This window comes from Leptosomus discolor, chromosome 13, assembly GCF_034619465.1.
Source record: "Leptosomus discolor isolate bLepDis1 chromosome 13, bLepDis1.hap2, whole genome shotgun sequence".
Taxonomy (NCBI): domain Eukaryota; kingdom Metazoa; phylum Chordata; class Aves; order Leptosomiformes; family Leptosomidae; genus Leptosomus; species Leptosomus discolor.
This window is the reverse complement of record NC_141403.1, coordinates 18,309,986-18,382,074: the sequence shown is the minus strand read 5'-3', so window position 1 is coordinate 18,382,074 and position 72,089 is coordinate 18,309,986. Positions and strand designations below refer to the sequence as shown.

At 40.4% G+C, this 72,089-nt stretch overlaps 2 protein-coding genes across 2 annotated transcripts; one reads left to right on the top strand and one right to left on the bottom strand.

Annotated features, from left to right (window-relative positions):
• Positions 1-35,082: 35,082 nt before the first annotated feature.
• On the bottom strand, positions 35,083-52,910 carry METTL4 (methyltransferase 4, N6-adenosine). The gene is made up of 9 exons (XM_086472601.1): positions 52,897-52,910; positions 52,349-52,787; positions 51,499-51,561; positions 48,369-48,735; positions 46,042-46,111; positions 44,007-44,181; positions 43,690-43,796; positions 42,987-43,075; positions 35,083-36,274 (listed from the first exon to the last, which is right to left on the bottom strand). The coding sequence occupies exons 2-9, from the start codon at positions 52,775-52,777 to the stop codon at positions 36,129-36,131; spliced, it is 1,446 nt and encodes a 481-aa protein (XP_086328727.1). The 5' UTR covers positions 52,778-52,787; positions 52,897-52,910; the 3' UTR covers positions 35,083-36,128.
• A 2,024-nt stretch (positions 52,911-54,934) lies between these two features.
• NDC80 (NDC80 kinetochore complex component) lies at positions 54,935-70,702 on the top strand. Its single transcript, XM_009954562.2, has 16 exons — positions 54,935-55,035; positions 55,496-55,582; positions 56,342-56,465; positions 56,593-56,765; positions 59,048-59,150; positions 59,963-60,052; positions 61,303-61,396; positions 62,496-62,602; positions 63,460-63,604; positions 63,903-64,108; positions 65,308-65,460; positions 65,743-65,832; positions 67,808-67,900; positions 69,376-69,506; positions 70,047-70,149; positions 70,444-70,702. The coding sequence occupies exons 1-16, from the start codon at positions 54,935-54,937 to the stop codon at positions 70,564-70,566; spliced, it is 1,923 nt and encodes a 640-aa protein (XP_009952864.1). The 3' UTR covers positions 70,567-70,702.
• Positions 70,703-72,089: the final 1,387 nt, after the last annotated feature.

Genomic DNA, 72,089 nt, shown 5'->3' with positions numbered 1-72,089 from the left:
TACTAGGAAGTAAAGGAGAGTCAGGATCCAGGAAGCACGATTTGGGATGATTTTCCATTTCAGGTGGTTCACGTTCTGCCTATTCCAACTGTTGGCACTACCAGGTATTTGTAAGGGATCCCAGCCTGTTCTCTGTACTGTACAGGATTCTCAATGGGTACAAAGGGGTGGAAACAACTCAGACACAAACAGAATCCACAAAGGTGAGATACGTGATGACTGAAAATTATATCCCTTCAGATTTTCAGAACAGCCAAGTACCTGTGGTGACAACGTCATGCGATTCTCTTGAATCAGTGCACTTCTGTAAGAAATAAAATTGTGTTTCAGCTGTTACTCAAGGTCCTAATATTTGGAATCCAAGGCATTTGGAATTCATGCATACATTCATCACTTTGATTTTGCTACTTGAGTTATGAAGGTACACTTATCTATGGATAAATTGATTTTTATCTTTGGCTGAAAGCTCTGTATAACAAATTATGCCAAAACTAATATTTTTTCTTAAAATACACCTATTTTCAGTTTTCAGTGGCTGACTTCATGGCTGTCACACATTTTTCTAGTAAGTGATTCTCTGACCTTTTTGTAGAGTATTTTGTCTATCATAAGTAGTTTTTATGGTCAGTCTTATGATTACAATGTATTCTTATCACGACATCCAAGCAAATCATTGTCATTTTGTAGCACAAGTGTCCAATATTTAAATTAAATGGAGACTGACAAAATACATATTTTTACACATCTCTCTATGGCCTGTGCAAAGCATCCCACTCATTTCCCAGGCTCTGGCCATCTTCTTTCGTGCTGTTGGGGCAAGGTGAAGGGATGGAGCCCTGTGATCCACTCCTGTCAGGTCACAGATTTTTTTGAGTTGCAACTACCCTGGGATTTGCAGCGATGATCTTCGCAAGAGATCTGACACTAGCTCAGCCCTGGTCTAGTCTTTCAGTGTCAATTGCTATTCAGCCACCAGCCAGATCTGATGCAAAGCGTTAGTACCAGTATCTTACAGAAAAGCTTTTCTTAAAACCTGGTGCTGCTAGTTTGTTTTCCTTGGTCCCCCGGGAGGTATGGGCAGCAAATCCTCATGTCTGCTCAGGTGCTCTCACTCCTTACAGCTTTAATCCTTTTTGCCTTCTTAGCTCTCTGAAGAAGGTCAGAACAACCTGTATTGACCCCGGGCATGCAAAATTTCAAAATCTTATTAGCTGCATTGTTTCAGCACTTGGAGATTTTCACTAATTACCCTTCCATGCCTTCAGTGTCAGCAAGACATGTCCTTTGGGTTGCCCACAGCTTCAGTAGCTGACAGATTGTCAAAGATGTGCTTATGAAGCTAGTACTGTAGTGCAATCCCAGGTTCCATACCACAAGTCAGGTCTCAGTACAGTAGTTTTTAAATGTTACGTTATTCCAGTGCACCGAGACTACCACATTTTCAGTTCCAAAAAAATCCACTTGATTTAGGTTTGTATTTTATATGTTTATTTTCATGATTCCTCATCAGTGCTTGATTTACAGCGACTCTTCTCAGCACCTTTGAAAGGCAGTTCCTCTTTCTTTCACTAGAACATTACTTTGTACCCAGATCTGTTTTCACAGCTGCACTAGTGATGTGAAATGACAGGTCTGTTCACGAAAGTCAGAACACCCTCACTGGGCAATGAGAAGAGCAGGTGCTGTATGGCTACCCACGACACTTGACCAACCAGAAGTAAAATTACCAATTAGAGAACTGCATGGCAGTGGAAGACAGCATGAAAAGTCTACAAACTTATTGGCCAGAGTTTTTGACAGCCACTTTCTCTAAAACTGTTTCTCTGATACTGCTTTGAAGAAGTCACCTGAAGTCTTCATCATACACCATGCATCGTGCATCTCTACACACCGCTACATTTGATCGTGATGAAAATGAACAGTAAATCTTCCAGGGGTTAGGACCCAGTATTACACTCAAGTCAATAATTATTATTATTTTGAAGGTTTTAAAACATCAGCTCTTTATTATGCACAAGCATGGCTGGAAAAACCAGATACATGTGGGACTTAAACTGCTAAGGAGGGCACATCAAGCATCTATGCAAACTGCAGTGGGTAACCAGATGTAAATGGCGTTTCGTTAACAGAGGCATTTGGGAGGACCTGTTTATTGCTGGTGAGGTTTGCTTTGTTTTTTTCAGAGAATCTTAAGTCAGAAGATGGAACACGGCAGTGCAAAGCAGAAGTTGTTAGTCTAGTATTAAGGAGGGGTTAGCACATTCAGTTACCAAACTTAAATTGGTGCAATGGTAGCTGGCCCCAAAAAAGAGAAATAAGTGGAAGTCAAGATAACAATTTCCTAAACCACACAGATCATGTTACAAGAGCATACTTGACTACACCTTAACTGAAGCTGGTAGCTGTCACCAGCTGGGAAGAAACATTACCCACTAACCCAAGAAAGGGCTTGCAGGTCAGAATTTACAGACATTCTCTCTCACTTTGCTACAAACTCATTTTGCAGTTTCACCCAAATCACAGTTTGCAGCACTTCAGGCTTTCCCAATATCATCACCAAAGTAGATCTGATGCTTCACAGTGGAGCATTCACACTTCCTTCAACAAAGTTTATAGAACATTGACCATCTTCCAAAGACAAATACTATCTAAGAGCCACATTTCAATACTTTGGTAGGAGGTTTTATTCATGCAAGAGAAAAGATAGAAACTGAGCACAGATACTTAATAAACATAAATTTGTTTCGATACATTATGTGGGATTTTTTTAGTTATGTTCTTCACTATACTTAAAACAAGTTAAGGAAATTGCCTGTTCTTAAAATGTTGGAATGCATCAATATGACTTTTAAGGCTTAGATCTAGCTAAACATCAAATGAATCAAAACCCAAGATGTTTCTTAACTGAATAAATATAATGACACTGCAAAATCATTGTGTAGTCCAAAGAAACTGCAGAAATCAACAGCTTCACCTTTCACACTGTTGCACATAACATGCTCACTCTTTTCACTTGATGATGAGTTTCTAGGAAGTGAGCAGCCAAATCAGATCAAAACACTAAGAATTAAGGAAGGACTGCTGCCTCTTCAGGTCAATCCCGGGAAGTTCAGTAAATCCGCATGGCAATCGGAGATTATTTCAGGTCACACAGACAGACCTGAACTGGACTGGTTGGCAAGTGTAATGAAGTCTCAGTAGTGTGTTACCTTAGGCTGAGGCTGCTGTGCCTGATGCCTCACCATGGCGCAGCCCAGACATGCCCACTAGAACAACCTGAACTAATGCAAAAACTAGTGTCAAACTGCAGGTTAACGAAAAATGGAGCGCTCTCTTCAATCTATCAACCAGAAAGGGGGAAAACTAATATAAGGTGGCTACAACAATGGAAACACGAATGCAGCTGTCCTCAAAAAAAAACATTTCAGATGTAGGTAGTAACAACTGGAGGACAAGATTTACTTTGAGCAGACCCAGCAGCAGCCAACGGTGTAACAACACAAAGACTATTTTCATGATCACCTGTCTCATCCTCAGGACTGTGGAGAACCTCAAGTGTACACACTGAAGTCTAATGTCTTTGTGTGCTTAGACCTAAAATTCTTCACAAAAAAGACACCATCCCGTTTGAGTTTTGAAAAGAGATTGGAGGGGTGTGTGTCAAATACATGGATAGTTGCAAAAATTACTTTTTTGCACATGGTAATAGGTGGCTGAACACACACCTTTGCACCTAAATAAGTGTTTGTATACTCACATTGGAGCAATGATCCTAACACGGTGCAGTTTGTCATTTTGATACCTGTATAACCCCAGGAGGTGGCGTCCCTTATAAGCGGCAGCAGTTTCTTAGCGTTATTCTTCATTCTTCTCTTGTCTTAACTCTTTAAGACATATGAAGACATCTTCCACCTTCAAAAGTCAAAGGCAGCACTAAAAAACAAAACCTCAATGTAATTACAAGCAATATAAAGAAACATTATTGCAAGCTTTCTCATAGAAAGTGATGTCTGGAGGTGGATTATCAAATTATTTGGTCTCGATTCTGTAAGTGGTTAATTGCAGCTGTTTAGGAAAAGTATATAAAAACTAAAGCAAATACTGAAGGTTTTGTCTTCTGATATGCTCCTACACTTTGGCCATCAGAGTTTTTGGGGTCTTCCCAAAAAACTGTTTGCACCTAGGTCATCTTGCTTAGTAGGCATCTTCAGAAAATGATTCACAGCAACACAGAAGTTATTTCCTTTTTAAAGTTGTTTGTCATTAAATTCAACACCCATTCAAGCCACAGCTCTGCAGCAGAGGCTGTGTCAGTAGACTACAAGATGGTATTATTTCACATATCTTACAGCTAGTGCGTTACAGAATCACAGAATCACAAAATGTTGGGGGTTGGAAGGGACCTCTGGAGATCATCAAGTCCAACCCTCCCTGCCAGAGCAGGACCACCCAGAGCAGGTCACACAGGAACGTGTCCAGGCGGCTTTTGAATGTCTCCAGAGAAGGAGACTCCACAGCCTCTCTGGGCAGCCTGTTCCAGTGCTCTGTCACCCTCACATGGAAAAAGTTTTTCCTCATGCACATCATAACATGATGTTGGCTTTGCACACAACACCATGACTCAGGTTCAGCTTGAGAGCCATTGTAACCAACAACCTTCTCTGCAGTATTTCTGCATAGCCACCACTCTCCCTTCTGCATCTGCATATGACTATCCCTAGCTATGTTTGCATCTCTCTTTATTAAGTTGCATTCTGATTTTTACTAGATCATTCCTCTGGTCTGAAAAAAAAAAAAAAAAAATTAAAACCCCCTCTAATCCTACCCTTCAAGGTGTTTGAAATCCTTAGGAGCTCCAGATTTGCAGTCCTTCCAGATCTTAGTCTCACATTCTGAACAGTCCTTCTCCTTCAAAAAAGTACGGGAAGGAGAAAAAAATCCCAAACTGGTGGTGTTGCGTATGTGTATAATATGGCATTTATATGTCTACCAAATCAAATATTCAGGCATGTTGGAACAACACTTATTGATTAAGTTCTGAGAACTAATCTAAAACCAGACCTGTGTGGGCAAAGACATATTTTGTTCCACCCCCAAACTACATATAAAGAAAAGTCTTTCATGATATTTTTCAGTCAGCCAGACAGTTCCTTCGAGCCAATGAGAAAACGGTTATTTTCAAGCAGTGTACGTGCCGATGCAGTAGCTGTTTGAAAGCTCACGGAAAGAAAAAGCTGCCATAAAAAAACCATGTAATGGATGTTTTTTCATTCATATGATGACTGGTCTCAGGTTGTAAAAGTAATCTTTTTCATACACCTCTTATTCAATCTAAGAGTAATGTTTTCTTATTGATGCAAAGAGGAGTGTGAGTGCTGAGGATGACCTCACTTTCAAATGGGAAAAAAAAAAAAAAACAAGAGTTAATTATCAGTGCTGGACAAAGCTTGATCTACTTATCATTGAATTCTACATGAAAATGCGCTTTTTTCATTGAAAGGTATTCAAAGAACAGATGGGCAAGGGCTTTTTTAATGTTTAAAATTGTCTCTTAGGTGTTTAGAAGCAATGATATATGGACACTTGCCAGCAAATGGCCTAAGGCAGACCTCAGCAAGGTAAAGAAACTTGACAGTTATAGAGGAACAAATATTATTTCAAACATTTTCAGGAATAAGCAAAATATTTTCTTCTAAGATACATACAGAAAGCAAATCATGCACTGCGTTTTTTTGTAATTTAAGTGCGAGGCTTCCTTAACACTGAGGGATGAATAAATTCTTCCCAGATCCCAGTTTTTTCTACACAGTTCTACAGAGAACTCACATTCATATTATTCCTCCACAACCCCTTTCTCTGGCATTAATAACAACATAAGAAAGGAGAAGTGTTGAACTGAAACATTTGTTCCTCAGGCTGCAAGTGGGGGAGCCCTGTACTCAGTGGAAAGAAAACACATGTGCTTCTGTGTGTGAACAGAGTGCGCTCCAGAATAGACAATAAAGTCTCAAAAATTTACTCCAGAAGTTTATTTGAAGCTACTGCTCATGATTTCTCTTTAATACAGTCTAGCTCATCCAAAGGAATAAAATTGCCCTCGTCAAAAACAGCAGGGTGGCCTGTTCAAGGGCATGACTTGGACGTGTGGAGGGCAGCTGGGCCTAAAAGAAGCCTAGACTAAAATACCCGGATATTTCTACTTAACACACGAGCAGTGACAAATGTGAGTTATGTGTGAATGTAGTTCCTGTTCTCTCTTCATTGAAGAGGACAAAAATCCTTCTTCTCTTGGCAAAATAGTCTGTCTTTGCACTCCTGCAGTATCATCAGGACTTCTGGTGACAGCAGTGACCACAGTCAGAGCAGGTGCACAAGCCCCACATCCCGGCAGGCGGCAGTGAGGAATACACCTCGGATCAAACCTTTCCAGCAGCGCTATCTAGGACAGTCAGGAGGCTCTCTGAAGTCCACAGCTTCCTGAACTTCCCAGAAGCATCCCTGGGAACCTTCTACCTTCAAGCTTAACTGAAAGTTGCTATAGCAGCAATATTAATTTTGGGAACACCTAGCAAACCTTCCAGCACTCTGGCTACACTTGAGACTGTCACATTGCAAGTGAGAAACATATATATTTAAAAAAATAGTAAAAAGTAATCACAGAGGGGATGGAAAAAGGAATATTCATGAGGCACAACGAAAATTGTTGTTTGCTTAAAGTATTCCCTTCTTAAAACTCTTTTTTTTACATAATCAAGAAAAGCATACAGATGTTACCACATAGTCATGAAAATATTTCAATATTTTAAAGGGGTGTATGGAAGACAAAACAAAGCAGCTGTAACTTTAAATCCTGATAATTTAAAAGATGTTGCTCTGTCATTATTATAACTCATAAAAAATGTATTGTTGCCATAACAACCACCTCATCACATGTGAGACTGCCTGAAAAACTCAAGCTTTCTTTAATCAGTCGGATACATGGGCCCAAACCTGAAAATAATTCACCAATACATTCACAACTCTTTCTCTCTTTCTTGTAAAACGAACTTTAATGCACACGATTCCTTTTCAACAATCATTATTTTTAAAAGATCTATAATCAAAAGCATCTAATGGATTCTCTTTTTGCTCCTAGGCAATACAAGATTTGTGTCTGGGAATGACTGCATTTCTTCAGAGGGAACAGGCTCGATGAATGCATTCAATGTACATCCTCTCCACTGCCATTATTTTCCTGAGGCCCCATCACGTATCATTTGAATAACACTCAACATAAATCACAGATGGTGGCAGGACTGCATGCATGCAAGGATTCATTGAATAGAATTGCACTATAATGGCAGTAGAAGGTGTGCCACCTGGCTCCGTGCGATGAAAAGCCTACAGTAAGGCAACCACATTTCCCACTCCTAAGGGCCTGAGACAGATGGTTGAGCACAGGACCTGCTACTGAAGGTGTGTGGCCCAAGCAGAAACATAGAGTACAGCTGGTCACAGGGAAGGATGGGCAGCATGTCCCCGTACCCTACGGCAGGCCACCCCACACGCTGCTGCAGGGCTCAGGCGTCTGGTGAGACAGGGAGCAGTGCAATCACGCTGCTCTTGGCTGTCCAGAAGTCACCTCTGCAGCTGTGGCCACTTCAGTCCTGTCCCAAACCTCCAGGGAAAATGGGTTCCTCAGACTGTGACATAGTTGGGCTGAAGCCCCCAGCCCGAAACAGCCAGCAGAGGGATTTGCACCTGAAGCAAATTCCCAGACAGACTAATCACCAAATTAGTAGGTATCTGGGAACATTGCTTGAGTGTGCAACAAAAATTCCAGCTTTGATGAAGCAGGGGTTTAAGTTCTGCCCTCCAAATTTTAGTTTACACAAACTGCTATTTTCCAGCAAACTGTTATTTTCTTGGATTTTGGTCTGCCAGCTCTCCTCTGCAACACAAATGTGTTCCGCTTGATAATAAACATTAAAAATTCCTTCTTTCCATATGGGTATTTTCTTCAAATTTTGCTCATTTTCAGTCTTAAGTCCTCTTAAGTGACATTCAGCAAGTAATTAAATTTTTTCTACCATATTTTCCTCTTTTTAAAATATGGTTAAATCTGATTTCAACTTTGGAAACATGCTTTGAGTTTTACAGGTCAAAGTGTTTGCCTCAAACTACATAGTAATGTTGCTTTCTGTGCTTCTTTTGCCATATGTTTCCTGAGTGACCTTGTGCTGATACACTCGCTGGTGATAAGTGCCCAAACTAGCTTCATAAGTGGAAGGAGTGTGGTGCACTATTCATTATACAGTTCAGGCTTCAGCCCATACCCTTTTTTGTGAATTTATTATGAAGATGGAACAGCCCAGAAATATGTTTCTCCTTCAACCATAATCCTATTGTATTCTGCTACTAAATTTTTTTTTCCATACTTCCACAGACTATGTAAAATCAACCTCTGGAAAGGAGGAGAAAACAGGAAACTAGCACAGAGAATTTGTATGGTTCAGAGGAAGATATATTTGATGTCACAGGATGGTGGATTAGAGAAATCTTGGGTCTGATTCATTATGGCAATTCCTGTAGTTCCTCTGTTGTTCTACAGAAACGCACAAGCAATTGGTAAAACACTGGTCCTTGGCATACAGCTGCCTTGCTGATAGCTTCCACCCACGGAGGAGGTGGGGATTAGAAGTTACTTTGGGAAAGTATTATGGAAAAGAGGAAAAGAAAAAAAGAGGAAGATAGGACAAAACCATGACTGAATTCAACACACAGGTTCAGGGAATGGGTACTGGCAGAGTAAGGAAGAGGATGCTAGCCTAAGCCACCAATAGATCATTTCTCTCACGAGTCACTGCTAGAAAACACATGCTGAATCATGGGCACTAGAAGCAGTAATTTTAGGAGAGAAGATTGTTTACTTCTTGAACTGCTATGTGAAAGGTCCCTCAAAACATTAATTTGCTTTTGGAAATATTTTAGGTCACGCAAGACAAAAAAGTCTTCCATAAAACCTAGGTCTCTGTCCAATCAGTTCTGGATCACAAAGAATTAACTGTTTATTTTCCCCGTATACCTATTAAAATGTTACATGTTAAACTCAGTACTGAGGAGAGGAAAAACAATGGTGTTCAATCCCTACCCCCAAATGAATCCCTGCTGGAAATTTTTCACGTTAAATGCCGAGATATTTATGCAATTATATTTCAAATTCACACACAGTGTGCTTGCATATTTAACTATGTTTTCCCATACAAAACCTGCTTTCTGTCTTACAGACTGAATTACTAGCTGAAATGTCCCTTCTGGCCACATTTAAAATCGTGATTATAATCCTTGATGAAACAAGGAAGTGAACAATCCTTGTATTTAATCAGAATAAATTAAACTAACAATCCTTCCTGGCAGATTTATTACTTTTCTTATGGATGAAGTTCCACTGACTGATCATATGCAAGCCAAAAAAAGAGAAGTCTTATATAAGGGGTGAGGGCCATAATGTTTTAATTGAAAATAAATACATTCCTGATACGTTCCTAAGAAAAACTGGGTTTGTATTTTTTCTTTACACTTGTATGAGGACCAGACAGGAAGGGTCAAAGGCAAAGATCAGAGCTGATACTCAGCAATGAGGTAGAGAGATGCCGGATAGCGCCAGGGGTGGTTTCAGCTAACAGCAGTCCTGCCCAGCACTAGAAGACAGGCTTTAGTTCTTCACTGTTGCATTCACATAGTGCCAGAGGCTGACTCTTTTGGCATCACTGTAAAATGCATACCCCAAAAAAACCTTAACTGCATGTGCATATTTAGGACTATACATGCAAAAATGTAATGTTGTCCACTTAAATCCAAGCAGCTGTTGAACCACCTTTCCTTTTTCACCAGGAGACAAAGCTTAGTATGGAGTTCGGTCTTGCCCACACAGAGCTGTTTCTCTGTGACAGGGGGCCAAAGCCTGGTTCTTAACCTGCCCAAAGAATCAGACAGGAGAGCTTTTCTTCTCAAGCTCTCAGCCTCTTCCAAGCTCTGTCTGAAGAAAAAGTATGCCCTTGCTTCATGTTTGTCTCAGGGCTGTACCAACGTTTGTGAAAGGTCTGACTGGAGCATCCTGTGCTGTTTCTTTTTTCTTCCTACCTCTACACCACCAGCAATGTCACCTTCACATGTAAGGCCAAGCTGATTCACAAATGCCTGCAGTTTGGGCAATGTTTTCAGTTTAGTTTAAATTTTTTTGTGACAATACCAGCAGGATCTTTGCAGGCAAAGGCTCTTTTCCATTGCACACTTACCACGCGACCTGAAACGCTTTTCAATGGCTGTCAATGTCCTTGATTCCTGAGCTGCAGGTACAAAGACATAAAACCGTGGGTTTCTGTGCAAATTGCACAATGTGCAGAAAGACGCCGGTGTTTGTCTTCTGAACTTCTGGAAAAAGCCCAAAGATGTTGAAGAATGATTTTCAATACGAATTCAGAGCTGGCTGATAGCAGAACAGGAAAAGGCATTTCCCAGTGTGAGGTGACAGACAGTCCGAAGGAGCTGTGACCATGCATGAACTTTGATGGACAGTAGTTAGCAACAGGACCACAGATGCTGTAGCAATAAAGATGAACAAAGTTCAAGGCATGAAAGGACACAGAAATCGTTATATCTGAGAAATATTAGTTTCCCCTTCCAATCCTTTCTCCTTTTCTTTTTCTCCTGACAATCAGATAAAGTGTGGGAGACCAGTTGTCTGCAAGGGGAAGGCAATCGCTGATCTGCAGTCCCCAAAAGGGGGGACTCAGTCACTGCTTAAGGAGAATCACAGGTCTGAGACAACTATTGCAGGCTTTGTACACACCATATGCTTGCTTCTTTGTCCTACTTAGACAGGAAAGTATTGTGAAATTAAATTCTTCAACTTTGTTTTCAGACCTCTCTCTAGTGCACCTTCAACAAAACAGAAAATGTGCTTATCGTTTCTGCTTCTGAAATTTTGGTCATTTATACTCAGTTACTTTAGACCAAATAATCCCTGTCCAAGGACATGGACAAGCTTTGCATACAGGCCTTTCACAGACCCTTTGAGTTGCAGGTACCTTGTTAAAAGAAGTGAGTAGTGTTGTCTTCTGTCACAGATAGAAGGTGTTCCAGATGCTATCCTCCAGCAGCAAACGGGCATCAAAGGACTTCTGGTTCAGTGGAGCCCTCACAAGCCTGGTAAATAAATCAGCTGGATATCGCCCAGCAGGGCACTATCTCTGTAACTATTTTCTTCTGAGTTTCTTCTCACCACTTGAAATAACAGGTAAGAAAAATCTTCTATCCAAAAGCAAACCAAGACAGAGAGAAACAGAGCAAAAGCGATGGTGAGAAAGCTGCTTCATTACAGAGTAACAGGCTACCAACATTTGACTGACATTCCCGCAGCAAAAAACAAACAAGCTTTGGTAACTAACATTCATTTTTCTTCCTCCTGCATACCTTTTTTAGAGTGATAATCTTCTGATAATTGCTGCTGGATTCTCCCTAAGAAATAGATGGGGCTCCAAGCACGCTCCAAGCAAACCTCCCCCTGCCCAGCAGATGTACTCTGATTTCAGTTTTAGAAGCTTGCGTGATACTGCAGGAAGCAGTTATAGAGAAAAGCAGATCTTGGTTTTCTAAATTCTTAAACTCTGTTTGATTACATCTGGTAAATATTGTGCCCTTAAGTCATTTAATAATTCAGCTTTTCCACTTTGAAATAATATTACCGCTGTATGAAAGGTTACCTGGAGGGCCAACTCTAATTACTGAATACATCCTGCATAAAAATGTTTTAAATTATTTCCAAATGTTTACCAACCACAGCTTCAGTAGTATTCTTTTACAAGGACAGTTTAATTGCAGCGTGTCCATCTAACTTCATTTATTTTTCTGATTCAAATGCTAAGCTATTCCAGTTGTGGATTTCTGGATTTTTTGGAAACAGGTGGCTGTTAAACTAAGTTCTGGTTGAGAGGACAGTATTAATCAATATACTGCAATTTGCAAGATACTTAAGACTTGAATCCCCCATTAAATCCAAATCTATCCTCACAAGACACTAATTATGGAAATGCATTCATATATTTCAGAGATATTAGTTACACATCCACATCTGCCTCAGACAGACAAATGAAAAAAATACTGCTGCGAGTTAAACACAGAGCTGTTAGGCACCTGAGAAGGTAGATGCAGCACTGCACATCACCACCTATTACAACAGAATTTCATGACTATATTGTTATAATGACCGTTATAATTGTTCCATAGCCAATAGATAATTTCCAAATACAATCATGGTATAGAAACAGATAGAAATCAGAAGTTAGTTGTAACTTTTCAAGATAGAAAACTCTGTATTTTACACTGATTACAGTCCCTCACTGAGCAAATATTCATATGGAGTCACTAGAATAATGCTCCATCATTTTACATGTTGTTAATTTGTATAATAAAAAGCATAGCAAGAACAGTAATATCTGTCAAGAGTATATGCAAAAATAAAGCACTCAATTTCAACAGTTTTGTTAGTTGTATCATAAAAAATTGTGCTATTACTCTATCTATGATAAATAATAATATTTGCAAGGATTTGAAAAAAATTACATGACAGTTATGTGGATTAGTAACTCTTGGGGTATCTAAAAGGGAGAATAATATCTAAGGTAAGCAAAGCCTTCTGGACCCTTCCCTTACAAACTACAGTCATACACTACGGGCAGTGCAAAGTTCAGCAAAGCCAGCTGGAAGGCTTCTGTGAGCTTCAGGAAGGATTGATCAGACCATGACAAAACCACTTCAGTCAAACATAAATAAAGCTCACATTTGATCAATATTGGTACATCACTGGTTTAAAAGATAAAGAGGTTTTCTGTCTTCTAAGAAAGAACATCTGCGTTGAAAGTTTGATGTAAAAACCCTTACAAGTAGACAAATCAGAATGGATTTTCATCAGGCTATTGGGTCACACACCTGCAACCCAAGCCCCTTGGTTCTCATCAGACTTACAGTGTCTGTTCCAAATCATGAGGCACTTTCTTGTTTAAATTGCCGGGGCTTTACTTTCAGCACTGCAATAATATGGGTCGTTTAGGGGGAGGTCATTTTCTTCACAGAAAAGAAGATCTGCTACAGCTCGAACCTCCTGACAAAAAAAAAAAGTGACCTTGGCTGACAACAGGCATGCACTATTTCAAAGCGAAAGGTAAATATTTGACAAGGTTATAATAGACTCAAACAGAGCTCTCCAAACGAATACCATGTACAGCCTTAACGGCAGCAGGGCTCTGCTGCAATGAATATATCTATCCATTTCTTCAGGCCTCAAGCACATGACGGGCCTGGGGTACGGGTGCCAGAGTGGAGCTGAAGTCTTACCTGGGGTCGAGGTCTGATTTACAACCAAGCATGAGCATTCACACACCCAACATGTGCCTGTGACAAAGATCTGGGGGGGCTCTAACACAGACACAACAACAGAATCTGACACTTCAACCTTACTTTTGTTACGATTTCTTAACAAAGGAGATTATATGTGAGGACAGTCTGCTGGTTTATGCTGACCTCAACTGTACCAGTGCAATGAAAGATTCAGTCCCTTTCTGTTAACATGTTAAGACTGCACAGTCCTTGGTCTGCCTGGTTGCTGGCCTTAAAATGTGCTATTCGAAAATCCCTCATTTGTTTTCCATGAATCCCTCTATGATGACCTCATCAGCTGAGGCTTTCGTTTAAAAGAAAGAAACAGAAACAAAACAAAACAGGAACACACAAAAAGGAAATGTCTACAGCGTCTGTCTGAAGTGAAATTCTCTAAAGTGATTTGATGTTGTTGAACTTCCTGGTCAAAGAACAGACTTTCCCTGAGCACCCATTCTGAGCACAACAAGAGATGCTAAAGGAGAGAAAGAAGTTCACGAAATAAATCTTTGCAGAAGCCCCAAGTGACCAGAACACAACTTGAAATGGTCATAACCACTTCTTCCTCAACATACCTTCTTATACTGTCCCTCTCCAAAGTAAGGGGTAGAGGAGGAGGAGAATCCTCAGCGACAAAGAACTTCTTGGTGGAAAGCCCTTCTGGTTTTGCAGGCATGAGAGAAGCCAAAAGTTGGGCCTTCTGACACCAAACGTCATTTGAAAACTGCACACCAAAGTCTTCACTGCTTTAAGACTTCACCTAGGGAAACCAAAAGCAAATAGAGTATGAGGGTGAATGGTGCACTTCACTGGCTGGGCAGTTTTGGAAGGGATTCCAAGCTCTCCTTCATATACTTGAGGGTGCTGCTGGCACCAAAATCTTCTTGTTTTATTCTGGTGTTGCTTTGCACTTAGGAGGGTGAACATTCAGCTTCAGGACAAAAATCATCTGACTTGTGAGGTTCTTTGTCTTCCAAACAAAGCCTTAGCTTTTTTTTCCTGAAGAATTTCAGCCTGATGGATATTGGCAGTGGAAGGCGTGTTAAATAATGCATGAAGAGAGGGATGGACACAAGAAGTGTCAGTTTTCCTTTTTATACCCTTTTCCCCTGCAGCCTTTGAAACATATTTTATGCAGTTGTTTTATAATTCATACAAATACATAAAGGCTAACCCTGCACATTGGGCTCTGATGAATATACTGTGCAAATTCATATGCAAAGCAGATGTAACCCTCAGGCCATTGGCACATGCCCAGCTGCAAAAGAGGTACTACCGTGTCATGCGGCATTTCGTTGTTTCTGGCAGTCCCCTTGAATTTAAGTCAGGAATGAAACTAAATGGAACAAACAAAGGCCGTATATTTTGCACTCCTTCACACCAAAAGTACTAGCACAGATCAGCATCTTTTCTCTAACCTTGTGGGATTTTTAGCTGTCTCCAGAATAAATAAAGCTGCTGTTGCTATTGTTCCTTCTCTTCAAAAATAGTCACAGTTCTTCAATGATTTGAAAGTAGTGGGGCAGTAGGACATTATCTCAAAAAACTGATTCCATACATACAACAAACATCCTTTACTTCAAACACACATAATGCTTGATCAGTGCTACACTATGACTAAAACAAATGGATGATCACACTCAGGAAATCTTCGTTTAGTCATACATCTTGGCATCATATACTTTGACAAAGAAACTACCTTAGCTTACTAAGAGCATGCCATAACATTAGTGTCAATATAGAACTCAAGAGAAGTATCTTAAAATATTTGCTCTGGCATGATCCAAAGACAACTGAAATAATTGGCAAGACTTTCACAGTATTTCCTGAACATAGTCCTTTAACCCTCTCCAGCAATCACAGTCTATCATGTATCGGTATGCTCACCAAAATAAAAGTTGAAATACTTGTGCATCAGAGAACAATTAGTCTGAGAAAAGCAAGAATGAAAAAATACTTTCAAAGAACAGTTTCTACTAAAAATTTACTATTAATATTTTACCACTAGGCTAAAGCACCAGAGAATACAGGATATTATAACCCTGAACAGTGACATAAGAAATCCATTAAAATCCTAATTAAAGTGCATTCTGCATAACAGCAAGTCTTGGTAGTACAAGTCATCTACCAAACACTATGAAATGCATTTGAGATTTGGAAAGAGCATGTGCAATCCTTTTTTAAAAAAATATATAATTCAGCTCAAGAGACAAGGAAGTTTAATAGCATTTGGCTTGCCCAACATTTTAAGTTTGCCTGAAATTACACGTTCATCATACAATCTGGTCCTTATAAATGTTATTATTTATCCTACCCAAAGCTACCAGGCTATCAAGCTCGGGGTCCCAGTAAATTGCTATTGTACAGACATAACATAACAAGCTACAGTTTTCTCCAGAAGGGCTTAACGCTTGTAGCTCTGATCCAGCAAATGCTCTCCACCATAATCCCTTCGGCATTAATAATTTATTATACTTAATGAGACTTCTAACATGCAGAAAATTAGACAAGTCGTTATGTCTTCAAAGGATCATTTCCTGCCAGGCGAAAGTAAGAAAGCAGCAGACACAAGGTAGAGGAATGATCATCCTGTCTTAGACAAACAGCTCACTAATTCTTCTTTTAAGGGTGTGAGTTAATCATCTCACAAAGCCATTGTTACTTAGTTTTTATATATAACTGTATGTCTCAAATCTTTTTTACAAGTGTTGCACATCTGTCAATGCGTTAAGGTCTGTTTGTTTAATAGGCCTTTTAAAAGCTTAAAGTAGTTAATTTTCTCTTAGGTTGCTCCTCAGCACTCTGAATCAGTAAAATCACTCTTCTCTCTCTTAAAACATCCTTCATTCATCTCTTTGTCAGCAGCAATTCTATTTCCTTTACACAAATATTGGTATTTCTTGACACTGTGACAGGCAGTTCCCAGAGCAGTAAAAATATGATCCTTCTCTTCTTCCACCGTGTCTTCCCTTCCTTCTGATCTCATGTGCACCAGACTAGAGCTAGACTTAAAGGATCTTCACCAAAAGAGACTACCCCAAGCATCTGTCCTGGGTAAGGCTGACTGGTTCAGATTAAAACCTCTGATTCAGGCATACTCAGAAAATTGCTCTTGCTTGAGCCAGCTCATCTCAGTCGTACATAATCAGAAGGGGAAATTGTTCTTGCCCATGTAAGAAGGGTTATCTCACCCTTGTGAAGACATTTTAAGAACAAGGAGAATGAAATACCCTACCAGAGTCAACACCTGTTCCTAAACCTTGAGCCTCTGCGGATACAAGCACAAACGTAAATTTTCTTCTGGCTCCAAAAGCAGATGTGCCGAAGGCTGGCAAAGCAGTAAGCACGGGCACTGCAGAGCAGTCTCTTGACTTCAGATCTCTTCTTCTGAAAAACAGCGAACTGGAGACATTCAAAGTATCGACGACAAAGCTGAGACACAAAAGCTTCCAGAACATCTCTGAAAGCGGCAAATTACCCTTGCAACAGAGATGTGAAAAAGGCGTCAGCAAAGGACACAGCAGGTGCTAACTTTAATGGGTTTGTAAATATATTCCCATATTCATCTGCACAGAGGCTACATCAGCCTGTGCACTCGTTGTGTTGTCTGGATTTGGGTTTAGTTTTGTTTTAGAGGAAAGCATACTCAATAAACCAGAAAAAAAAAAAAGGAAGCCATGAGAAAAACAGGAAGATGCTAAACCAGGGTTGAGGTCAGCAAAGTACAGGTGCCAATGAAAGAAGGTAGGCCAGTGTTAGAAATAATAGGGTATGGAACTACACTGGGATAACTGAGTGCGGTGGGATTAAGTAATGCGGGTGGGTATAAGACTCAAGTGCATGGATCTTAGATTTTTAGCCCTTTCTTATCTCCAGAAGAGATTAGTTTTCAGGGTCTGATCTCCTTTCTGCTTTTCCATTCAAATATCACAGATCCAGGTCCACTTCTTTAGGCTGTGGGACCAGTCTATATGAAAGGAGAAAAGCGGGAGATGAAAATGGTCTTTGCCCAGTGTGGAGAGTAAATACTGGCTCAGAACTGGCCACTATTTCCTTAAGGGACTTCAGAGGAAGAGACTGCAACCAAGGTACAAGATTCACCAGGTTTGTTTCAGCATCTCACACTACTCCAAGACAGCACAATTTATAGCATGTGCAGAATTAGGGAAGACCTACTGAGTCACCAACTTTTGACATAATTTGTGACGAGCATGGAATCAGTGTTACATCTTCCCCCCCCACCCCCTTTTTTTTTGGGGGGGGGGGGGGGCAGGCAGGGGGATTTAGCATCTGGGATATTTTACTTGTGCTATAATTTTTTTGACTACTGCATTTGCAATGTACCAGGAAGAACACAAATGTCAATGCTTCTCGTGGTTTTTTCTGCATTTACCTTTTCTCATCAGAATTTATCTTAATAATCACAGATTACTCTGGAGCAGCAAAAATGTGTCCTTGTTTCTGTCAGAAATATTGCACTTAGTATGCAAAGTTGTTTTTAATCTTCAGATTGGTCTGCATACGTATAGATAGCACCTTACAGCATTGTTTTTGCAGTCTTAATGGGGAAAATGTACGCACTGGGGCAAAGTAATTGGATTTCAGCTGAGAAGCGGCATTTGAATGAAATCAATAAAGATTCTGTCATCTAATATTTTAAGTTTGGTACAATGTGTATACTGCAGGTCAGTGCAAATTCATTAAAAAGATCAATGTGATGGAATTTGTCTTGGGTGCCTTGAAATATCCTAGGGTGACTTGAGAGGAAGTTGCCAAGGAAACAAGGGATGCAACTCAGAGAAACGTTTTGGTGTTCTAAGTTGATGGCTGAATTCTACGGAGTTTATAAGATAGTATACTATAGGAAGTTGTCATGGAAACAAAATTCAACAAATGATTAATGAATCGCCAAGCTGGGCAATTACTGCAGGTGGCTGTGCCAAACAGTTTGGGGTAGAATACCCTTAAAAAATGTGAACCCTCCACAGGCTCTTGGTTGTGGTATTTTACCCCAGATAAAAAAGCAAATGGTGCTTAGGAACCAAAATGGCAGATGTATTAGCAAAACTATTAACAGATAAAAATCTTTACAGATGGGTTAATTTTGGATATTATGAATCATAACTCCTTAACTTGCATCTAGAAGCTCTGCTATAGGTAGCAAACCTGCTTTGAATTTCAAATATACTTCTCTTGTATTATTGCTCAATTAAATGAAACATTTTAATTAGAAATACTTTTGAAACTCAATTTGTGTCTTGATTGGTGTCTTTTCTCTGCCAGAGACTTTTTCTTTGCAGTGATATTTCGGTTTTGCTTTTTTTTTGCTGGGTTTTAGGCCCACACCTACTTTTTTTCTCTCTAATAAATCTCCCTGGAGTTATTTTAATTTCTGTAACAGAACATAACACTCATTTTCCAGGATCATGCAGGCATCAATGTTTTTCTTCCTTTATTATTCCATTTCAACTTCTCAATTTCCTTTCTTATTAGGTATGATGCTTTTCTTAGCTTGTGTACAGTGCTTTAGGGTCTCAATACTAATGTGAAAACTCATAACTTTCTATAAAATTCAAAGAAGAAATCCAAGAACATATACAGTGCATGCAATGCATATTCTTTTTTAATGTATTACAGGAAACCATGACATGGGCATTCTCAGGGAGATTAGCCAATACAGACACTATAACAAAAGATGCAGAGAGCGTTCTTTCATTCTCTTAGAGACAGACTGCATCTAATGTATAGATAGGACAGACAAGGTAGCACTTCTGCGTGGAAATTCCTTTCCCAAAGCTGCTTGTATTTTACAGTAATTTTACTTCTTTTAAAAATGAAATCCCATTTTTAGCCCTCAGACACTTGTTCCTGGGAAGTTTTTCCTATCTAACACTCATCCTAAGAACATCATGCTATTTAATCTGCTAAAATGCTCCTGGCCGTTATGTTCTAGGATCAGCCTGTCACTTGTTAAAAATAACAGCTTTTTGAGATGTTTCACAAACATTTTTGCCTGCCTGAAATAGCAAGGAATTAAGATGCCAAATACTGTATAACAGCATTTGTAGCTGCCTCATCGTTTTAAGTTATAGCTTCAGTTATAAATTTTACATTATGTCATTTCCCTCAGACACACACACACAAATTGAACATTTTGAAGTGTATCTGTGCTGCACAGGAACGGGGGTAAAGAAAGCTTGTGCCATTCACTTGGCCAGTAGAAGTGCTCTACGTCTTTAATCAGGTTTAGCATTTTGCTGACATACAAAAACCTTCCCTTTAACCTTTTCACCCCCTCCTCACCACTGTACCCCAGCACCCACACACCCCGCGGTCCTGTCTGCCCTCTGCCTGCTGCCCCAGGTTGCCCCTCACCCAGTGCAGCACTGGCTGCAGCTGCACTGGTTGCTGACAGGATCAAAAATAGGAAATCCAGTCCAAAAATGCAAAACTTTCTAGCCCAGCAAGACCTCTCTGTTTTCATGGACCTAAAGAAATGAAATGTAAAAACAAGTGTTACTTTCACATTCGTCTTCACATCAGCCTCACACAGTCCAGCTGGATGCTTGGGTAGAAGAAAAAGGAGAATCTAGCTCTCATGATTTCGTTAGAAGTCTTGAAATTTCAGCACTTTCCCAGACTTTTGAATAATGATTTCCAGGAGAATCTCAGCTTTTATATAAGTTTCTAGACTTCATGGTCATGGAGAAAAGATGTTTAAAAGGTTTAGAAAGAGGACAAAGAAACTAACCCCTGTATAGGATTTTTTGTATGCTTTTTTTTAACATCTCTGTATTTTTGAAAGGCTTGAATCACACATGAATGGTTGTGATTGGTCAAGAATCCGGACTCTGAATGGGAACCTTTTTAGCATGAATGCATGCCCTTGGAAACTACACACAATTTTTTACTGTCATTCCTCCTAGCAGAAAAACTAAATAGAACAAGGATTTCAGTGAGGAGCAGATGCTCTCCCTGAGCTGTGAAGGGTAGAGTAAGAGAGAAACACGCAAAAAAATTCATTGTCATTTGTAATGTTGTAGTTAAGCCTACGTAGACCTTAAATGTATTTTGCAACCTGTGTGATTTTGTAATTGTACAGCTTTGTGCTAAAGATAATAAAATAACCTTGAATTGTGCTTCATAGCAACACAGTCAATTAACTACTTACATATCAACAAATACTTGAATATACTGTATTGTGTCTGGATGGTAGGTTATACTTCTCTTGTAGGCTGCATTCCATTAACTCAAGGCTGTTCCTGAGCATGCTGCAAAATAAAGTTCTTTAGAGAAAGGGCATTTGCCTCTTGCGCATCAATGTATTCAAACTTTCAACTAGAATGAATGCTCTGAAAGTTTAATTTCAACACTATCAGTGCTAGAAAGTCTCTCTTTAAAGCCTTTTGCAATTTAAGGCAGCTGAGGAAGCAGATCAGACTCTGGCTCACTGCTCATTGCCCAAGGATGGTGCAGTCAGCTGGATAAAGGCAAAAATGCATCATTTTGTTTTCCAGGCTTGCTATGAAGTTAAATGCCGGAAGTTCTCTGTATTTTTATAGAATTTATTAGAAATTATTAACTTCTAGAGATGTCAATTAAAGGGGCATGGGAATAAGAAACCTTAAGGTTAGTTTTCCTTTGTTTTCTCAACTATTTGCGTTAACTAAGTATCAAGAAGAAAAAAAAAAAAAACACAAAAAACAAAATTAAAAATCTCAGTTGTAACAGCAGTATTTGCCCAGCAACTAATTTTACTTGATGTTATGCAAATACAAGCTGAAGAGATATTGAAGCCCTGGGAATCCTGGGACACACAGTTATGCTACTTTAATAATTGTCTGTCCTTAAATGCTCATATGGGTTAGCACTCACTCACACAAGAATTACTGGCATCATTAGGGCTTCTTGCATACTTTGTAATCACCAGTGCTACTAGATTCACTCGGGGATAACAAATTGTGCTTTACCTAACTAATACAACAAGCATTTCAGATTTTGACTACTCACAAAAGGCTATCTGCATCCCTCAAATAATATTCAAGCTGAAATACACAGAGAAATTAATGTACCTGAGAAATTTGCAGCAGGTCTATAAAGGAAAAGGCAAAACTCCTCAAACGATTTCTTGTGAATGATCTTTCCAACTGTAAATGTGAAAACAGAATCTTAAAAAATCAACAGTCCTTTCTCCATTAGCATAACTTTCAAAATGAACAGGTTTGTAAGCCTTTTATTCTTGAAAAATATATCTGAACCAACCAGAGAGTCCAAAGCTGTCTTCTCAGAGGAAGACTATTAAATAATAAACATAAACCCCAATAACTTTCAGGCACTTCAACCAGGCACAAAATAGAGAAAGCTCACAGTGGTTAGTCAGTATATCAGAACCAGGGATTTGAGCCATTTTTATTCCCTTGTGCAGCACAGAGCAGTTTGATTGTTACTGAAGAGCACAGAGCATCCACAGCAGAGAAACATTTTAAATATCTTGTGTATGGAACTTCCCGTTGGGAAACATAGGTTGCAATATGGCATTATAAACAAAATCTATAGATGACCCTCCCAAAGGAGGAGCAAAGGAAGGTTTCATCTTCCAGCACTTTGGGGAAAATCTGTCCATTGGTTACATGCTACTTCAGAAGTTTTCAACCCTATAGACCTGCCTGTATCTTTCCAGTGTGGACTCATGGGCAAGTTTAAGCCTGTGCCCAAAAGACTTAGCAGGGATTGAGCAAGAAAAGGCCCACAAAAGGGTGCAGGTTGGGACTGAAAATCCCGTCAGTCCCCTGGTTAGCATCAAGACGACGGTCTTGCACTGCGCGACGTGAGCATGCACACCCGTGAGCTAAGCCTGTAGCGAAGTCGGTGTGCTCTGGCCTCGGTGAACGGCAGCGGGGAGGGAGTGCAGAGGCGAGGCTGTTAAATATCAGTGGTCATTTGCTGGGTGGGCTGCAGCTACCACGGTGGACACCTCTGGCAATGGCACCAGCTTCTCTTCCAGTTGAGAAACCAGACCCCCTGGTCTCAAACCCACTTGGTGCAGGGTCTGCCGACCCCTCCGGTGGCATCCTTCATCCTGGGGGCAGAAATCCCAATGTCTTTCGTTCTGCCAGCACTTTGAAACCATTCCCTGCACCGGACTGGGCACAGCACGGCTGCATTGCCAAGTCAGACGTTCAAAGACCGTCTTTTAGCAGCACCCTGGCTTTATCCTGTGCCCCTCACTGGGCCAGCAGACACCTGTTCAGAGCCCAGATAAGCCCAGGTAAAATGTTTAAGTGTGCTGCTGACAGAGTCATTTGTACTAAAATGTGAGCGTAAGCCTGAGTTAAGCCTGGGATGGAGACATGCTCTCAGTCTAGATGATCCATCACAAGAGTGGCAGATCCAACATGCATCAATGCGCATTTACCATCCTAAATCACACTGTTGCTAGTGACAGGAAAGAAAAACAAATAAAACAGAAAGAAAATACCAGGTAAGGGCAAAACTCAACAAGTGAAAATACATATATACATGCTTAAGCACATGTGCACGCCCCACATGTATGTAATGTAATTGCATTTCCGCTGATAACACCTTCAGGGAGATAGTTCAATTTCAGCCATAAAATACAGCTCCAGTTTCTTGGGTATGTCATAGATTTCGAGGGCCATAGTTTGTAACTGTCAGTTGATAGTTTGGGGTTCAAAGAACCACCTTCATTTGTTTTACTGAGAGTAATCTTGGTGTGTAAAGCCGCTGACTAAAACAACAACCTAAAAGAGGGCCAGAAGTGAGAGAGAACCTCTCTGCTCCCTCCTGCCTCTACTCACTTCCCACTCCTCGGCACTGGATTCCTTCACCTTTGTCACAACTTGCTGGTAAATAGTCTGGGATAAAATTAGATATATAGCAAAGGGTAGGTGTTACCATCTGCTGCATGTTGTTAATTCCTGATGGCCTGATAACATCTATTTTTGATGTTCTTTATTAGCTTTCTGGGGAGGAGAATAGAGGGATAGGCCTCTAGTGCCACCGTCAGTGGTTTTCAGTATTTGCTGCTTTTCTTTAGTTGACAGCCACCTTTGCTACAACAGAGGATTTTTAGAGGAATATGCTAGGTAAGACAGGAGACCATGGATACTCGTCTCGAGCACACAGTAAAAGAATTGGCAGTGACATCTGGATCTGCTTTCAGTTCATTCGGTACCCAGCACATCTTTCATGCAACTGTGGACCGTTTTCTCTGCTGTGATCTCTTTGTTTTTGTTGTAAGCAATGGTCAGATTAGAACTGAGCACTAATAGACTGTCCATCCATCTCAGTTGTCTGGCAAGACAAAACCTCTCCCAGATACTGAGCACATTTAAATACCAATGCGCACCGCAAGTATAAGCTTAGACTGGCAATGAGTGACTGACAGCTATATTACCTGTTAAGCAAAATAAAGTTCTCAAGCAAAATAAGTATTATTCTGTTCTATTAATTGGCTGACAAAGTACCAACTGTATTTGCTAAGCATTTTTATTGTTTAGAGCTAAAGAAATGAAATACTTTTGTCTTAGCTGGATTTTCAAGAGTAAGATGACCGTTTTGTGACATTCAAAATCATGTGAAAGCATAAATAAATCTCAAACAAATCTGTTCTAGGACGACATGAGACCAATTGCTGTGACCACCACAGTATACCACAACATTGTCTAATAGAACGCCGTCCCTTTAAATGACATTATTTTTGACATTATCCATCACTGCAGTTTTGAAACCATCACTTCTGCTTTTCTCATTTTGTTCTGGACCTTCCATTCTCATTCTTCACCTACAATCATGCTGCCAAAGCTGGAGTAAGTAAACCAGAAAAATGACAGCATACATGACTCTGAGCCTGTTACTCTGTAATGAGCATGTGAAAGGTGGTTCTTCAAAAACAACAGCTGAAGGCCTGAGTTGCCTTTCTGATCTTTTCCATTACACATGGCTTCACATTTTGCATCATGCATGGCTGAGCACACTGCAAACATAAACTGGAAGGAGAAAATGAGCTCAGACCACACAAGCTAAACAGAATCTTCATCACAGGTAAAATTTTCAAGAAATAAGTGAAAAGTTCCTTTTTTAACACAGGCTTGGCACACATTACAAGTTTTCATCAGGAATCCTAACCTTTGTACTGATCTTTTATTTTGGACAGGTTTTTTTTACATTTTTTTAACACAGGCTTGGCACACATTACAAGTTTTCATCAGGAATCCTAACCTTTGTACTGATCCTTTATTTTGGAATTCAGACTTTAAGTAGACTTCTTACTTTTCTCTTTGAGATCCCTCATTGCACCCTACCAGTCAGCATTTCCTTGAGTCCCTGTTGGGCATACTCAAAATTCTCTTTCTTCTCTTAGGTGCTAGAGATTCAGTCTGACACCATGTGTGACAGTTAAGTGCTTCCTCCTTTAGTGAACGAGATGATGCAGCAGTCCAGCTCTTGCTCCTGTTGAACTGCCGTCCTGACCTATCTGCACAAAGCTCTTACTCTTGTCCTTCCAACTGCATGAAATAGCCAAACAACCAAGCGCCGCTATCTGGACTGGCAAGTATATTTGTTTTCAGCATCTCTGTGGTGAGTCAGTGAGACAGATGTACTCTTCAGGGCTAGCAAAGTCACATTGCCTTCTTATGAATAGCTGAGGTATTTGAAACTGCAAAACAACTTCCCAGAGGAGGCGAGTGAGCCTCAGCCTGAGATGGCTCAGGCCCTCGTGAAAGACTCACTGCCTAGAAAAGTTAGAAGGTAAGAAATGGCAACGGCAACTGTAAATGTCAAAGAAGAGACTTACCTGCTCACAAATGAGACATTAAAGATCCCCATCCACTGGCAGAACTGTAGATGATATTAAGCTCTCCCCAGACACAGAGGTCTGTTAGGTAGAGATGAAATACTTGTAACTGAAGCAGATAAATGCTTCAGTTGCTTTTAGAAAGCCTCCTGAAATATTTGGTCTTTTTCAATGGAAACAGATTTATATCTCAACATGAACAAACTATCCTAGGACAAGCAGATAAAAGGGAATGTCTGCAGGTGAAAGTGTTACCACAAAAGGGAAAGCATAGCTCCAACACACCGTACGACCTAGAAGCGACAATTGCTAGAAACTTAGCTCACTATTTCTAGAACTGTAGTATGCGGTGTTTCTAAGGGTCAATAAAAGAGAGAAAATATGTTAAAAACATTAGATAGCAAGAGCAGCTGTAGTTCATTTCTACAGGAGGTGGTATACAAATGGAGATGATAACACGAGACTGCAACATTCACAAGACGGGGAACTGCAAATACCCTTAACTGCTAGCAGCAGCTCAGTCCCTTCCAGGCAAAGGATTAAGTATAAACACATGCAGCCTGTAATTATGGTTTGGTTTGATGCCCCTGCAAGACATGGAAGGAGCTACTTCTGGTGCAGTGAGTAAAAAGGCTGGGGTCACATGGGAAAACGTGAGTCAAAAAATAGTCACAGATGGTTTAGGAATATACTACGCCTGCCTTATAGGGAGCTGTCTGTTGTTTTCTACAGTCCGAATAAGCTGAGAAATTCACAGAAGGGATCATCAGTGATGGGGACAGCGGACACCAGGAACTGTCAGGCAAAGGGCTACGTCTTTACTTGTTTAAACTAGCGCAATTTCATCAACTTCAGTGAAACCTCCCGTTCATACTAGCTGAGGACCATCACATGTACCTCCAAGAACTGCTGTGCAGAAAGGTGAGAAAGAATAAAGGTCTTGCAAAAATGAAGTCATTGCCTGCGGGACCCACTGGGAGAAAGAAAACTAAATACTTGTATCTGTGAATCTTACTTACAGACTCCCTTCTCTCACAAACACAAATACATAGAGAATGCAAAAGGATAAGGACTGTTTGCTATTCCTGGCTATTGCAAAGGAAGACAAGTGATCCTCTGTAATCAGATCTGTATGAAGCTTCCATTTTTTCATAATAAAACATTCATGTTACAGATGCCCTGACAGATTTTACCATCTTGCCATTTTATTGATTCTTAAATAGGAAAGCTGTCATACTTCTGACTGCTTCTCATGAGGAGACTAATTAGATTATTTCATCATCTGGTTCATCAAAGCAGGAAATACTTAAGTGTCACAGCTGGTCTCAGACTAAATATCTAGTACCGAGATTTTAAATGAAAACTACTACATCTTCACTGGGTAAGCATTTCATAAATGGCTAGACAGTAAAAAATGATGAAGACAACAGATATCATCTCACATCTCCAGGCTGCAAAGGGAGTCATAACTATACCGGTGCATTTGGATTTATTTTCACCTGCTTTTGTTACTATCATCATAAAAGAGGCTTTGCATAATGATCAGACCTGCAAAACTCAGAGAGCTATTTAGATTTCTGGCAAAGATTTATGACTGAGAATTAAAAACTGAGAGGTAACATCTTCATTTTAAGTGAATCCCTGGTTATTGATGCAACCTTTCCAGGCGGAGCACTCACCGCTATGGCGGGATCAAATACAAGGAAGCGCATCCCCCACGGAGAGGACCAATCCCACTGCCTGATCACTATTCACTGCCCATCATTCCTCTCCGGATTTGTGGGATATCTTCTTCTTTTGCACACACCGCTTTGTACAACAATCAAATCCTCCTGTAAAGAAACACGTGTGACAAAGCCAGATACTCAATTTTATTGTGCTTCACCTTCTTATATGTGTATTCAGGGAACAAGAATAGGCAAGCTATTCATTTAATAGAAGAGTTTGTTCACCATAGTGATTTGGAGTAAAATTTCCAACTATCACCAGCAGAGCGCTAGCAAAAGGCCTAGGCTTCGGAGGTCTACTCAATATCTCAAAAAGAGCGGTGTGATAATGAGTAAATCATTTCCTTTAAAGAGCGTTCTCATGAAAATCATATGTAAAAGCAGAGTCTTAGTATTAGTATAATACCAAAACCTCAGTAACTTTGTTATGGAATAATACAATCCTGTTTCTCTTACAGACCTATAATGTCATTATGTAAATGGCTATACAAAGCCATGATTATATCAACAAAATGAAATTGTTGTGTAAGACAGGTCCCAGTCTTTGTAAATGAGGCTTTTCAGCACTATAAAAACAGAGTTTCCTTCTATGTTAGGAGGAACATTAACATTGTTGATTCCTGTTGCATTTTTTACTTTAAGGGTTAATACAACTAACTTTGAAGATCACAGGACCAAAAAAACAATATATATGTGAGTTGCACCACGCAGTGAAAATAATATTTAGATTCCTCTTATGTTTTGCACTTCCTTGACTTTATTAGAAATTTAGAAATCCTTGTAACTTTGTCTGCCTGTTCGTTGGTCAGAAATAGCTCTTTGTAATCTAAACCCTCTTTGGTTTTTTTAATGAGTTATGCTGTAGGCCTCATAAAATTTTAGATGGAAGTTTTGACTGGGTCACTTTCATGTGGGAAAACGTACCTTTTATGTCAGAAATTTCTTTTTTGAAGTTATGTGAACCAATAGATGAACCACGAAACTCAGAAAAGGACACATACTTTCTTTCTGAACTCAGCCTGACTTTTGGAGTGCACAGAGTAATGAAAGACACAAAGGTCACATAGTTAAAACCACACATTGAACAGTTTGAGGGCAGTAACAGTGCCATAAAAATATTTTCAATAAACTGTCCCCTGAATTAATAGCATATAACCGTTACAGGACAATACTATTAAATAAAACAGTAAAATTTAGCTACAAACTTCAGTTAATGATACTGTAAAATCATGACCTGTGTTGCTGATATTTTTAGTCTATTACATCATTAGCAATTCTTTCCATTTCTAGCTTGTATATAATAATTTCTGCCTTCTTTAGGTAGGTGAAAAAACTATGGCATTTTTCTCTTTTTGACTCTCATCTTGCAATTTGCATGAATAACGCAATTGTTTACCTAGATGCTTCTTTAGCAAAATAGTTTTTAAAAAAGGAAAATATGATAGAGAAAAAAAGGTCAGAAATTAAATTCATGGTTTTGTAGTTTGTGCAACTGACCTGTAACCAGCAGTGTGCAACGTCCACTGTGCTAACGATGCCAGCCAAGGGAACTGCACTCACTCCCATGTTGAAAAATGCTGCCATCTCCAAAAATGCTGAGATGGATCTTTACGGATTGTAACGTCTCAAACGTCTGTACGAGCTACTCCAGAATGGTGGCTTAGAGAGCCGTGAGCATGGCAGTGGCACTGAAAGTCTACAGTTCTCTTCTTATTATTCCTCTAAGTTTTGGGCATTAGTTTCCACTTCGTCTGTTATTTCCTCTCTACGGTCCCTCATTTTCTTACACATTAACTGTTAAAGAAATGCTGTTTAAGGAAGGAAAGAGAATGGTAAAAAGAGGAGGTCTAAGACAGGCCAAGGTGAGGAATATCCCACTGGTCCTGTCAGCTCCACGAGGTTTAATCTGAGGCAAATAGAAGCAATGTTACAGACAAAACGAGAATGTCTGGCCTCCCTCTCCCACAGCACAAGATGTTGCTTGGTTTTTACAGAAGAAAAGGAATAAGGGTGTCCAATATTCCAACCAGCAATAAGCAATACTGACATTTTATTTTAAGAAAATTTACTTCCTAACAGGGGAAAAAAAGAAGACATGCCGCTGCATATTGAACGTCAGGGGAGAAAAAATCTCACTCAAATATTTGCCTTCATAGCATTTTATTAGCAGTATATTAACCATTGATGCTATATCCCTAGCTGATCTGAAAAAAAACCGCCTATATTTAGAGGCAGGGCTATCATTTCCATTAGGGTCACCAAATGAGACTTCACTTTGTTCTTTTGTTATCAAACAGGTAGCACCAGAAAACTGATAAATAAAATTCCTGTTGTGGAAAACAATCCTGCTATGGTACTGTTGTTCTGTTCTTATTTACTGATGATTCTTTTCTATCCTCATTCCTACAAATTAGGCAACACAAGGATTAAAGGAGAAATCACAGCTTCTCTCATGTGGCTTGCACATTTTTATGTCCTTGTCACAGCAGCCAACTTCGCTATTGCTGCAATTTGAAATCCTCAGCTCTAAGAGTGTGGCCACGTGGTGCTTCAGATGCCTCAGGATGGCTGTGGTTGCACATTCAGTGATGCTATTGCATTCTTCCCTCATCTCCAGCTACTTGTTTCCAATCCCATGCCACACTCTGTTACGTACGGTTGTTTGTGCAAACAGGTAACAAATAATTCAAACTGGGTTTTCCTAAACCACACAATTTTATGGCCAAGTCTTCCCAACAGTCACATGAAATTTAAGGCAGTTCCAATAACACCAATGAGACTCTAATGTAACAAAATAAAGTTACTAATGTGTAAATAGATGCTTGATTGAAGTAAATCAGTTAAGAAATAGAAGATGAAGAAAAGAAGAGCCAGAGCTTATGGAAAGTCAGACTTACTCTGTCATAAGTAAATGGCAACCTACTAATGGAAATATGTAAATGTTCTGAAATGAGTAATAGACATTTCAGATCTTCTCATCAGAGGGGAAAACTTAAAATGCCACATTTCTTAAGAAAAACAACACTTGAATTCCAGTGCCAAGACCCCAGTGTCAATGGTGCCTCCCAGCCCTTCTTCTCACAGGACTGATGGGGAGATAAAAGACTAAAAAGCCAGAAGGAAGGACCATTGAGGAGGATCACTTGCCATTTGGCAACAAGAGTGCTTCCAAGAGAGGACATCTGGGAGTCCCACAGAGCAAGGCCCATAACTCTTTAACCATGAGACAGCCCACATGGCAGGCTCAGATCCAAAGATGAAAGCCCAGGCTCTGCAGCACACCAGTGGAGTCCAGTAAGTGTAATAAAAAAATGTTTACAAGCGAAAATAATTTTTTAGAAAAAGAACAACCCTGACAAGGTGATAACCTAACCTCCTTTATGCCAGCCATGAAAATCCCCTTAGCTAGGCCCAACAAGCTGACCAAGCCTAGTTAGAGCTGCTTGGATGGCATTTTAGTGATGCTAAGGTGAATTGAAGTGCCGTAGGACCAGTGAAACCACCCATCTGCCCAACCCTCTGCGTGCTTCCTGTGCTCTTGAGATGTGACCAGGGCAATGGGGACCCACCTTGGCAGCTGCTCTGCTGTTCACTTGGCAGTGTCAGTGCTAGGCCTTTAGAAAAAAAAAAAAAAAAAAAAAAGCACGCATGTGTCTCTCATGCAGTCCCCAGGCAAGCTTTTAAATCGTGTGCATTACCAGAGCATCTCTAAACAAATAAAAAGTACTTTTTCCCCATAAATTAGTAACTTTAGGGCACTGACAAGTAAAAATGCAAAGTTATTAAATGTCTAGCAAAGCACAACTCTGGTTGTTATTCAAAGGACAGTACACCCCTGATCCACACCACTCCAACAGACCAGCTTTGAATGTACACACACACTCAATTCTCTCTACAAAATGCTGGCAGACCAGTCGCCCTCCCCGTGCTGTCCGATCACAGCCTTACAAACGTTCTTCTCTCAAACCAGGCCATAGACTTGTATCTGTTGCCGTGCCCTCCCACATCTGACCGCTGGGCCACAAATAGGATTGTTCCTGTTCTCTTCTCAGGTGATCACCAATTTTGAAGTACCCAAGATGCCTTCTCCAGCAGCAAAGAGCCCTTGTGGTTGAGCTGTAGAAACAGCTTTCTGGGTAAGAAGATTTCCGTTGTGCTGCTCTATATGAAGCTCCCTTCTCTCCTTGGGAACAACCTATAAGACCCAATTTAGGAATGCTGTCTTGCAGGAACATCCTCTCCCAAAGGTCTCTAGTTAGACTGTTCCATATAAGTTGCTTCTGACGATCCAAACCTCTACTCAGCCTTCCTAGCTGATTTTTAACTGTTTAATATCTGCAGGCTAAAGCTTTGTCAATGCAACAAAGCAGCTTTTGTCCCTAAGCAAGACATGTCTCTAACAAGACAAAGGCCATGCCTTTGTTGTACGGCCAACAGCTTATCTACACCTACCAGTTTCTGTTCCTGGTTGTTTTTTCAAACTTCCCACTATTCCAGAAATAACATCAGCATTCAGTTATCACCAATAATTGAAGATGCCTAGTCATTTTAGGGAAGGGATTTTATGCTGTTGTTTCCTGTAACAGCAGAGCCTTTGATTCACACTAGGTCACAGCATGCACCTCTTCTACCAATACCAGCCCTGACCACAGCATGGTGAGGCTCCTCCTGGTCCTGAGAGTCCTTCCTATGGAGTCAGGGAAAATGTTTATTAGCAGTGTTTAATATCTTCATAAATGACATAGATGGTGGGACCGAGTGCACCCTCAGCAAGTTTGTAGATGACAACAAGTTGAGTGGTGTGGTTGACACACCTGAGGGATGGGAACAAGCTCAAGAAATGGGCTCATGTGAACCTCACAAAGTTCAACAAGGCCAAGGGCAAGGTCCTGCACCTGGGTTGGGGCAATCCCCAGGATCAATACAGGCTGGAGGATGAAGGGATTGAGAGCAGCCCTGCTGAGAAGGACTTGGGGGTACTGATGGATGAGCCGGCAATGTGAGCTCACAGCCCAGAAAGCCAGACGTATCCTGGGCTGCATCACCAGCAGAGTGGCCAGCAGGTCAGGGAGGTGGTTCTGCCCCTCTGCTCTGCTCTGGTGAGACCCCACCTGCAGGGCTGCATCCAGCTCTGGGGCCCCCAGTACAGAAAAGACCTGGACCTGTTGGAGCGGGTCCAGAGGAGGCCACAAAGATGCTCAGGGGCTGGAGCAGCTCCCCTGTGAGGACAGGCTGAGAGAGTTGGGGGTGTTCAGCCTGGAGAAGAGAAGGCTCTGGGGAGACCTGATTGAGGCCTTTCAGTGCTGAAAGGGAGCCTATAAGAAAGATGGGAACAAACTCTTCAGCAGGGCCTGTTGTGATAGGACAAGGAGTAACGGTTTTAAACTAAAAGAGGGCAGATTCAGACTAGATATATGGAAGAAATTTTTAACAATAAGGGTGGTGAAACACTGACACAGGCTGCCCAGAGAGGTGGTAGATGCCTCATCCCTGGAAACATTCAAGGTCAGGTTGGACGGGGCTCTAAGCAATCTGGTGTAGCTAAAGGTGTCCCTGCTCAGTGCAGGGGGTTGGACAAGATGGCCTTTAGAGGTCCCTTCTGACCCAAACTATTCTATAATAATATCTGGCAGCTGGGACACCGCAATACTTCAGCAACTTGAACAAACCTCACCCCTTGGCTATTCTCTAGCCACCTTTCATTCTCTTACTGTTATGTCCAACCCAAAATAAGCAGTAGGTAAGTCTTAAATGGTATGTTGCAGCTAACGCAATTCTCAAGGCATAGTAGCATTTTCTTCCTGTAATTTCATAGTTATGTAGTTTGAAAATCGATTTTCAAAGTCAACTCTCTACTGCTGCTGACGCCTACCTGAGCTGAATCCTATAAAGAGGCAAGAGCTGCTCACTTACTTCACCTTTTTAATAATGTTTAATCTTGCAGAAGAAACTTTCCTGTTTCCACAGGAGTTCATGCCTAGCAATCACTATTCCAAAAACATATCTTACTGGTATATTCTTTTTACTTTATAGAAGTTTAAAAATACAAGTAAAGGTCATATGCTAATTCGACATTTCAAAATCATACTCAAACCTGAAGCTTCATAAAAGTAAGTTTGATTATGACACTTGATATACTCTACATATAGAGGCAGCTTAAAATTACTTCTTACTGCTTTATGGAGATTTTTTTTTGGCAATAAGACACAATTTTAAAAAGTCTTAAGTAGTGGAGAACACCTAGCCAAAGAATTTTTTTGTCATTGTTCTGCTAAAACAATGGCAGATGTACCAAATAAAGTACTTCCTGAAAATTCTTGAGCAATCGTACTTCTCACTTCAAACTGCCACAAAAGAATTTAGAACTGAGAAAACCTTCCCTTTTGTCAAGGTTGTTTAGTAAAATACACACTTCACCTATTTTTCCTTGGATTGTGAATTTTAACATATCAAAATAGAAAGGCAGAAAATCTCTTTAAAAATGGGGGGAAATAAACGTATTATTTCTTAGGAACACTGAAGATGTGCATAATACCTAGGCTGAACCTTACCATATTCACCTCGGTATCTCATTACTATCCTGTATTCCTCCATCCTTATCTTCGCCCTTGTTCTTTCATTTCTTACCAAGTTTGTAAACTTCAGAGCAGGTTTTCTTCTCTATACAATGCTTGACACAACAGAGGGCATCTTTCCACCACAAAAGTAATGTAGAGCAATTGATATAGATAACATTGTTTTATAAAAGGAAATTGGATCTTAAGTTGTCCTTTTACATTAGCTGGCTTCACTCATCACTGATTTTTCAGTCCGCTTCAGATTCTGCCTCAGAGGAATGATTCGACTGACACTGAAAGATCTGATGGCTGGCTGGGGACAGCTCGGATTTTGGACAGCTAGAAAGGTGTAAGAGGCTATTTAAATTATGAATTAAGCATAACAGGCCCACAATTATGATTATAAAATGACCCTGAAACTATCCGCTGCTAATACCACCATGAGATGACCGAGTTAGTAACAAACTGAGAAGATACATTGAACCTCCTCCTGAGAAAACCCAATAGTTTCAGCTTGGCTGCAGATGTGTAACACCACTTCTGTCGTATTCACAAGGTTTTCTTCATATCAGAGCGCTGGAAAAGTAGCAGAGCAAGCAGCTGTCCGAGGCGCAATTTTGTGACTCTGACAGGATCAGGTATTATTTAGATGCAATCTTCAACTTCTGATTTCCAGTTCAAGAAGCTTACAGCCTGCCTACATACCAACCATAACTGGGAGGCTGGATTCCCAGCTGCTGGAATGAGCTGCTCAGCCTCTGAACGCAGCGGCTCAGAAGGCAGAGGAAGGGCTAGGCAGCTGTGACTTGCAAAGGGACTTCACAGAAAAGACAGATTAAATAAGTCATCAATTCTTAAACAGCTTGAAGAAGGTCATTCCCTTAGAAGGGTTCTGCTGCTTAGCTCAGAGGAGGAGAAAGGTGGTTTCCTGATCTCTAAGATTGTTCATCCCTTTCGTTTATTTGCAATTAAAAGATAATCTAGAGCCATTCATAGCAGCGGATGCGGAACAGACAACATCATCATGTCTTGTGCTGTTCGTTATAGAGCACACAGGGAAAACACGGTATGTGCAGCAGTTACTGTTCATTCTGTGCTCGAGTCTCACACACTCATTTAGTACTGAATGAGACCACCTCGGGAGGGCAGGGGAATTCTGCCTGGGAACTCAGAATCTCCAGGTAGGGAATGTCTTGTCAAACTGAAAGCAAATAAAGAACCTTCTTACCCCTTACAGTTATAGGTAAGGTTGCTTACGTACTGAGAGTTTAAAATGTAGGCTAAATGAAACCATGCAGCAAGAAGTGTTTTTCCTGGTAACTGCTTTCACTGTTACATTATTTACTTATTTTGAGTATACGTTTAACTGTTAGTGAGGAAAAAAGAAAAAAAAAAAAGAAAGAAAAAAAAAGAAAAGCATTTTCCTTGTTTTGTTAACTCTGCTGCTCCAATAGGCAAAACATGAAATTGAACAAGAATAGAGAAACTGGGTCTGCAAATAAGACACTGGAAAGTTATTGTTTTAAATTTTATTTAAAAATTATTCATCAATAATCTGCTAACACTTAAATTTAAAAACTTTCACAGCTCATCAGTTTACCAAAAGGGAAACGAGTGTAAAGAAGGTATGCAATACATTTTGTTCCCCATTATAAACAGTCAGAACTCAGGAGCTTGCCATGAGGAAAATCGGTTTGTACAGCAGTTCTGCCTCTACTGCTGCAAATTAGTAAGTGGCAGAGGCTTCATTAAGCCTCCTTTTTTATTTTTCAGAGTAAATCTAAGGGCAGCAAAGGACACACAAAATGTACTACTCAAAAACAAAACAAAAAGATCATTTTTATGCTAGCTGAAAAATACAGTTCACTGGCACGGCTTTTTAACACTTAAAGAACATAAGGAAAGAGAATTTTTAAAAGACTTATAATCTGTGGAAATTTCCATTAAATCTAGCAGCTTCATAATGCAGAATTTGTGAGATGTTGGGACTGATCATTACCAATGTATTCAAAGCATTAACACCCTATACACTGAGATGGAACTGCTGACTGTTTCAAAACTGTAATTTTACACAGAGTGTGGCCAGTCAACAGTTCATTTGCCAATGAACACAAGCACTGCTCCTTCCATTTCCTCTGAGGTAGGGAAACAGACACAAACACGTAGGAGGATACACTGCCTTCATAATTATTTTAGCTCAAAATACACTGTTTTGCAAAAAAATCTTCTTTAAGGCAACATGCAATTCAGAACTGTTTCCTTCTGTTGCCAGAAAACAACACAAGTGCAACACTGGAGCACTTACGATGCTCAGATTTGATAGCTGCAGGGAGAATACTTTAAAATATCTGTCTCTTCTCGATATTTGAAAAAAAACAGGGATGGAGTTACACTCTAACAGTAGTTAAATATCTCAAGATGATGAAAATAAAAGACTAGCTTGTACAAACGGAGACACCATTAAACAGGTATCCTGTCACTTCAGGAATTTTAACTGAAGTGCAATTGGTTTTATTTTGTTACCTTCTGAGCGCACCATCAGTAATAAAGGCAAGTTCGAGGGTCTGCCAGGAAGGTACAGAATTTCAGAATTAAGCTACGAGACCCAACTCAGTTTTCATTCTGCAGAAGAGTGAAATAATCAATGTGCTGAAACTTCAAAACCTCGTTTCCCCAGCTGGTCCATCCAGGCTGCAGGTTGCGAGCGAACAACTCCAAGCATTCCACATCTGGCTTGATAAACTCTGCCAAAACCGCTGTGAGAGAGAAAAAAAAAAAAAAAAAGGATAACAACAGTGACAAAGGTACAAATAATAATAGTAAACAAATAAAACCTCCCCTGTGCAGCTAGTGGAAGAAAAACCAAATGTTTCATTAAAAAAGGGAGAGACAGCAAATTAATTTCAGAGGTTTCATCAAACAGCTGGAGTATTTATAGTGAGAAAGTCATTTTAAATAAGTGCCCTTGAGAGTCTGAACAATACTGTCAAGGCCTTCAATAGCCTTGATTTATTGGTTTTCATTTAGAGAAAGGGAATGAGGATTTATTTCAGCCTCTACACAGATGAGTTCTGAATTTTTCACTAATATCAACCAAACACCTCCTAAAGACTCACTTGGCTCCTATAACATAGGGGCAACATTTCTAAGAATAAAAAAACCCTTTCCTTAAGATCACACTCTTTTCGTCTGCATCTTAAAGGGGATAAAATATTTTTTTTTAGTGACAACTGTTAAAAGATAAATTAAGAAACACCACTTAAGCATAGCACTAAAAGGGCTATAAAAATGCAGGGACTTCTTTTTCCCCCAATACCAACCTGGCAACTGAAGAAATATTTGTATAACTGTGTCCTTTCATTCAGTAACATAAATATCAAATTTCTTCTTCAGTTGGGCATTTTTGCTGCTTAAATCCAAACAAACAGATGCCTGTCATTAATAACAATTGTGTCACCAATTATGACTGGTATTCTTGGAGTGACAGAATAAGATCTTCCATTTCACCTGAAAAGCATTACTGCAAACAGTTTATTGTTAAATGTGTTACTTGTCGTACAGAGCCATTTAGTTTGTGACTCTGGGTCAAAAAAATTCTTAACTAGATGCCAGGAAACAGCTACAAAGATAGTGTGTATAAAAACATGCATGAGAAAACCAAAGGTTTCAGGAGTACCCAACACAGGCAGAAAGACTGAAAAACATATCTCCACTAAAAATTACATGTTAAGTTTTAATTTTTGTTAATGAGGACAAAAGAAGAAAAACTATGAAAGCACTTCCTTTTCCAATGGGTATCTTGGTCATTTTTGATCAGATCTTCCAGTGGTTTCTGAATTTCTGTAGCTTAAAAACGCAGCTCACAAATCCAACATTATGCTGCTTCATTCAATCTCTTTAGATATGATCATTGCAGAAAGCAAAAATACATCCAATCAGCATACATCAGAGTATGAGAGGGAATGCTGGGGGTCTTTTGGTGCAATCCAAGTTCGGAATTTTGTATCAATTTTGCCAGCCACAGCCTCCCTGTGCGAGACCCCAGCTGATCCTGTCATGGATTGCTCCTGTTGCAGAAAGATGAGCATCCACTTCACTTTCTAGTGAGCATTAACCAACCTCAGATACATTTCCTACCTACATGATCACCTCCTCCAAAGCTTCAATCCATTCAAAACCTTTTCATAAGTATTTTGTAATGGCTGTTTCCAGACTTTCTTGTATTTCAGCACAGCATATAAACCTATTCTCCTTCCCCCAGTCTTTAACAAATGTCAAATGAATGTCTCAGATGGGTTATCATCAAGGCAGCTTTTAATCTAAAAAACACTGCTACCAGCAGGAATCTTATTCTAAAAACCTGCTTCTTTTAGAGGCAGGCTGAAATGTTTAAACAAATCTAACATTTGTAGAGAAGAGTCTGGGTGGTTTAGAGGAAAACGTACATTCTTACAGAAAACCCTCTGCACTGAACATTGTTGTTTGGTATCACGGGAGTTCATCTAATTAGACACCACTTATGAGTAGCTGCTTTTATCCCATTTTGCAAACCCACCATATTAAAAAAAGAGTAGTAAAATTTATAGATTTTTTTCCCATGCTCTATTTAGTTAAGGATTTCTTGTGGACAATTTGCTGCCAACATGCTCAGGGGGCTGGAGCAGCTCCCTGTGAGGACAGGCTGAGAGAGCTGGGGTTGTTCAGCCTGGGGAAGAGAAGGCTCCAGGGAGACCTGATTGAGGCCTTTCAGTGCTTAAAGGGGGCCTATGAGAAAGACAGGGAAGGACTTTTTAGTAGGGCCTGCTGTGATATAAACTAAAACAGGGCAGATTCAGACGAGATATAAGGAAGAAATTTCTTACAATGAGGGTGGTGAAACACTGGCACAGGCTGCCCAGAGAGGTGGTAGATGCCTCATCCCTGGAAACATCCCAGGTCAGGCTGGACGGGGCTCTGAGCACCCTGATCCAGTTGAAGATGTCCCTGCTCAGTGCAAGGGGTTGGACGAGATGGCCTTTAAAGGTCCCTTCTGACCCAAACTATTCTATGAGTCTATGACTTGAACAAAGGTCTTCCAAAGAATCTGTTCTCTCCATCACCTTAGAAAGCCCATGTTGTATGAGGTTGCACTTTTTGCACAAAAGAGAAGGGAGAGACTGTGGAAAGCAAAGCTCCAAAGCTTTCAATAAGGTCTGTGCGAGCAGATCCTGACATCTGTAGGGTATCTCTTTGGCCCTAAAGGGCATAAGAACATGCAGAGCTTACTGCAGAGTCAGGCTTTTATATGAATCCTTCTCCCCTTCCATATAAAAACAAAATAGCACCATTTTATGCTTTATATAGGCTCCTAACTAGAGGAAGCACTTATTTAGGTGACAAAATTTCATTAAGAGCACACTAGTGACGTCGACATTTGTTCTTAAAATGTAAGGATTAAAAATATCATCACAGTACTAAGTCTAGGAATTAAAAGCAGTTTTACTAAGCACCAAAAACTTCCATGCCTAAGAGAACAAATTTTAAAAGCACACCTGAGGTTCAACCAACCTCAAAGATTGGTTCACCAGACAGCAAAAAAAGAGGTAGCCAAAAACCAGGTCAGTTCAGCAGAAGTAGGAAGCTTGTGCCAGTCTTTCAATCTGTTTGGTTATAGAATTTAAAAAAGGAAGTCCCCAGAATCCCCCCTCTCCTGCTACCAGAGAGAGGGTCTTTTTTAAAGTCAGAGGGGTTTTTTTAAAAACAGAGACAGATTACATTTAATTCAAGATCACATTATAGTATGGTTTTTCATTGCTAGGTTGTAGCTATTTACATAATCACATCAGGCAGTAACTTGCACTGCAATGGAAATTACCATATCAAGAGGGCAATAATGTGGCTGTATTTTGTTTGCATAAAATCTCATTACGCTGGTCTCCTTAAAGTAGGAAAAGTCAGTGTTCAAGTTGCAAACTATCTTCGTTAGGCTTTTATATCACCAGAAGGCTACCTTAACACACATGGATCTGACTTCCAGCCCTTAAGCAAACTTTGGAGTTTTTTTTTCCTCTGAAAACAGGTTAGAGGATCTATACCATATAAAGATTAAATATTAAGTTTTTCTACCATAAGAATAGATTAAAAAAGAACAAACCACCCACACAATTACTTCTGTCCACTTACAGATACCACTGACAGTAAACATTGGTAAACAGACAAATAATAGATTATTCTTTATCACGTGCAGGTGTCATAAGCACTATGACAGCAAGTCAGGCACCTATACTTGGGCATGTAATGCCCTAGGACACATGAAGCTAGCACAAAGCTGGCTGGTAGATAGAACGCTGGTCTTCCAGAAAACCCACTTCCTTCAGAAGCACGACCCGTGGCCAGGCAGGATACCTGCCATACCTGCCTGCTCTTAAGCTCAAACATGTACTGAAGACGCATGCTGCTGAAAATGTTTAAATAAGCAAAAGGGTGAATCATTTTTGAAACAAGCAAGTTTCCCCTTATCTTTTCAACTTCCACTACCTCAACAGCAAGCTCTGCATGGCAAGTCAGATACACAAAGTGAAACTGTCTGATCTGTTAGCCGTGCAAAGCACAGAGCACATGATTGAACTCAGTTAATAGTAACCCTTCAAAAGGGTTTGCAATGTAGAGGTGCTTATTGCCCAGTTTGTCTAATCCCTGAACAGAGTAGAACCAGAAAAAGATCTGAAACTCAGTACAAAGACGGCTTTACATCTCTGCAGCATTCCTGAGCTTCAAGTTAAACCTATGTTTAAACAAAGATGTTGATGCACTTATCAATTACTCTAACAGTAAGGGCTCACAAGGTGCATAAGGAAACAAAGGCATTTACTTCTTTTTACTTCCAAGAATACTTTTATAACATGGCCTAACAAGCCAGGGTTGCTACAGGAGAAGGGAGTTCCCAAGATTTCCCATTGCGCTCTTCTGCTGGAGATATGCAAAGCAACTACAACACAGGCAAGAATTAATTCCAAAGTTTTTCGGCGTACTCCTATATGATAATATTATTTTCTAACAACAAACGTACATATTTAAAAACTGGAGGAGAAATGGCTATAACAAGAAGAATCTATAAAACAGGAAAAGGAAGAAAGGTGCTTGCAGTTCTACATTACTTCGCATCATCTCTGTAACAGAATACCTTCTATGTTTTCTAAAAGCAACATGGAATTGAATTAGAAAGAAAACCTGCTGTTATTTGAATCAAAACCAGGAGCAATAAAACTTAATTTTAACAGATTTGCATAAAGAAGCTTAAGTACATTTACAATGACATATTAAAGCTCTAAGCATTGAACACAGCACATGCATCACCAAAAACCCCTACAGTTGCAATTTCATGGTTAAATGCACTGTAGGAACCCAAACATCTCTTTTTGATGGCTTACTTTAATTTACATCTTTCTCTTCCCCCAGAGAGATAAACTGTTATAATCAGTCATTAAGTAGCTACATATGTACCAACACACAACCTTTATAGTGGTAATAAGAAACACAGCGTTGGACAGCATCACTAAATCCTAATATTTTTGGCTTTGTTACTACTTAAACAAAGCATAAAGAATGCATGTGACTCATCAAGTGTCCTTCTCCCCCATTGCCAAATCCCTGCTTCTGTTCAGATTTCTTCTGAACCACTCTAGGATGTAGCTCAGCTGCTCTCTACTGACCACTTGAGAATATTGTCTGGTCACGAAAGCGATACCCATTTACAACACTTAAGACAAAAGCTAATTGCTGGTGCTTTGACTTATGGTCTACCTTTTCATTCCATAACCATGTTCTGTTCTGAATGGAGCTGCCAAAACTGTAGCATATACGTGGATTTTTATAAAAACCTTGTCAATCACTGATACTGCTCCACAGCAAATTCATTTTTCAACCGGAAACATAAATGCTGCACAATGGTATCAAATCCCAGCATGCAAGTCAAGACTGAAGAAATATATACATTAGCACGGACAATTTCTTTCAAAACCCATTCAGGATCATTATTCATAAAGGATTCCCCACTGTGGTTTCTAGATTCTGCCCTACAAAAGAATTGTTCTGAGGACCATTCTGGCATTAGAATTTCCTACAATACATACAAACTGCTGTTTTGCACCCTTGGATACCTCACAGGTTCCCTGTTTGTGTCTGTGCCGCTAAGTATAGGTTTTCTGAAGAGGCCCTCGGTGGCCGCCTCACAAATCACTACCCTACCGTTCACCAGCTTAAATCCACACACCTACTTCCTGCTGCAGCCCTGATTCTTAAAGATGGGCCTTCAGATCTGCAAAAAGATCCTCCTAGAATCACCCTTTTTTTTTTTTTTTAAGCTAACCAAAGTTCATGTCTTCTACTAGTTTTTAAACAGGTATATGTATGCCTGTTAATTTAATAAATACAAATTCTAGAGCCTCCCTGAACATCTAACAACTGTCCGGATCAGCTTCCTAACTGAAGTCGCTCTGTTCCTTGGGAACAGAAAAAGGAAACCACGTCAAGGAAGCAAACTGTAATGCGTCTCCTCTCCAACAGCATTATGAATTTCTTCTACCTGCCTTGGCTGCTGTGATCAGATAGCACCACATGCACCTGGAACAGCTGCAGATTCATCGTGAGTTTTCCCCTTGGGGAAGGATGAAACCATTTCTGTGAGAAGCATTAAATATGTTTCTTACCACAGCATCGTAAGGCACTCAGGTGCTATAATTACGAAAGAAGTACAACTTTCTATCGATGAAATTAGTCAAAGTGCTCCAGAACAATGCACAAAAGGTAACATCGCACAGAAATCTTCAAATCCTTTGGACTAAATTCTGAAAAGTTGAATTCATACCCACGCTAACTGGCTGGCTGGAGTTACTGCATCCACTTCAGTAAATTAAATACAGCTCCTCAGAAATAAGCAGGGCGTGCCTTATTTGTTGCCTATTGTTAACAGTAAGTTTTGGGATCTAAAGGCACAACTGTACTGCAGGCATATAAGCAACTCATGCAAAAATAAAACCCCATTTATTTCAGGATGACATAATAAAGAAGGAGGTTTCTACTTTTATTAGCTAAGCAGAAGATATCCTATTTTATATATTCCCAAAGACCCCACCCTGCCCCTGCAAGGTACTTTAGGTCATTTGGCATAACTCCATACATACAGCACCTGTAAATTGTTCCTGCAGCATCTAAAAAACAAATTTAAAAAATGCAACATTTTTCTGCATGTCTACCCAAAATACTCACACAATAATGCTACTTTTCATACCAATTTTTAGGGACCAAGACTTAGGTGTCTGACAACATTTTTAGAAATGTTAAGGAACCACAAGTTCTGTTGAGCAAAATTGTTTGGCACACAGGAAACTGAGGCACTTCACATATGAAGGTATCTCATTCTAGGTACATCATTTCGGACATCCAAGTCCAATGCCCTACAGAAACATTACTCAACAGAACAAAACGTACCAGTAAGAGGCGGTTTATGTGAATGCAGACTGCAGGGTATGCTGACAATTAACTGATGTTCTGGAATTGGAAGTACCTCTTCAGATTTCCTGTCATATAAATCAGAACAAGAAAAGAAGTATGAGAATGAATACCACCAGCTGTGATGCTGCAGCTCTCAGAGCTACCTCAGGTGGAAGCTCACACACAGAGTGTTCCTTCACAGTCAAGCTTCAGATAAGTGTAAGGGAAGTTAAAATGTTGCTCAGCCATAACATATAAAAGGACAGTTTAAGAAATCACTGAGGCTTTAGACAAAACGTGGTTCATAACAGCCATACAAAGCCATTGAGAACAAACAGCGTAGTCCTGTATGTTTTCATGTGTAGAAAAACACCAGCACCCTCAAAATGGCATCAGCCTGTGCCAAGGACTCACAGTTCAAGAGAACCTGTCAGCAAACGAAGCCCTGTCCATGAGGCTTCTGTCTGAGCCAACTCCCCAACACAGGCAGATAGAAGGAACAAAGGTTTCCATCCTTTAATCTCACTAAAGCGCTCCCTTACCCCGAAGCTAATAAGACTATTTTTAGGTCCACAATCAGCCAGAAGATGATGCCAAGATAAGATTTTGGGACATTAAACTGTATTATGAACAAGTGATACATACAAAGAGAATCCTAGCAGCCTCGAAAAAGACATTCACCACAAATATCCTGGCATACCTTAAGGCTTCCTTTACGTCTCCTTGAACTCTCCCCAATACAAGAACTTCATAGGGCTTTTTGTGTAAAGAATCCAAAGGCAATACAAATTCTCCAGCTCTAGTAATCTGACACAAAGGAGTTAAAAACACACAGTGGAAGACTTTAATATCCAACTTTTTCGAGACATTTTCTTTGATAAAAAAGAAGATACTGACGATGCCATGCCTTTCAAACACAAAAGCACATGGTAGCAAATAGACAAATTATAAGAACGTTAAGTGTCATGGTGCAAGCCCTCTCAGTCTCCAAGAAAGCAACAAAAACTGAGAACTTACTTTTACCCAGTGCCACTCAGCAAGTGTTTTCACAGACCAATGAGGATAAAGTTCATCCTTAACAAAACGTAAGTGCTTCTGTCTATTAGTCACCCACGTGACTACAAGACAATTTGGAGCAGCTAGGGCTGGCACAGGAATCTGCTTGATTTGCCACGAAGACAAGTGGCTGTATCTATATGTCAGTACAGTGAGAAAGCAAGTTAGCATATACCAAATATAACAATTGCAAAGCAATGCAAACGGATAAAGAAATTATTACACAGCCAAGACATTTCAAGAATAATGTCCTGACACCGCAAGTCATAAAAATGGATCAAGACTGACACCCAGTGGCCAAATCTGATTGATTCTCATGTAAATTCATTAGTATATGTACCTAAGTTTTACTGAGCAGAACATTTAACTACGTATTTCTACTATTCCCCCTAAAAGTATTGTGAGTTGCAATTCTGCAGAAGTCTAAAAGCCCATGTTTAAGAACTATCACAAGTAATTCAATATTCTCATCTTTACACCAGAACAAAGCTATTTAGTGAAAAGTAGTTCTTTAGTCAATGTAACATTATTCACTTTTCCTAACAAGCAATCTCTCTTCTGAGTGAAAATGAAAAGCGAGTCATTTACAAGTGCAAGGGCAACACTAATTTGACTGGCAAGTTAAAAGGTCATAAAAGAGTAATCACTTCTCCAACCATTTGCAAAAGTTACTCATTGTTTTTAAATTACCATGCGTGGCAAAATTTCTCTAGGTTATTCAGAACGGTTCTGCACAATTTTGAGCTAACTGCACGCTACAATGATGAATACAGTATGCTTTGCAGATTCTGTCCTGTTCTACCATTTTTCTCATGATGCTATTCCACACTGTTAGCCAGTCGCAATTCGTGGAATCTACACCTTGCAGCGTCAGAAACACTGCCACGCTGCCTACCGGAATCGACAGCCACCGTCTGGGTACCTGGGATCCCCATACAATGCGACAGTGAGAACAGTGACAAACAGGTAACAAGGACGAAATCCAAAATACCTCCTGGACTAAACTACCCAGCGAAAACAGGATTCACAACCCAGATGTGAAATGCTTCTCTAAGATTAGCCATCAACAAGGTAACCAACAGCAGCGATAGCTCTTCCACCTTCTGCCTTTATTTTGTAAGGGAAGAGAGGGTCCTGCTGGCCAGTTCATGCTTGTGAACAACTAGAGGTTTCCTTTGAGTAACTTACATAGTTAAGACAGACACTTGAATAAGCTTAACTCTGAGTTCCTATGGGTTTCCTGTAGGGCATTCAAAGTAAAACCTACTAACCATCTCTGCATGTCCAAATTGCCTTCCTACCGAGCTTCAAAAGCTACAGCAGACATTATTCTACAAAGCTGTAAGGCCATATCTCCTACCTGCCCCCCTTTCACATGGATACAATTCTACAGTAATCAAGAGAGCTCCACTGGCATAAGCCTGATGTTACTCAGTGGAGGAGGAAGCCCATAAAATTTTAAGTTAATGACTTCATAAACTAAGGTAGTCAGAAAACTCCTATTGCACTTGAGGATTTTACTGCTGCGTTATCACTTTCTCTCTTCTACCTACCAGACTGCAGCTCAACCTTACAGCTCAAATTAAAAAAAAAAAAAAAAAATTAAAAACCTAAAGCTTCTAAATAGGACCTCAGTCCTGGAAATACTTAACACATTTCTCTGGCTGTATGCCCACTAAAGTAACCCTATTAATTTCAAATTAATATCCGCATGATCTGGGCCTTAAAAGGACTCAAAGACTAACATTCTCTCACCAGTTAAGTAATTGAAGATGTACTCTTACAAATATTTTGTATGCAAAGCATCCAAGCCATTTCAGTGAAATCCTCAAGACATTTCATAGACTTGAAAGGTAGATATGTGCCAAAATATTTGCTAGTTTAAGCTACAGTCTCACAGTTATATCGGTCTTGGATTGCACCAGTATATTAAAGTGTTAAACACCCTTTGTAAGCTAAAATGACAAAGTTTGTTTGATTTTACTAGAAAATTTACCTGTTACTCCTTTTAACGGACTTGTTCTCCCATGGTGGATCAATCACAATTACATCATATCTTTTCTTGTCTGGGAAGTGAAATTAAAAAAAAATAAGCCAGTAAATTAGTTTCAAAATAAATCTACCAGTTAAAACTGGTAAAAGCTTAGCTGCCCACACACAGACAACATTTAAAGAGCCAACTCTGCAGCAAGACCACAACTTTCTTCTGTTCTGTCCAAATAAGAAGTTAAAAGGCTTCTAAACATGCTTGTTTTAATTCAGATAATCGTATACTTCAGAGATTTTTAGGCTGATTACTTAAGGAAAGGATGTTTGTGATCTGTGTCAGATCCCTCCAAGAAATTTTGAACATCTTGGGGACTTTCAGGGAAAAAAAAACTGATAGCAGGGTGCCACGTCTCAAAGATGAAAATTTCTCTTGAGTTTCCTAACAGAAGCCATGTAATAAGGCACCCAACTGAGAGAGAGGCTGCAGCCCTGAACGCAAGATTCCTGTCCTGTTCGATCTTTCAGCAGGCCAACTGGGACACGCAGAGCTCCAAACCAGCCCTGGGAAACTGTGTTTTGCACTACCGGAGGTGAAGAGAGACAGAGAGCTAGACCCAGTGTATGAAATAGAATTTAATGGACAAGAGGAAGAGAACAGAAAGAGTTTTCATGGGAGAAGCTGGGTTTACTTCAGTTGGAGGATAGAAGATACAGGACACGTGCATGAAAAAAAAAAACAAAAAAAACAGGACTCTCCAATTTTATTTTTTCCACAGAATACATTTGTTCCTTCGTTGAGTCTGATGCCAGTTATTTAAATAGCTAATATGAACAACAGCTTAACAGTTCACGTCCATTAAATGTGCTTGCTACACCTTCTTCCTTTATTAACATTGGGGGTGTTATCCTGACAGTGAGCTGACCAGCAAGAAACAGTTCTCTTTTGGCAGGTGAAAGGGAAAAAGAAAAATAACAAAAATAGACAGCAGATTTCTTGGAAAACAAAACAAACCAAAACCAAACCAAAACCAAACCTAGAGTCATGGCATTATATTAACATAACCATTGGTTATTTCAAAAAAATTTTCCCAAATTTCTTGGACTGCTCTCTGGCCTCCGGGAGAATCCGGTCAGCTGTGCCTAGTGATAGCACAGTGACAGTGATCCTCCTTCTTTCATGCAGCTGAAAACAGCTAACTGGCTGAATTCTGCACTTGAAATATAAAAGTATTATTTGGATAATAAGACTCCATCTCCTGTATGTCATCTTAATAAAAATTTTAAAAAAATAATTAAAAAAAAATCAGTGAACATCTAAGTTGCATATTAGAAGGGAGGAAGCACATGCAACTAATAAACATTAAATTACTGATTAGTGGGTAGAGCAGTAATCCCCAGCTCCTGCTCACAGGCAACATCTTTCCTATAAGAATGGTGAAGCTTAGCTGCTGCTGCTAATAATAATAACAAAGGTCAAACTGAAAGCTAATGGAATGGTGAAGTACTGTGAAGACCCCCACATGTTGTCAGCTTAAAGCTTTCTGCATGGCCCACTAAGGCTGGGAATACTGGCTTGGATAGCTTTTGTTTCACTTTTACAGAAGGAGTTATTAATCCTAAAATCCCACCATTTCCCTGTCACTGATTTTGGCTTAAGCCAATACTCTCAGCTGTGAAATACAGCAGCTGAGAAGTCATCCCATGTTTGCTACTCATGGTCTTGCTAAAGTGGTGTTCACCTCCAGCTGGGTGCAGCAGCCTCTCAAACTGTCACCCTCTCTGGGGGACGCTGGGGTTGGTTTCACACCCAGTTTACGCCAAACTAAATAAACCCTGCTGCTGTACAGGATGAGTCTGCAAGGGAATCCTTGCCTTAAGGTGCATAACCTCATCCCTCTCCCATGGTCTAATCTGGCTAAAAACCAAGAGAGCAGGAACACCACCTCAGCAGCCGCATGGACTGATCTATGTCAAAGCCTCATGCTGTGGGATGGGGACCCAGCAGCAGAGCTAGGCCCAATTTAATGCACTTACACAACTTCTATACTGACAGTGGCTCACAAACGGTCATGCTTTGGCTGAGATTTTTAAAGGAGCCTCCTGGAGGTAGATAATCCCCCCACGACATGAGCTCCTAACCACTCAAGACTCCTTTGAAACCTTCACCTACCTGCACAAAGTTAAAATACCACTTTGAAAGCTTGCAGCAGCGTTTCCTATCAGTGTGATGCTGTATATTGAAATCTGCTCATTGAGTCCTTAGTCATCTTGACATTAACCGCCTTTCTCAAGGCAGGAGAGAAGTGGTAAATTCTAATGCCTAAAGGTACTTACAGTTCAGCAGGGGCTGTAAACAGGAAATATCGGATAAAAGGAAACTGCTTCTTGGTGGCACCAAGTACTTCTGCCCCATTAATACAACCATCTTTGCACAGTTCGAGCTGTTTTCTGTAACACAGGAAAGCAGGTCCCGCTCTGGAATGGAGGTTTCATCATCTAGCACATGTACAGCTTGACAGTCTCTTTCGTTCACAGCTGGAAAGTGCTTTGCCATTTCACACAATTCAGCCAACCCACAGCCAACGTGCCCCGGAACGACACTCTTCCTGCAACCGAGTTCGGCAGTAGCGCGGTGAAGAAAACCACTTCTGAGTCCTTCTTGGACCAACTGCAAAGCACCTTCCCAAATGAGCTTCCTGACCTGTGTGGTCATAGGGAAACAAGCAAAGAAATGATCTTTCCTACTCGATCAGGGAATGTGACAGAAATCAAAACATTTTCCATCTGCAGAGTGGGAAAAGGATCCTTGGCAAATACTGAGGTCATTGACTCAAAAGCTACAAGGGCACGATAATAAGGCCATGCTAACTTCTGGGTTTGTGCTGGGATTTTTTGGGCAAAGTTACAGTAATTAGAAGCCTGGAGAAAGAAAGAGTAAGAGACTACTGAACAGAACATTTCACAGACAATAGAGGTGGAATATTATTGTTCCAAACAAACATAAATTTCAAAGTAATAATTTGAAGTATATGTTAAAATTCTAATCTAATTTCAAGTTACTGTGCCTGTAAACATATTTTTAATTGAGACGTACACTGTGATCTAAAAATCAGTATTTTTCCACATTTTAATTCACTTTGAAATACAATAGTTTATGCAGTTTAAAAATAATACAGAAGTACAATCAGTAAATCAAATTAAATTACTAGAATTTGGTTTTGCAACTTTTCTAAGTGACACACCTCTCAAACAATCTGCCAATGGGTCCAGAAAGACAAGGTTCTTGGATCTATACGCACTCTCATGCACTTCAGCACCCTCTCTTTGCAAAATTTAGAGACCTAGTTTATTCCCAAATAATTGAGCCTTTAGGATTTTAATTATCAATGAGGAATTTTTGTTCATTTAGAATAACAATATTGCCAGTTACAGTGGCTTTATCAAAGGTTTCAAATACTTACTATGGTTTCCAAAGCTCCTCATTATGAAATCCTCAAATTTACAGGATATTTTTACAAAATACTCTTTATTACAGTTTCCAAATTAATGGGGGGCACAGCTTTGATACTTTCTTTGATAATGCCACCATCTAGATATCTGAGGGGACAGAGTCATAATTTTTAGTACCTAGGTTTGTGACAGTAAAAGTTCATATTGCTTTAACAGAATTAGTTAAAATATCTTTAGAAACACTACAAGTTGTACAGCTGAATTAACACAGATGGCTTTTCTTCTTACACCCATGTGCTAATTTGCAGGTGGACGAAGCCTCTTGACTAACGAGCAACTCAAGCAGTAGTTCTAACAATGGCTGCTGAAGGAATTTAGCATTATTTTGTACTGTTCCCTACGTTGACTCTCACCAAAATTCATAACTGGATTCAATGCCTACTTTCATTGACAGATGGAAATTTGGGGCTTTTTTGGAAAATTATTCTAAAGATATGAATAAATGTCAAAATAATCGGAATTGACTTGCAGAGCTAGAGCCTTTAACACTACAAATACAGTAAAAACCAATCTGTGCACGGTATCGGAGGCTAACTGGAATCACAGACTTTTCAAAATTGTGTCTTTTCCATATTCACCAAAAATCATTTCCAGTTACACAGGCCTCCAAGATATCAAACTCCTTCTCTTCATTTCTTCCCTTATTCCTGCCGTTGAATGACATTAGCTTAAAGGTTTTCATACTCATAAACCTCTGTTTGATGTTGAACTTCAAAGTTCTCTCCTTTAAGGCACAGCTTATTCACAACAATAATCACAGGACCTCTACACTGCATCACTGCAAACCGTACATGTTTACTACAAAACTGTTGTCATGTAAAAGATAAAAAATATTTAGTCATTTAAATACAGTCCAAGAGGAACAGAATTAAACAAAAAGTCCAATATGACTAACACCTTTGTCTGAAGAAAGCAAGCGAGCGTAGGTCCTAGCTCACACATCACTAAGCAGTAAGAATATTTCAAACATCACCTACAGATTACGTTTCTAGGGTTTACTGACATGCTTCAGTGTAATTCAGTTGTAACTTCCCCAGTACATCACTGACTGGAGCCTCAACGGAGACTTGAATTCCAATTCATTCATGATGCTTTAGTACGACAATATAAAATGTTACAGGGAAAAATTCTTTCTGGTTAGCAGAACGAGACATCTTGGAGCACATCTGGTCAGAGAAGCTTTGAATAACTTCAGCACGGTATCCTGATACACTGACATGACGAGTTGATCTTCTGAACACATCACGCTGTTTATTTCAGACCAGTCACGTCCTGTTCAACTAACATTCAGCTCATCACTGTATTGTGCTCAGTTATCCATAACAGTAAAAGATACTCTGTGAATGCAGCCGACAGCTCTTCAAAATGTCTCAGCTGCAGTTTCACGTCTAGTTTGTCTCACATGTATCTACGCAGAAGACATTCTCTGTATGCACTTAATTCATTTAATGACTGGAGAGATGACCCTCCCATTAGTGGAACCAGCTGCAAGAACAGAACTTATTTGCAGCCACGTCTTGCACCCCGTACATGCCTAAAGTCAGGGGTCATGTACCCGCAAAACATACTTCCATTCATGTGGGGGATCTCAGCTGGACTGAGGCCCCTGGACAGGACAATGAAGGATTCCAGTCTACCTGTGAGAGAACAAACAGGAGCAAGAAGAGCTGCAGCTGCAAGATAAGCAAGTTCTGAGAAAGTGTCGACCACAAGACAAGGCATATGTCCTTTTGGCAGAAGAGCTGTTACAATGAACTGTGCAAATAACAAATGATTAAGATTGTATAACAATTCTGAACCAATTAGAAAGAGACACATCTGGGAAAGCTAAGGGGAAAGAGAGTATAAATGAACAGAGAAAGAGAGCAGTAAAGGTTTTTGTACTACCAGGCTTTCAAAAAGATTTGTTGTCTTGTCGCTTTGTCCGTCTGGACCACGACACATTCATACTTACGTTTGAATGGTATTCTAAAGCATCCAGTTCCCCTTGGTTGAACACACATTTCCTTTTACGTTTCTGCAGAATAAGCAAACAAGAGGGGGCGGGGGGAAGGTGGAAATCTGTATTACTCCATGATGAAAGGGAAAAAATAATCAAACATACCTGAATTACAAATCAACTCTTTTAAAAGCAGAAGAAACTTTCTACCTCTTTCTTTTCCTATCATAAGTCCAACAAGCAAAAACCCGATCTCAAAATACCTAGGCTGCTGTAGGCACTCCCAAGGTGCACAGGCTTCAAGCTGCCTCATGGTACTCAGGGCGCTGGGATCTGAAGGTACCTAGTGCACACCACAGTTCACCTTCATGCCTCCTTTGGGCCCATACTAGAAGGTATCTGTTCAGCTGCCAAGTGCAGTTTACCAATAAGAGGAGAAAATTAACTATGTCTTCCTGATTACATCTGTTGCTTTGGACTGCGACCGGGTTTTTCTTTTTGGTCCATAAGAAACAGTACAGCACAATCTACATATTGAAAGTAAACTCATACTGCCCCTCCCTCCTCGTTAAACTGCACAATCTTGACAGCTACCACAGTTTCAGCTCAAGTGCTGACCATAACCAATGTTAGAAGATTTTGTGAGCAACCCACTACTTCTTGAGTCACAGGATGCACGCTCCTGGTGTGAGGGACACAAGAATATCCTCACGAGTGCTTACATTTTTCATGCACCTTGAAATCTATTGTGTAAAAGTTCCTGCTCTCCTACACAACCTCACAAAACTGAAATGTGCAAGACAATGTTAGTGGTACATTTTTTACCAGGGGATTACTGTCGTTTACTGTATTACAGAGAACATACCTTCCTAGCACTGGCAAGAGAACCTCCGATGCCACTCTTAGGTCCTTCTTGGTGCTCCTCTCTGTTGCTGTTGGCCTCTATTTCCGTGAGGCCCACCTCAGGGCATCCCTGCCACAGCTGCTCCTCAGCAGCTGCAGCTATATGGGGCTTAGAAACGTCAAAGAACTCCTCCCGAAACACGTATCTCATTTTTGCAGGTTTACCTTCTGTTTCTATCACATCTCCAGAACCAGGAATAGGGCCATCTCTTGAAGAGCTGGTGGCAGCAAAAGTAGAAGTAGCATGACGATCTCCAGTAGACGCGACAGAAGTATTGAGTGTGTCACCACCCGGCCGTGCAAAGGAGTCGCAGATCTCATAGCCACACTGGTTGATGAAAGAGAGATGATCCAGGAGCCACCCCGCTGCCAGCCGGTGTACCACGGACATCCCAGCTCCCCTTTGCAGGAAGAAAAATCAACTCCCTGAAGCCGTCGCTGGCAGCACTTCCTGGAGCAAACGCCTCCTGTAGGAATTTTTGTTAAGAGCTCACTTTTCGGAGTTCTCACCGTTTAACACAGTGGCACCTATCTTCTGACAGGCATTCATTCCCACGTGCACACAGGACACACTGCAGAAACTTCTGACTTCTGCTGGCTTCCCCATCACGGCTTCTGTGTCATCCTCATCTCACTTCTTTTATAGTAACTTTTAAATAATTTTCTGTAATTTAATACAGTATAGATTTACTCCGACGCTTTTTAACAAGTTAGGAAGTAGCACAATGACACATCAATTACACAAACCAGCACTTAGATGACGGCACTCGGGGGCAGGAACACGAAACCAGCAGCAGCCCCCCGCAGCAGAGCCCAGGCCCCGCTGCCCACGCGCGGGAGCTCGGGTTTTCCCCAGAACGCCCCCACCGCCCCGCCGCCGCCCGGCGGGAAGAGCGGCCCGCCGACGCTACACCCTCCTCACGGCGCGGCGGCCCAGGCCCCGCGGAGGCCTGTGCGCGGGCTCGGTCCCCAAGAGGGCTGGGGAGGGCGGGGGCTGCCCTCCGCCCCGGCGCTCGCCACAGCACGGCGGCGCCTCACGCACCTACCGCTTACCGGCTGCCCTGCCCCGCCCTGCCCGGAGCGCCGCCATCTTGTTGTACGGCCACGGCCTTCCCTCCGGAGGGCTTCCAGGGGAACCAGGCGGCTATTGGGCGAGCAGGCGGGCGAGCAGGCGGGCAAGCAGAAGTGACGACTACCTCCCCCCCACCCCGCGCCCTTTCGCTCCTTATCCTGCTTATTCGCCGCTCATCTGTGACGCGGACGCTGCGGCGCGCTGCGTGACGTGGCGGCGGGCGGATTTGAAATTGAGAGGAAGGGGTCGGCGCCGCTAACGGTAACGGCGGGGCTGCCGGGAGGGGCCTTCCCCAGCGGGGAGGGTGGGCGGCAGGCGGGAGCTGCCCCCACACCGGGGGGAAGCCGGGCTGGAAGGGGCCGGGCCCGGCGCCGGTGGGGAGCGTCGGGGGGTGGGTGTGCGAAAGCCGCTGGCTTCCCCGTTTGCCTTCGGTGCGGTTTAAACGCGCTGTTGATGCAAACGGCCGCGGTCGTGCCCGGCCCTGCCGTGCTCCGGCCCTGTTTGTGCTGGCGCGTCGGGTCTGGCGGCCTCTGCTCCTGAGCTGGTCGCTCGGTGCGTTGGGGGAAACAACTCGCGCTGTGGGTCCCTGGTACAGCGGTGGGAGAAGGCAGCTGCTTCCCCGGGGGAAGGGAGGTCGGGGATAAACGGCCCTGTGAAGTCGGCCTGAGCTTCTGTCGTGGTTTTGAGAAGTGTGATCGTGAAATACAACTTATTGATAACGTTTGTGATGAAAGTTTTTTGATTAGTTATGATTCAGTCATTTGAGCCCACCCTGCCGATAAAATAGATTCTCTGTAGAGGGCAGAAGTTCGCATTTTTTTTTCAGCTTTAACTCTATTTACCTCAAAATCTCACTTAATACCACTGTGGGGATGGCTCAGTACTTCCAGTTTGGCTTCTATTTTGCCTGTGTAGTCTGAAGATAGCCATAGTGTTATCTTAGAATAGGCTTTCTAGTTGTTGTGCTATGATGCTGTGCGATCGTGTGCAAAATCAATAGGCAGGCTCGGAAGCAGGGGCTAAAGAACAGATGGATGGCTGGAGCGCTAGAAACAGTAGTCGTGTTAGTGTGGCCTTCCTCCCAGGTGATGGGACTGAAAAACCCCTTAAGCAGTTCTGTTTTTTGGAACCCGTAGGTTAGAAATAACCAGATATAAATAAAGGCAACATAGTAGGTCTGGAACAAGCACTGGCACTTCCATCAATAAAACAATTAATTTGGAAGGCTGTGGCTGTTGTTATGTAGTTCTGGAGTCTGACATGCACCTTTTTTTTCCTTTTTTTTTTTTTTTTTTTTTTTTTTTTTTTAAAAGGAATCCAGTATTTCTGGAAACTGTCACACTGGCTGGTCCAAAGTACAATTCTACTTTCTTGTTCTGACCCTTTAGAAAGTCATTGTGGTGTTCAAAACAAGAAAATACTCTTAGATCCTGGATTTTCCACTACTGACAGATTGTGATTTACAGTTTAGTCACAATGAGGCGAAACTCAAGTATTGCTGGAAGCAGTGGTCGGCAATCTATGATGGCACTGAGAGTGCAGGACAACAACAAGATGGGTCTTCAAACACCTCAGATGTAAGTGTTGCTGATCATCTTACTAAGAATAGGAATACACAGCTAACTGTGAAGAGGTTTACTGTAGTGTGTTTGAGTGTGAGCAGCAACTGGAAAAAAAAAATGGGAGCAGCTAGAAGAAAACTCTTCACAGCCAAGGATATTTGCACAAGTGCTCCAGTTCTGCAAACACTTTCTTTAAACTTTATCTATTTGTATACCCATGACCCATTTCAAATTGTAACACTTTCTCTTACATATTTCTTAGGACGGGGGGGGGGGGGGTGTGTATAAAATGTATACTTACAAATCTTCTTGCAGGAGTAGTTTTCATGATGTAGAAATAATGCGTTAGAATTGTTTGACTTTTCTAAGATGCTGAAGGTGCTTAGGCTTGTGCACATGTGTTTATAGTTTTCTTACATGAGCAAAAGATGAAATGGTAGAAATAGTCACTTGAACCCTTCTCCCTATCCCTCAGGAAGGACAAAGGTACGTTTGGGAAGCTGAGCATGAGCAAGCCTACGCCTGGAACTTCGGAAAGAAAAGTCAGCTTCTTTGGGAAGAGGTATTGATAGCTTTAGATCTCTGTTCTGTAAATTAAAACAGTAACAGTCCCGCATCACTTCGTAATTTTTCTCTCTTAACAGATTTTCATTATAGGGAATAATGGATCTGAGGCCAGCAGTCCTTCCGGCCTGCCTTCCTCCACTCTTTTTATCACTGAACAATAATGCTGTGCAGTAGGAAGTGCTCTGAGAGCTGTTCTTTCTCTTGGGAACGATATGCAGACCTTAAGTGCTCCTATTTTTTCCTATTTAAGGAAGAACGATATCTCCAGTACACTCTGCCTTAGTTTCTTCTTCTCTTAAAGATGCAAGTCTTCCAAAATTCTATAATCTTTCATCTTAGTTCGTGGTTTTCTGCGTTCTGATGTCTTGCAGGTATCTTCTGTCATAGGGCCCCACTGTTGCAGGGATATATTCCTTGAATATTTTAGTCTTCATTTTCAATCACCTGCATCATTTTGTTTCTTCGTCTTTGGGGTATTTTTCTGCTGTATAAAACTGTATTTCTTTCAATAAACTGAAGAAAATATTCATCTAGAAATCCCTCTGTATGTGTGCGTCATGGCTTCCAGGTTGATGATATTTTTTCCAATCATCCTAAATAAAGAGAAACCTTCAGGCATCCTTTTGCATAACAAATGCAAAAGAAACATAACAATGGCAATTATACTGACTTAAACATTAAGAGAGTTCTTTATATGTATTGTCACTGTCTTTATAGATATATGTCACTTACACGTATTTATTTTTGTCCTTAGAACTAGTGGGGCCGGAGGTTCACGCAACAGTCAGTATGGTGTGTTCGGCACAGAAAAGATCAAGGATCCCAGGCCCCTTCATGACAAGGCATTCATCCAACAATGTATCAAGCAGCTTTGTGAGGTAATTTATTAACTTATTCTAAATGGACATTATTAGACATAAAAGATACTAATCAAAATATTTATTTTTCATGGTTTCAACTTCAGATTTTATTTAGTGACTAATATGCCATGTTTCTTTTTCTCAGTTTCTTGTTGAGAATGGTTATGCCCATAATGTTTCTATGAAATCACTACAGTCTCCATCAGTTAAGGACTTTCTAAAAATCTTCACTTTTATCTATGGATTTCTCTGCCCTTCTTACGAACTGCCTGACTCAAAGTTTGAAGAGGAAATTCCCAAAGTTTTTAAAGAGCTTGGGTAAGATCATTATTGTTGGTCTGTTGTGCTAAATAGATATAATACAGCTAGAAATTTAAAAGCTAAGAATTCTGCATGGTAGCTGGGGAGAGTGGATAGATTTCATTCAGATGAGACTCTGAAACTACAATGTTGTGATGACTTTGTTTTAGCTCTAAGTTTACTCTCTGATTCTCAGACTCTATGTTTTATATTTGAACTTGCAGAACTATAGGCTGTTGGAAGCTTGCTTTGTAATGTCAACTCTAATTATTTGTATAAACTTTGAAAGAAAGACACAATTTTTTTGACAGTCACTTCTGGTCCATTCTATTAAAATACAAGAGCTAAAAACCAATTTCAGAATGTTGGATCCAGTTAATTTAGTTAAAAATTATTTTTCTTGTAATTTCTCTCGTTCCACTTTCAAAGCAGGGAGTGGAAATAACAAAAAATGACTGCTGAGGTGAAAAAAACACTAAGTAGCTGGGTGTTTTTTCTTGTCCAGTAAGTGTTTGGAATCATTAATTCACCAACACTTTCCAAGAAAGAAAATCCTCTGTCTGTTGAGAATGGTGAATTTTCAGTCTCATTTAAAAAAAAAAAAAAAGTGAAGTATATTTGAAACTGCTGACCTAGCTGAAATGTTGAAAAGGAAGTTGCTCTCAAGAGGCTTTACTCTGCTGCACCAAGAGTGTAATCCTGGATAAAAAGACTTATATTGAGAACTCACTTTAAGTTGTCTTTTGAGAGTTACCAAATGGACATAATTAATTATAAAAATTTCTCAGGCTGAATGGTTCATGAGTGCTAACTTAGAACTGTCAATTTATCAGTAGCTTCTTGTCCTGTGTTCTTAAAATAACTTTGGGCAGCTGTCAGTCTAAAGATGGAATAAAATCTACACTTCTGTGTTCCTTGATCTGTAGAAGAATTTGAGGGAATGTCTGTAATTAGCAGGAATGTCTGTAATTAGCAGTATAGCCTTTGTGTGTTTTGTATTTATAGGTAATATTAATACTTTAATATGCAGCTGTTCTGAAATTCTTTTCCGGAATTGCATGGCAAGCAGCTGCAATCAGCTTAATTTCTGTTTTCAAAGTGCATTTGACCCGAGAAGCAAGTATCTTGCCTCTGAGAACAGGACTCCTGTGTAGCACTTTGTTTTCATGTGTTAGGAGATCATTCAGGCTTGCACACCCAGTTTGGAAGTCTAAACATCATCCATTTGACTGTTACTCCCTCCTTTGTTTGTTGTCTTTCACGTGAGACAAAGGCCTCAAAGGAATCACCTCAGGCTCACAGGGCTCTCCTGCTCCTCTTTCCTTAGTACTGCAGTGCCCATCTCTCCTCCTGTAGTAGCTTGAGATGGAGAAAGACACATCTGGCTGCTGCCAGGGCAATATACTGAGCAGGAAAAGAAGGGGCTAAGGAGTGTGTGAAAAAGTCGTTTACACTTCTTTTGTATGAGGCCTTAATTGCTCCTAATCTTTGGATGTGCAAAAAACCCGTCCATTTTGTCCATAGCTAGCTGGTTGAGGGAGGTGGTTGTCCCACTCTGCACCTCACTGGTGTGGCCCAACCTTGAGCACTGAGTGCAGTTTTGGGCGCCTCAATATAAAAAGGTCATTGAACTACTCGAGTGTGTCCAGAGGAGGGCAACCAAGATGGTGAAAGATCTTGAGGGCAAGACCTACAGAGCGCGGCTGAGGTCACTTGGTTTGTTCAGCTTGGAGAAGAGAAGGCTGAGGGGTGACCTCATCAGAGTCCACAACCTCCTCAAGGGGGGCAGCGGAGGGGGAAGTGCTGATCTCTTCTCTCTGGTGACCAGCAGCAGGACATGAGAAAATGGAATGGAGCTGCGTCAGGGGACGTTCAGATTAGACATTAGGAAAAGGCTCTTCACCAAGAGGGTGGTCGGTCACTGGAACGGGCTCCCCAGGGAAGTGGCCACAGCACCAAGCCTGTCAGAGTTTAAGGAGCATCTGGACAACGCTCTCAGTCATATGGTTTAGTTTTAGGTGGTCTTGCGAGGAACAGGGAGTTGGACTTGATGACGCTTATGTGTCCCTTCCAACTTGAGATATTTCATGATTCTATGAATCACAGAATGAGAAACCCATGATAATTGAGTTAAATAGTGCCGTAAGAACTCAGCTCATCTCCCTCTGATGTACAATATAAACTACAATTGAGTTTGTTCTTCCTTCTGAGCCTTGATCTACATGTAAAAAATGTGCTGGTTTTTGTTTCCATCACTGTTTGCCACAGGTACTAAAAATGTATTTTCTTTTCCCTTGTAGGTACCCCTTTGCTTTGTCGAAAAGCTCCATGTACACAGTAGGAGCACCACACACGTGGCCTCAGATCGTGACAGCTTTGGTTTGGTTAATTGATTGTGTCAAGGTAGCATTTGTAGGCTTTAAGCCAAATACTTCCACTTTTCAGGCTGGAATGTTAGTTTCCATACGGATCTCGTAAACGCTTTCTAAAAAATCTCTTTGACATTTATGTAAAGAAAAAGGTAGGTGTTCTTACCTGCCATCTGGGCGCTAGCCCTTAGCTCTACTTTTAGTAACTTTTAAACTGGGTTTTTAATGTTATGTTATGATAATATTTTTTGAACTGTGTGCACTGGATAAATATGTGTATGGGGGGGAATGATGACTTACACAAACAGAAAAACGTGAGACGCTAATGCGTATAATCATGTATCTTCAGTGCAGATCTTCTTGTGACATCCACCAACTCCTACATTTGAAATCTAAGGATGGAGTTTTCGATAGCAATTATTCAAGTGTCCTGTGATTGTTGTACAGAGGCGGGGGTTGTGTTTGGGTGGGGGTTTTTGGCTTTGTTTTTTTTTTAATAGTGGTAACTCTCTGTTGCTGCCAGCTCGGGTCTGAGTAAAATTTGGAATCTGTGACAGAAGTTCACCACGGCTGAATTGGGCACACATGAAAATCCCATCCTTTATGCTGAAAAGACATGTTTTGGCTTAGCAAGGCAATTGGGCAGCGTTGAATGTCCAGTTAATGCCTCTTCATCTGTGCTCGTAGTCAGCTAAACACAGGCTCGTTACCCTGGTGGGCTTGGCCGTGTTCCGAAGCAGCACCGTTACACCCTGCTTGCTGAAATCCTAATCCAATGTGAAACTAATATGAAAACTAATGGGAATCTTCACACTTGCTCTTTGTATGTACACCTGTGCCTTTCAGTTGTATGCTGCCATGAGGGAAAATGCGCCGTCCTTTGATGAGGGACAGAGCTGGGGAGGAGAGACAGATGATGGAATTGTACATAATAAGGTACCATAAAAAGTAAATGATTATCAGGGCTGTTGAACTGAATTTTGCCATATGCTGTAACAACACAATTTAAATATGATACAACAATTTTAACTGTATTTATATATTCTGTTGAGGTTTATATTCAGTTAGGAAGTATAGTAGCATTGTATAAAGAGCCTGATCAGCTAGTTTGCTGAGCAGGCATCGTGGCCAGTCGATTGGTGAAGACTGGGTATTAAATTGAAAAGCCTTATTCTCTGAGTTGCTACTGTTTCTGTTCCCCTTTGTGGAGAAAGGGAGTCATTATCCTGTTTGTTTATAGTCTTAGTATGGTCTCACGTATACTTCTCTTCAGCACTTGAGTCTTCTAAGGTTAACAGCAGTACAGCGTAAAGACAGTGACTTAATTATAAATGTGGTGACTCCTGCCAATATCTACTTAGTTTACCATTTAAAAGTTTATTATAACACTTAATTTCTGAGCCACAAAATAGGGAGGCAATGTAATTCAGGTACTTAAAAATCCAGCAGCTTGCTTTCTTTCTGATTTAACACAGATTATTAGTACTATTCAGATTTAACTCGGTGTTAACTCACAGCAGATGTTTGGAAGGGGTTGTATGATGTGCCAGAACATTTAATTAGAAAAATTGCAAAAATCAAATTAAATTGGAATTTTGGGCTAAGGTTACAAACCTGACACTTGACAAATAAAAATGCTTTTAAACTAAATGTGTGCTTATACACTGATACGTGTGTATGTATGTTGAAACAAAATTTACAGTACTGGTGTAATTGCTTCTGAAAGACCAGTAATTTAAAGTCTCCAGTAAATTCTTCTTGGGTGACCTTTCCTTAATTCTAGGTCAGTTCTGACATCTGCACATCTGAAGTATACTGGTCAAGTTTACTGAAGAGGCCTGTTAAACAGGCCTACAGTTGCCATAAACTAGTCTGAGAGGATCATAGGCTTCAAGATAACAAATTCTTAAATACTGTGTCTACTGCCCTTGTTAGGTATCCCAGAAGAATGCGTCAGGTACTTCCAGACCTCTCTTAATGTGAATTCTAGATGCCTCCTGCCTGGATATAATCTGTTGACATTCTATGTTTAAAGGGAAGAAAAAAGTAGATTTTTACAAAAGAACAGTGAAATCAGTGCAAGATATTTTTGGTGTCTAATTCCATTGGTTGAGTAGATTTAGACTATCTAGATATTTTACAGCCCTTTGAATTGTTGAAATGATAAAGTATTAAATTGTTTTCAGCTTTTCATGGACTACTCTGTGAAGTGTTATGAGCTTTTTATGAAAGGGAGAGATACTTTTGAAGAATTGGATGCGGAAGTGCAGTCAAAATTAAGTAAGTTTTAATGAAGTATTTAATTGCATTACTGGTTTCTCTTCTAGCATGTTTTGCTCACTTTACAAGTGAAAGTGATCTGAGGTAAGGGAACCTGAAATTCCCAAGTACCTCTTAGTTGCTTTGACTTAATTCTCTTATATTTATGCATTGTTACTAGTACAGAGAGATGGGTCGTGCTCTGCTGTCAGTCTGCCTATGGAACCCTATTGTTTTAAATAACTTTGTGACAGAAAAGCAGTATACAGTCCTTCAGACACAAATTGCATCTATGCAGGCGATTCTTGTTTCTGTCTGACAGTTAATAATTTAAAAAAGTATTACCAGAGGCTGCACATCTGAGGAGTAAGAAAGTTCAGCTCTACAAGCTCTGAAAACAGTCTGCAAGATTCTGTTGTGAAGGTTCCCACGTGCAGCATGTGCCTCTGCTTGTCTTCAGGGAGATGGAAAATTATTAATTTTTTGGACGTGTTCGTTTCATGACCTACAGAAATACACAGTATGAGAACAAGGAGGAAAAGCAGTTCTTGATTCCTGTGCCCTCCTATGAAAAGCCAGCTAGTAAGGACACTTCTGGTCCAAGCTGGAGCCATCAGTTGGAAAGGAAACATAAGCCACCAAACTGTTACTAGATATTGGTAGGAAAAAAGTAATCATACTGTTGTTTGGCAAAGACTGAGGGAAGTAAGGGAAAAATGTCTCAAGAGGCAAGGAAGTATGTGGAAGAGAAAGGAGTATCCAAACCAGACTACCTTGTGAAGCTGGAACAGATGAAACTTCTCTAACAACCACTGTCTTATGGGGCTGTACGAGAGCTTGGAAACTCTGACCTCACAGGAGTGATCTTGAGCTCTTTTATGACACAAGGACTGAAAAAGTCATTTATTTTCTTGGGGTTTTTTGCCTATTTGCTTTGTAATGAAAGGTGGTTTTGATGGGTTTGGTTGGTTTTTGGTTTGTTGGGGCTTTTTTCAGTTTAGAGTAATTGTCCAGGTAACGGGTATTTACCGTGCTGAAGCCAAAGCCCAGATACTCAGATTAGGTGATGATATTCAGTGAGATTAACTTGTAACCACCCCCTACTTTTTTTTCCCACTAGAGGATTTATTTAATATAGATGAATTCCAGATAGAAGGTTTAGCAGCTGACAACAAAAGACTTCATGAAGAGATTGCAAGACTAGAAAAAGAAAAGGAAAGCGAGCCGGTTAGTAAATTGTGTCTGTGCTTCTTCATATGGTGGTGCTGAATTTTCTATTATTGACCATTGTCATTATTAAACAAAGATACTGATGAAACGTTACAACAAATGAAAAATTATTTTCAGTGCTCTGTGAGATTTTAATTAGGCCAGGTTAGTACAGGCTCTGTACCATTATAGTACAAGGCATTTACTGTGGAGTCTTCAGTCACTATTTGTTTGATATTGTGCAGATATTTTCAGGTAATGAGACCTTGCATTGGATGAATATTAATAAAATACTTGAACCACTTTTTTTTCCTGAACGTCAACATTGTCTTTTCCAAAAGTGTTGATATAAGAACTTCTTAGGGGATGAAAGCATGGGATGCAGTGGTAACAGTATATTTTAGGGAAAATATTTTGTTTGACAAGATGGATTCTGCTTTTAATTCACCACGAGTTTAAAAATGGTTTAGTGGCTATGCAGCTGGCAGATGGAGACTCCTGCCTACTGTGCAAAATGCACTGCTTGTATTCCCAGCTTTCCTTGCCCTTAGTTTCTGTCTGCCCTTTGTGTATTAAACAATATATTAAGTTGTGAATTACCTGTAGTAAGAACTTTCTTAACGCAAAGCCTAATGCAAATCAAAGACTCAATGCTGAAATGCAAAGTTTAAGGTATAAACCATCATTTCAGCCTTTTTTTTTATTATTTTAAAGATGCTTAACTTGATTCAGTTGTCACAGAGATAAAAATTTATTAAAGTTCTTTAATAAACTTGTATTTATACTATTGAAGTTGACCAACTGTCTTGTCAGGAAAGTAAGATTATTATTTTAGATTAATATAATAGTGGTTGTTCTTTCCATCCGTTTACTAGGATCGTAGAGTAACACTGCGAAATGTGAAATCGTCTCTTCAAGCAGATGTGCAGAAATACCAGGCTTATTTGGCTGATCTGGAATCTCATATAGCCATTCTTGATCAAAAAATGGAAGGTGTTAATGAGGAAGTTGAGTCAGCAGGTAAGAAGGCCTTTGTCACAAATGGATAGTGAAGCTAAAAATAGGTTTAGAAGAATTGTAATTCCTGGCTTCGGGGCAGAGTGAGATAATTAGCATGAGGTGATGCTACAAATAAACTTTCCAAAATGGATTGCTAGTAAAGAGGTCTTTTGGCTGATAGCTGTTTGTACAATACAGCAATGAAATACTGTATGAAATATATATGAAATATAATTCATTCATAAAAATACAGAGAGATGAGGTTTAACTATATAGGGTGCTATTTTATATCCATTTCACAAATGTTTTGTGAACTTAGAAGTGGAAGTAGAAGCAATGAAGCAGGAGAATGCCCGGCTCCAGCACATCTTTGATAACCAAAAGTACTCAGTTGCGGACATCGAGAGAATAAATCATGAGAGAAACGAGTTGCAGCAAACCATTAACAAGCTGACTAAGGAAGTGGAAGCAGAAGAACACCAGCTGTGGAATGAAGAGCTAAAGTATGCCAGGAACAAAGAGGCGGTATGTGAAAACCCTACTGCACTGAGAGGTGGTTATCACTTTTCATCATGCCAGCTTAAACTTGGGACTTGAACTATTGTTAACTTCTTCCCTACATAATCTAACAGCAGCACAGATATGTCTTAGCTGGCTAAAGTGACAAGGATGGCTTCTGTTTAGAATCTCTCTAATTTTTTTTTTTTGCTCCTTTCTGTTTTGAGCATAATGGAAATTTATTATTTCCGTTTTTTTCTGCATCATAAGGGACATAGCTAGAATATGCACTGCTGTCAGTTCTCGCTGTTAGAGTATGAAGAGCTTTGATAACATTAGCTTGAAATTGCTTTGATAACGCAAGCAATTTCAGGCTAATGTTAAGATTCCATAGCAAGGAAGTAATGCACAACTCGTGCTTTGAATCACTGTCTCTGCGTGCATTTAGGGCCACATCGGTCCCTTATGTGGAAGTTCTAATAGGTCTTAAGAGCCAAATTCAATTTCCTCAAACAGAATGAAAAAATGAGGTCCTGTAAGTGGTGGGATTTAAAAGCTTCTGCTTTGCTAGATGGAGAACTAAAAAAGAAAGCTTCAAATGTTTTGCATTTGGCAGAGTTACACTTCACAAAGCACTTGGTATTAACTTAAATTCCTCGTACCCTCCAAGTATGAAGTACATAAAGCTGGAAAAAATACTGCTGTTTGGTGTTTGCATATAAATGGCACTCGTTAATCAGAACATAGAGCATTTAATAAACTTTGTCTTAGAGGTATGCTCAAGTTAAAGATATTAGGATGTGTGGCTATGTGGCATTTCCTGTCAAAACCAATGAGAGAAGGCACCTCAACATGATGACTGGTCATTGGTTTAGTTAATGGTATTATTTCCAAGCATGTTTTTCCTTCCCTATCAAATAAGCCTCAAAGTTGAAGCAGGAAAAAATATAGCAGATGGGTAGGGAAAACCACAGGTGAAACCACTCAGTCTCACCCATACAGACTGGGAGACCCTGCACAGCAAATTCTGAAAGAATCGTAAAACGGCGCCTAATTTGAACAACGCAAACTGCTGGACTGTCGATACATACAGCTCTCACACACTGTGGCATGACTTGGAATCACGTTTGTGCAGAGCAACAGCCTGAAGTACTACGTGAATACTTTTTGCAAAGCTTCTCACTTGTATTTCTTCTGTGACTTTTGCCCTTTTCTCCTCTGAACAGATCGAAATGCAACTGGCAGAATATCATAAACTGGCTCGAAAGCTGAAATTAATTCCAGTAAGTGCTGAGAATTCCAAAGGCCACGACTTTGAGATTCAGTTTAATCCTGAGGCAGGACCAAATTGCCTGGTCAAATACAGAACTCAGATCAAGGTAAGCAGAGTCAACATCGAATTGAATGTTTCTGTTGCCACTCACAAAAAAATGTGTCTCTTTGGAACTGTTGGAAAGGTCTCTCCTAAACTCTTCATGAAACTTCATTGAGAAGCTTGTGTGATGCATTGCCATAACTACATTATAGTGTAGGAAGGAAATTTGGTATTGGAGGGTGCAGCAGCCTAAATAAAAACAGAAGAGGGAAAAGATGCACTGGGGTACACCTTAGTTCAAACTAACAAATTGCATTAGCCAAGTCTTCTTATATGTGTATTACAGGCCCCACTTATGGAGATCATAAACCAGACTGAGGAAGAAATTAGGAAAGTTACTCAACGGAAAATGACGTTGGAAGATACTTTGGAACAGGTCTGTTGGTTAATGAAGATTAGGACTAAGATACCATGATGTTATCTGCTGGTCTCGTTTGACCTTTTGCATGGGTGAAGTGTGGTGTGGTGGTTTTTTTTTGTTTGGGGTTGGTTTTGTTGGGGTTTTTTGTTGGTGTGCTGGGTTGACCCTGGCCAAAATGCCAGGTGCCCACCAAAGCCGCTCTATCACTCCCCCTCCTTAACTGGACAGGAGAGAGGAGAGAAAAAAAAAATAACAACAGGCTTGTGGGGTTGAGCTAAGGACAGGGAGATCACTCAGCATTTACCGTCATGGGCAAAACAGACTCGACTAAAGGAAAAATGTAATTTATTGCCAATTAACTCAGAGAGGAGTAATGAGAAATAAAACCAAATCTTAAAACACCTTCCCCCCACCCCTCCCTCTTTTCCCGGGCTTAACTTTGATCCCAATTTTTTTCTCCCTCCTCCCCCCCAGCGGCACAGGGGGGAAAACAGGGAATGGGGGTTGGGGTCAGTTCATCACACTGTTGTTTTCTGCCGCTCCTTCCTCCTCAGGGGGAGGATTCCTCACGTGTTTCCCCTGCTCCAATGTGGGGTCCCCCTCACGGGAGAAAGTCCTCCATGACATCTCCAGCGTGAGTCTTCCCACGGGTTCAGTCCTTCATGAACTGCTCCAGCGTGGGTCTCCTCCATGGGGTGCAGTCCTTCAGGAACCAACTGCTCCAACATGAGCCCCCCCTCAGGGGTCTCTGGCAGCAAACCTGCTCCAGCGTGGGCTTCTCTCTCTCCACGGGCCACAGGTCCTGCCAGGAGCCTGCTCCGGTGCAGGCTTCCCACGGGGTCGCAGCCTCCTTCAGGTATCCTCCTACTCCAGCGTGGGGGCCCTCCACGGGGTGTAGGCAGTCATCTGCTCCACCGCCCATGGGCTGCAGGGGGACAGCCTGCCTCACCGTGGTCTTCACCACAGGCCGCAGGGGAATCGCTGCTCCGGCGCCTGGAGCATCTCCTCCCCCTCCTTCTGCACTGACCTTGGTGTCTGCAGGATGTTTCTCTCACACATTCTCACTCCTCTCACTCGCAGCAATTCCTGCTGCGCAACAACTTTTTCACTCTCTTAAACCCATTATCCCAGAGGCGAAAAACGCTGTTGCTGATGGGCTCGGCCTTGGCCAGCAGCGGGTCCGTCTTAAAGCCGGCTGGCATTGGCTGCATCTGACATAGGGGAAACTTCTAGCAGCTTCGTACAGAAGCCACCCCTGTAACCCCCCCGCTACCAAAACCCTGCCATGCAGACCTGTTACAGTTGGGTTGGAATTTTTTTTGGAAAGGGGAGGGGTGGGGAGGAAAGCTGTAAGAAGATTGCTTTAATTATGGTGGAACCTAAAAGTTTTTGTGATAACGCAGGTCTCCTGTTGGTTGAATTAATGTGTATTCCCTGTGTGGAAGATTATGCAGCTTGCATATATTTGACCATAAACATTGGAAAGAGTTGTCTTTAAGTTCCCTATTCCAGTCTGTTGTGTGGCTTACCATCACTGACAAGCTGTAGCAATAGTTGGTTCAGGATAGATTGGAAGAAGGAGAATTTATTTCCCTGTTCTTCTTCCCCTACCTCAGTTTTTATTGCCGAGCATGACAGTGTATGGTATGGAACATCCTTTTGGCCAATTCTGGTCAGCTCTCCCGGCTACGTGCCTTCCCAGCCTCTTGCCCGCCCTGCCCTGCTCGCTGAGGGGCCGTGAGAGGGAGAGAAAGCCTTGGTGCTGCAAGCACAATTCAGCAATACCCAAAACACTGGTGCCTTACCAACACTGTTTTGGCCACTTAGCCTGTATGGTGCTCTGGTTTGGATGCTATAAAGAACGTTAATGCCATCCCAGCCTGGCCCAGTTTAAATATTTCTGGGCTACTACATGTTGGCTATGATGGTGCAGGTTTATAAGTTGGAATTCTTTTTGAATTGTATGTTCTTGGTCATGTTTTCATTCTAGGTGAATGTAATGGTAGTGGACAAGAAAAGCAGCGTGAAAACACTGACAGAAGAAGCTGAAAAGCTGGATGATCTTTACCATCAGAAACTTAAGGTAAAACTACTTCTAGGTTGATGACAATTTATCCTTGATAATATCCTTAATATTTGTACTTCTGCGTTAAGTTTCTGGTTTGCATTTCTGTCTGTTTGGACCTCTGCCCTTGCTCCTTTCCATTCCTCTTGCAGGACTCTCATTCTTTTCAGTATATTTGAGTGCTGCCTTAAATGAGTCCGTTTTCACTTTCTCTTAAGAGAATCTGGCATCATACTCTGGCAGATCCTGTAAATCACAAGATACTACCTCCAGTAATAAAAGCAGCGGCAATCATCTGACCTCAGGGTGTCTCAAAGCATGTGCTTGAAGGACATTTCAGAGTTAACAGAATCTGCCTTGTCTATTCACTTTGTGTATGATAAATGCAGTTACAGTTTTTAGGTAAACATGTTTTAATCACGTTAAAAACTAAGAAAAATATTATTTGACTAAAAGCACACTAAATGTTTTAATGACTTAAAAGCATTGCTTTGTTTTTCTTCCCCAGTGGGGGAGCAGTCCCTCTCCTTTTCCTCACTTCTAATTCAGCACCAAAACACAGCCCTCTCAGTTAGCAGCTAAGTGGCTGCTTCAGTACCTCCCATCTTCTCTAACAGCATGTCGTTGGTGGTGCCCAGGAGAAAAATGCTTTTTGAACTAAGCTAGTGTTGAACATATCTGCTCTTTCAAACCCCAGCTCCTGTGCTCAAACCACGGCATAGGGTTATTTCATTGTTAATACCTGCTCTAGGTGGCCGAAGGCAATTCATCTAGTTTATTGCTTTCAAAAACACCTGAAATTTAGGTTTTGATCTGTGCTGTTGCACGTGCTTTTCTCTTAAAGCGAGCTCATAAAATACCCAGTTGTAACGGGATGGTTATAATAAGTTATGTAATTCCTTGTGTAATTTTAAAAATGCTGTCCATAAGACTCCAGTATTAAAATTACTTTTGAAGGATGATGTTTCAGTAACTTACCAGAATTGCAGGTTTAGTTCATGGCAAAATTTAGTTTGGTTTTGTGCATTTAATTGTGCTAAGCATAGCATCAGCAGTGTCATTCTCCTTGGAGAGATGATTGCTTACGTTTTGTACTCATCTCTCAGGCACAAAAGGGAAAAGCGATTTTCTGACTCAAATGGTATTTTATTTTTTTAACCTGGAAACAGTTGTTCATGATGTTCAGTTTCTAAGCTGTTTAACATATGTAAATAACAGGGTTTTGAGATGAACTTTGAAAGGAAAATATCTGCAATACAGACCTTGGAATATGGTTAGAGAAATAAAGGGAAGGTTAGGCTGGATTTGGGTGGAAGGTGATACAGAAAATACCCAAAACTTTAGGTTTGGGGGATGTCCCCGGGATTTTTTTATTTCCAAGTTTGGAGTTACTTTTCACATATCGGGGTGTAATCAGGTAATATAAAGGAGAAAGAAAATCCTAATTATTCTTGAGTAATGCATTTTTTTTTCCTCTTTCTTTATGTTTACAGGAGGCAGAAGAGGAAGAGCAAAAATGCGCAAATGAACTGGAATTGTTAGAGAAGCATAAACAATTGCTTGAGAGTGGTGTCAATGAAGGTCTCAGTGAAGCCACAAATGAATTGCATGATCTTCAACGACAGTAAGGCCATAATTTCAAGTTGTTCATGTAGTTTATTTTGGGGTTTATGTGTTTTAAGGATATAGTCATTTTCTTGAATCCTTATGTAAAATTCTTTGATGAGCGGGTATCCGTCTCAGTATATTAATTTCACAAATGCACAATTGAAAGATGTTTCTCCTTGACGCTTTATTTTGCTAGAATATTTGTCTGCTGTATCAGAACTCCTGTTTTCCATGTAATTTTTTCATATATCTGGTTGTAGTAAAGAAATTAGTTTGTTTCCAAACTTATGCGACAACTCCATTTTACAGCCTAAAGTCTGGAAAGACTATTCTGACTCTAAGGTACTTTGTTTCTTATTGGTTAACACATATGGTCCTTTGGTGGTTTTTTTTTTCTAAGATGAGTATAAATATACAAATCTAACTCATGTCAAGTTAATATTAATAGAAGAAATTATGGCTAAACATGATGATATATCAGACTCGAAGTGATTATTTTAGATGTCAGGAATTTTATAATTATGGACATGACTTTCTGAGTATCTTTACTTTTTAGATATCAAGTTGTTATGCAAACAACAACAGAAGAGAGCAGGAAAGCTGGTGATAACTTGAATCGTCTTTTAGAAGTGATTGCTACTCACGTAGTATCTATAGAGGTAAGCTGAAACTTGATGTTCAGAATTAAATCTTTCTAGAGACATTTGCAACTGCAGTCAAACACATGGAAATTAGAACTTACTCTTTCCGACAAAGTTGGGCTGCTGCACTGAGTCTGTGGTTTCCAGTTAAATAAATTGGTTGACAAAACCATCTGCTTCTGGTAGACGTCTTCGAGAGAAGTGTTTAACTGCAGTCATTTAAGCTGTGCAATGACTGCTTAAAACACTTCAGCAGAACCAGTACCATAGAGACCATGATAGTTCTAATAAACTTTCTGTAACTCTTTCTAGAAATATCTGGATGAACAGAATGTGAAAATTGACAGAGACTATGAAGAATTCATGTCTGAAGATTTCTTGTCAATCTTGACTGGAATTCTAGACAATTATAAAAAGAAGGCTGAAAATCTGTAACTACCAAAAAGGTGAAGATGAAAGTCTTGCATTTCTGAAGCTCTGTATGGTGCCTTCTAAAAGGGTGATACTGTCTGTGTTTAGCAGTGAAACTGGTTTTAAGTGTAAGGAAAAGTTTATGAACTTTGTTTTATTGACACAAATATGTTAAAGAATCAAACAGTATATTTACATTTTCTTTACAAAGGCTTTGCTTACACTTCCTCCTTGCAATATGTTATTATACATGATTACAAACGTCTGTGACGAGACAACTGTGGAACAACTTAATTTCATTCTTTCTTTAGAACCAAATCACTTGTGCTCTTCTAGGAGCATTAGTAAGACGAGCACAGTTAACATGTTAAAATAACAACCCAGAGTGGACTTAAAGGTGGAACCACAAGTGACAGCACAAATGCAGAGGGTACTGACAACTTCAATACTGCTACTTAAAAATAGCTAGTGGTTTTTGTAAATGTGTAAGATAGCTAACTGAGGAAAGCGCTACGCTTTCCTTTCGGAGTATAGTTTGTGCATTTTGTCATATACCTATGTATTTAGCACACATGCATGACAGCCCCCATCCTTCCCCAAGCCTTTCTTTTAGTAGCAAGACCAAACATAAATGTCTTTCAGTCTCCTGCTTGTTCAGTTGGCCATGAAACTGCCCAGAGACCCCTCTTACATGAGTAAGGTTTCATTTTTATTTTTTTTTAACAACAACCTCTTCAAAAAGATCAGTTGTAGTTATATAGTAGTCTTGTAAATAGTCTAGAGAAAGGAATCAGTCAGGTTGGAAACCAAGTCCTGTCTGTAACTGCTCACAGCCCCATAATCTCATTGTACTTCTTGAATACATATGCCAGAGAGAGCTCCAAGTAGGACACCATATGAATTCTGGCAATGTAGCTAATCAGGTGTGGATTTGGCTATGTTGGATACATCAAAACGGTCTAAAATGAGTCTGGATTCTTCTTGTTAGACCAGTAGGGCTGACTTGATTTGATTTTTTTGTTTGGTTGGTTGGTTTTTTCCCTTCAGGAAAGCAGTAAAACTAGTGTGTGGGGACCTCCAGTCCAAATATATTGAAGAAAATGTAACCCTCTCTCTTGAACATGTACTTCTTTGTTCAGTGCTGTGTGGAAGTAGTATCTTCTTATCTACTCTGTATATACCTTTGTCTTTTAAAAAAATAAATAAATTAAAAATTAGCATTTGTCTTGAATAGTTTAGTTTATAATGGTGTTTCCTAATAAAAGCATTGAAGTGTTTGTGTGTTTTTAAGAGGTCAGTGATAAAGATCACTGATTGAAATATACAATGATAAAAACAACTTTGCAGTCTGTCCAAAAGTTTTTATTAGCTATAGCTAAATGAAGTTGCTCCTTCTAATTAGACATAATATTTGAATGAAACGCAGATTCCTAGGATATACAGGAAAAGTTGGACCATCTGAACACAGAGTGCAATAAGTGAATTGTATTTAATTCTGGGCTATTTTTGCAGAGCATATATAAAACTCAGTTGTCCTTAACGTACAG

Coding starts and splice junctions, on each gene's coding strand:
- METTL4 (XM_086472601.1), bottom strand. CDS start 52,777: ATGTCCGTGGTACACCGGCTGGCAGCGGGGTGGCTCCTGGATCATCTC. Junction 43,797..44,006: donor CTGAGTGGCACTGGGTAAAA/GTAAGTTCTCAG, acceptor CCTTTGTGTCAG/ATTACTAGAGCTGGAGAATT. Junction 36,275..42,986: donor ACATAAACCGCCTCTTACTG/GTACGTTTTGTT, acceptor TCTCTCTCACAG/CGGTTTTGGCAGAGTTTATC.
- NDC80 (XM_009954562.2), top strand. CDS start 54,935: ATGAGGCGAAACTCAAGTATTGCTGGAAGCAGTGGTCGGCAATCTATG. Junction 65,833..67,807: donor TGGAAGATACTTTGGAACAG/GTCTGTTGGTTA, acceptor TTTTCATTCTAG/GTGAATGTAATGGTAGTGGA. Junction 67,901..69,375: donor TTTACCATCAGAAACTTAAG/GTAAAACTACTT, acceptor TTATGTTTACAG/GAGGCAGAAGAGGAAGAGCA.